The following is a 72089-nucleotide window of genomic DNA, read 5'->3' on the forward strand; positions in this document are numbered from 1 at the left end:
TTCCTCTCTCTTCTTGCTGCCAGGGAGGCCTTTACAGCCCTACCACCACCCTCCCCACCGCCAGGAGTGAGGCCCTTTAGCAGCTTGGCAAGCATTGCGGAAGAGCCCGTGTTCTGCTTCTGAAAGCCAGGGCATAGCGGGTCCTCAAAACTGTCTTTCTGGGAGTCCCCTCGTGGTCCAGTGGTTAGGACTCTGCGCTTTCATTGCAGGGGGCACGGGTTCCATCCCTAGTTGGAGAACTAAGATCCCACAAGCAGCACGCAGCCCAAAACGAAAAAATAAAACACACACAAAACTGCCTTTCCCTGCTCGTGGCTAGGTGGGAGGAGGTGCACTGTACAGGAACGTCGGAAAGTGGGACTGCCAGGACAGTAGCTCTGGGCCACCAGGAAGTGGAGCTGGAGGGAGGCTGGCCACAGTGTGACCTCATGCACTGTTAGAACCATCCCAGCCCACTGGGCTGTTTCTCAGAGCAAACTGAGTGTTCCCAGTGTGATTGGACTCTGTGCTGGATGAGCAAAGGGAGTGGGGAAACCAGGAATCTACGCCAGGGGCTGGAGACTTCAGAGGACATGGCATTGGATTGGGCTCAAAACTTTCTGGGGCAGTGAGGATTGGAGCTGGCCCTTGCAAAATGTCCGGGCCTTCCACAGAGAGCAAAAGGGCTGTGTAAGTAAAGGTCTCTGGGGACAAGAGCTTCAGTGTACCTGGCATGCCAGGTGTGGTGTAGGAGGAGCACCCAAAGGGCCCGGGATAGCTCAGGTCCCATTGGGTTGAGATTTGCAGCTTCCACGATATGCTTGTGGGCAAGGCTGGGCTGTTCCACATGCCACTACCCCTCAAGTCACTGTGGCCCAAGGACGCAGGGTGTGGCAGAAGAGGGGCCACCGTTATGCATCCCTCCTGGACATCATCTTCATTTTCTGCTATCTTTGGCTGGCATGCTGGAGTTTGTGAGTGATGATGAGCCCTGATGGCTTCATTTGAGTTACATGAGCTTATCAGTTGCAGGGCATGAAAGACAATATTTACTGTGTTGGCGCTGAGCCAGAGTGGTGGGTGTGTGTTTCCTGCCACTGGAAGTATGTCTTCCATTTGGTTCTGGGTTAATTGTGGCCCCTGGAGACATGCAGACAGAGCCAACCTGCACACCTGACGGTCGGAGCCTTTCTTCAGCAGCCACATGCCACACGTCACCCATGCACACACCCACCATCCTCAGCTTCCTGAGGGTCCTCAGAGGCCTCAGGTGGGCTGGGAGATATGGAAACAGGAAGCAGGGCTTCCTGCAGTCAGTGCTCTAAAACAACATGCTACTGTTTTTAGAGGGATAGAAGGTGGGAGGAAGAGGGAGAGAAAGAGAAATTACTTGTTTTTCACTAAGAAACGGGCTTAGGAATCATATTTTCAGTCAGTGCTTCTGTTATGGGCTGAATTGTGTATCCCTAAGATTCATATGTCAAAGTCTTTATCCCCAGTGTCTCAGAATGTGACTATATTTGAAGATAGAGTCTTAAAAGAGGTGATAAAATTAAAATGGGTTCATTAAGGTAAGCCTTAATCCAATAGGACTTGTATCTTTATGAGAAGAGGACATTAATACAGACATATACAGAGGGAAGACCATGAGAGGACACGGGGCCATCTACAAGCCCAAGGAGAGAGGCCTGGAACAGAACCTGCCCTCTCAACCCTCAGAAGCAACCAAGTGCCCACACCTTGATCTTGGACTTTTCCAGACTCCAGAACTAGGAGACAATGCATTTCTGTTGTTTAAGCCCCCCGTCTGTGGGATTCTGTTTCAGCAGCCTGAGTAAACTGATACAGTCTTCTCTAATGCTAGGAAGTCTAAACATCACAGGGCAGCTGGTTAAACTGTAGATTCATGGGCTTATGCTCAGATACTGTGACTTAGTAAGCCTGGGATTGGGGCCCCCTGGTTATGCTTGCTCAAGAAGCTCAGCGGGGCAGTCTGAAACATATTGTCCTTGGACCACACTTTGAGAAATTGGGACTAAGATACTGGACTTGGACTCAAAAGTACTCAGTTTGAATCTCAGCCCCCAAACTTAGTCATCTTGTGACCTTGGCCAAGTGAGGTTGCTTTCTGGGCCTCAGTTTCCTGCCCTGTAGAATGGGGTTAACACTTCCTTTCATACCTAGCCCATAGGATGCTGATGAACATGTATGTGAAGAGAAAAGCTCTGGTTTTCTGTCAGGAATGGTGTCTTAGTTGGGACCGCCATAACAAAATCCCATAGACTGGGTGACTTAAACAACAGATATTTATTTCTCACAGTTCTGGAAGGTAGAAGTCTGATATTAAGGTGCCAGTATGGTCGCCTTCTGGTGAAGACTCTCTTCCTGGCTTGTAGATGACCAACTGACCAGCTTTTCACTATGTCCTCACATGGGGGAGAGAGAGAGAGAGAGAGAGAGAGAGAAGGAGAGAGGAAGAAGAATGAGAGGAGGAGGAGGAGGAGGAGGGAAGGGCATGAGCACTCTCTGGTGTGTCTCCTTGCAAGGGCACTAATGCCATCATGAGGGCCCCACCCTCAGGACCTCATCTAAACCTAATTTTTTTCCAAAGACCTCATCTACAAATACCATCACATTGTGGGGTTATGGATTCAACATATGACTTTTGGGGGAGACACGTTTCTGTCCATTTCAATGGTACCAATGAGCTTGCAAGTCCAACTTAGACCCTATATGTGATTCCCCAGATCTCTGAGACTCAGGGTGTGCCTTTCAAGTGACTGCACCACGAAATCAGCCTTGAGGCCTTGCTCCTTCTTTGATTCTTCCTTGAGGTTACTCACCCTTCCTGAGCAGAGGGGCTTCTGTGGCTTGGTGGCCCCAGGATGGAGGATATGGAGATAGGGGTGGGTGAGTAGCTGGTGGGCCATCAGACAGGCCATACTAGTAAAACTTTTCTATATGCAACTCAAAGGTGCTGGGGCTTCCTTAGGTGACACCTGATCTGGCACCAGGCCTTTCTGGAGGGCTGTCTCAGCATATTGCTCAGACATCAAAAGGGATAAATCCAAAAGCAAAAATACATTGACAGTTAATATGGCATTTCACTGAAGACTTCAAGGAGAGGCCAGGGAGCTATTATATATCATAAAGGAACATTTATTAAATACCCTCTTTAAACATGTTGGCTCTTTTCTGAAAATTCATCTTTTATGGTGGCTGCCTCATTCCTCTTTTCTCTCCCCCAACCCTGTGCTCCTCAGCCTTTCTAGCCTCTCAATCCAGGTTCCAGCTCAAGCCTTGGCAGAGCATTTTCTCTGTCAGAGACTATTGCACGTCTGGGAAAATCTAATGTCCCTGTCTGCCAGCCTTGCTTCGTGGGCTATACTCCCCACCTCCTAATCATAGGCCCACTTGGCTCTGGGTCTGCTGTGTGAGTACAGAGCCCTTCACCATGGTCTTTTTCATAGTGGAGGCTGTTTCCATGCCTTATTTCCTGCAGGCCAGGTCCCTGTCTCAAGCCCACTCCTTCCCAGCTTCTGCTTTCGCTACACATCAACCATGTATCCAGTCCAGCACCCTCCCATCTCAAAGTTCATGGGGCAACATTGTTGGAAGGTTCTCAGTCAGGAGTAATTTAGGTCAGCTTTTCATTTGACAGATGGGAGGATTTGGGCCCAGGAATAGGAAGGATCTTACCCAAGGCCCCACAACAAGGTAAGCAGAAGATCACTACAAAGGTGGTGACCAATACCAGTTGGGCTTTCACAGTCAGTTCAGAGGCCTGAAGGTGCTGGGCAGGAGCACCCTGGGTCTGCAGGGGGCTGGAAGCTGATAGATCTGAAGCATCCGCTGAAAGCAGAGCTATATCTTCCAATGTTTAATCAGGTCTGGCCCCTCCTGATCCACCAGGTTGCCAATGGTCCTGGATAATCGGCATTCATTCTGGCCTCCCTCGTAAATCTCACCTCCCCTCACCATCCTTGCATCCCGTGTTCCCCCTCACACCATCTCTGGTGTTCACCTAATTCTGTCTAATTCCTTTCCTCTGCCTAACTCTGGCTGTCTTTCTGTCCTATGCTGTGAGGTGAAGTGAAATCTGAGCCTGAAGGCAGGAAGAGAAGGACATGGCGGGGAGGTTTCTATTGCTGAGGTGGCAGGAGAATGAAAGGGGTTTGTTCTGCTGGGAATGTGGGCTTGGCAAGGGAATTGTGGTTTCCTGCTTCAAAGCCATTCTCTGACTCTTGGTTTCTCTCTTGGAAAGGCCTGGCAGCACTGTGGGGTGGAAAAAAGCATGGGGTTAGGAGTCTGGAAAGCTGGATTCAGATCCTGGCTTGGCTTCCTCCTCTGAATGTGGCCTTGGGCATGGCCCAGACTCTCCCTGGGCCTCTTTCCTGTCTTCCTGGTGGGGCAAGTCAGAGCCCCTGCACAGACTGGAGGTGGCAAGCAATAAGAGGTGGGAGGTGCAGCATTCAGCCCTGTGCTTTGCACACAAAGGTCCTGCCTGTGTGGGCACTGGCTGCCAATCTCCCAGGCTAGGCTCTTCCAGACTGTAGTCAGAAAACATGATAAGGGGGGCCTCAGGCCTTTCTGCCTGGAAGAGATCGTGGGAAGAAGTTGCCCAGTTGGTGCATTTCTAGCACCATGACATTGAAATGGCATTGGTAAGGCAGAAATAGGCAGACATCCTGGGGATCTTCAGGGGAATCAGGAACCAAGGCTAGTGTGCCTGTGGGTGGAGGTATCTCTGTCTCTTGACTCCCCATTCCACTTATCTTCTTGCTTTCAGGTGGACTTCTTTAACACTTGGGGAAGGAGAGGGACTGTCACAGCAGGTATCTCACTCTCTACATGCACAGACGTGTAGCAGCAGGCCTGGCAGAAGACTTCTGAGTGTTCCCAGCCTATCACAGAGCATCCTTGTTAAAGCCACTGTCACCTCCCCCTCTGTAACTGGTCTGCCTGTGTTATGAACTGCATGTTTGTATCCTCCCAAAATTCTTTTGTTGAAGCCTTTATCCCAAATGTGATGGCATTAGGAGGTGGGGCCTTTGGGAGGTGATTAGGTCATGAGGATGGAGCCTCATGATGGGATTAGTGCTTTTATAAGAAGAGACATGACAGAGCTTGCTTCCTCTCTCTCTGGTCTCCACCATATGTGGGCACAGAAAGAAGATTGCCATATGCAAAACCAGGAAGAGGGCCTTCACCAATAACCCAGCCATGCTGGCACCCTGATATCAGACTTTCAATCTCCAGAACTGTGAGGAATAAATCTTCTGTTTAAGCCACTCAGTCTATTGTATGTTGTTACAGCAGCCTGAGCAGACTAATACACTCTTGGCTTGCCTCCCAATCTGTTCTTTGCTCAGCAGCTAGAGTGATTTTTTAACCACTTTATTGAAGTATAATTGACGTACAGAAAACTGTACATATTCAATGTATACAATTTAATGATTTTGGAGTTAAGTATACAGTGTGAAACCACCACCACAATCTATACCATAAACACATCCGTCACCTCCAAAAGTTTCCCCTTGCCCTATCTATCATCTATCTATCTATCTATCTATCTATCTATCTATCTACCACCTACCTACTTACCTATTTTGATAAGAACACTTAAAATAAGATCTACTTTCTTAGCAAATTATTAGGTATACAGTACAGTATTATAAGCTACAGGCACCATGCTGTACAGTAGGCCTCTAGGGCTTATTCGTCCTGTTTAACTGAAACTTAGTATCTTTTGACTAATAACTCCCTGTTTTCCACTTCCCTGAGCCCCTGGAAACCATCATTCTACTCTCTGCTTCTATGAGTTTGACTATTTTATTCCTCATATAAGTCATATCACGTAGTATTTGTCCTTCTGTGTCTGGCTCATTTCACTTAGTGTAATGTCCTCCAGGTTCATCCATGTTGTTGCAGAAGACAAGATTTCTTTCTTTTTTGGGGGACTGAATAATATCCCATTGTGTATATATTTATATACACCACATTTTCTTTATCCATTCATCTGTCAGTGGACATTGAGGTTGCTGCACGTCTTGGCTATTGTGAACAATGCTGCAATCTATGTGGGAGTGCAGGTATCTCTTCAAGACCCTGATTTAATTCCTTTGGATATATACCCAGAAGTGAGATTTCTGGATCACATGGCAGTTCTAGTTTTAGTTTTGTGAGTGATCTCCATGCTGTTTTCTACAGTGGCTGCACCAACTCGTATTCTCACTAACAGTGCACATCTTCATCAATACTTGTTTCTCTACATCCCATCCCTACCAGCACTTATTTAACTTTTGTTTTTTTGATAATGGACATTTTAGTAAGTGTGAGGTGATATCTCATTGTGGTTTTGATTTCCCTGATGATTAGTGATGCTGAGCACCTTTTCATGTACCCGTTGGGCATTTTAATGTTTTCTTTGGAGAATAAATGAATTCAGGAAAGCTGCATGATACAAAGTCAAAGTACAAAAATCAGTTTTGTTTCTATACACTGGCAATGATCTATCAAAAGAGGAAATCAACAAAGCAATCCCATTTACATTAACATCAAAAAGAATAAAATACTTAGGAATAAGCTTAAACAAAGAGGTGAAAGACTTGTACACCCCATACTACAAAACATTGATGGAAGAATTTTAAAAGACACAAATAAATGGAAAGATGTCCCATATTTATTCATTGGAAGAATTAATATTGTTAAAATATCCATACTACACACAGTGATTTACAGATTCAATGCAGTCTTTACCAAAACCTCAATGGCATTTTGTATAGAAATAGAAAAAAATTCATAAAATTCATATACAGCCACAAAAGACCCCGAATAGCCAAAGGAATTCTGAGCAAGAAGAACAAAGCTGGAGGCATCACGCTTCCTGATTTCAAAATATATTACAAACCTACTGTAATCAAAACAGTGTGGTACTGGCACAAAAACAGGTATATAGATCAATGGAATAGAACAGAGAGCCCAGAAATAAAACCTCACATATACGGTCAAGTGGTTTTTGACAAGCATGCCAAAAATACACAGTGGGGAAATGCTACTGGGACAGATGGATTTCCACACACAAATAATGAAATTGGACCCTAATCTTACACCATACACAAAAATCATCTCACCATGGATTAAAGACTTGAAAGTGTAAAACTCTTAGAAGAAAACATAGGGAAAAACCTTCTTGATATTGGCCTTGGGAATGATTTCTTGGATATGACATCAAAAACAAGGCAGCAAAAGCAAAAATAGACAAGTGGGACTACATCAAACTAAAAAGCTGCTGCACCACAAGGGAAACAATCAACAAAATGAAAAGGCAACTACAGATGGGAGAAAACATTTGCACACTACATATCTGATATTGAGTGATTTTAAAATGCAAATTAGCTCTCTATCCTGCTAGAATCTCCCATGGCTACCTATTGCAGAGAATAAAACTCACCCTTCTTATCAACCTCCAAGGCTCCAAGTTACCTGGCTCTACCTACTACTCCAACCTCATCTGGTACTACTCTTGCCTCATTCCCCATATGCCAACCCCATGGGATTTCTTTCCTCCTCTTCCTTAAATAGACCAAGCTCAGTCTCTCTTTAGAGCTTTAGTATTTACTCTTTCATTTTCTTAAAAAGCTCTACCTCTCAGATCATTATGTGACTGACTCCTAGTTAATCGCTTTCAACTCAAATGTTATTTCCTCGTAGAGGCCTTCTCTGAACCGGCCAACCTAATGCAGCTACAGGGCTATAAACACGTTGCCCCGAGTTTTCTTCCTTAGGGCACTTATCACTCTCTGAATTCTCTCTGTATGTGTGTTTGTTTACTTGCTTTTTGTGCATCTCTTCCACTTGAGTGTAAGCTCCACAGGGCCAAGACATTGTCTCCCTTGACCTTCACTGTATGTCCAGTGTCTGATACTCAGCAGGCACTAGGAAATGTTTGGGGAGTGAATGAATGAATGAATGAGTGAGTGATGTGTAGAAGTTATTCAAGGAAAGGGAAAGGTGAGGAAGGCAACCTTATATAATCCCCTAGGTAGAGTTAGACACCATGGTCTTTTAGCCCTCATGCTTTGATCACAATGTGTGATAATGCACTTGCTACATGGCCACCTCCCCACCAAAGATGTTAAACCCCATGAGGGCCAAGATCATTTCCGTCTTATTCACCACTGTATGATTTGTGTCTCAGTATACCTGGTACAAAAGGAGGTCCTCAATAATTTTTTGTTCATTGGTTGAATCTATCCTCCTCAATTGATGGAGCATAGATGGAATGAAACCCAACAGAACTATCTTTTACAAATGAGAAAAATGAGGCCCAGAGAGACTTGTCCACTGTCATACCCAAGTCAGTCCAGAATGTAGGTGTTAGCAGCAGGACTATTTTCCTGTAAGTGATTTAAAAGTTAGCTCAAGTGAGATGGCTTTTCAGAGCTGAGTAACTAAGCAAACAGAAGGCCCACCTATTATTTTTGCTTGGAGATGAAGGGAATCTAATTACAGAGGCAAAGGGCATACTCGATGAAATACCACATCATCCAGGGCAGGACTAACCTGGCAAGATACAGGAATAGAGCAGCTATGTTGAGCCCTGGAGTGCACCTGCCCACACTAATAAGATCCAGACTATCTTTCCACTCTTCCAGTGCCTCCTCTTCCCAGAAACACCAGCCAGATGCCCTCATCCTATAGAAGGTACTGCCCCAAGCATTTGATGTGGCGGTCACTGGCAAGGTCAATGTTTGCTTAGGCCAGTCTTGCAGAGGTCTTAAGATCTTAAGAAGACAGGCTTTAGAGTCAAACAGATTTAGATTTGAATCCTGTATTTTCTACTTACAAAAATTGACCATGGTCAAGTGATTCACCTCTCTGAACCTCAGTTTCCTCCTCTCTGATTTGGGTATAGTAAGAATAAGATCTATTATGCAGGGCTTTGTGAGAATTAGATGAGATAATGTGAGTACTTATGCTGCTCTGGGTTCATGTTCTTGGATCTTTAGATGTCTGCCCACTTTGTATTCAAGTGACTTCTTACGATCTTTAAAGATAGAACTGTTGTGTTTAAATCTCTGGGTGTCTCATTTGCTCCCAGTACAAAGCTGAGCATAGAGTGGGTACCAGTGCAGGCTGCCACTTATCTGGGATCTAAGACTCAATGAGGATAGGAAGAGCTGTTGCCAACAAGCTGGCACATTTTGTTTTTTACATGTGTGCAGTTGAAGTAGGGGATACCATGCCTAACTCTAAGGAAACAGGCAGACCAAACTTCTAAGGGGACAGGCAAGCAGGATGGCTTGTTTTCAGGTTACCCCATGGCAGTTACAGTACATGAAGGCAACTCCAATACAGCAGAGCTGTATTCTGGGACCAACAGTGCTTTCCAGAATAGATTCACAGGTAGGTACATGCAGTTACTAAGAACTACCTCTGCCCCAGCCTAAGTCACTTCTTGAGGACCTAGGCTACTAGATACCAAACTAATGGGAATGGAGATGGGCCAGGAAGCCATGGCTCCTGTGTTCTTAGCTACAGGAAGGAAGTCCTTGGCTTGGAGATCTGAAACACAGGCAAGGGAAGAGACAAGATTGAGGTTGTGGAGAAAGGATTGGTCTAGAGCACTGTTGGATTAAAGATCTTGCCTAGAAAGGAGCCAGAAGCAAAGCCTGCTCCTTGGCTGCAGCCTGAGCTACAAACTACCACCCAACCAACTCAGAATCACTCAAAAAGCAAGACCGCAATAGATTCAAAAGCTGCTTTTTTATTGCCTGAAATGGAGGCAAGGCTGACTTTGGAGAAGATGTTTATTTAGTTGGAAGTATCACTGTGAGCAGCTGTACTGATTATGTCCATAGTAAATATTGATATATGGTAAATCCCAAACCAGCACCTATATTTGTACAGCCTCCCCATCTATCACAAGCCCCAGCCATGCTTGTGATGAAATGTGGAGTAAGTCATTCATTGGCACCCATTAAGTTGGAGAGAAGATAGTCATCAAATATGGTGATGTCTAATAAATGAATTTAAATTTGGTGTCCAGCAATACTTTATTCCATTGCTTATCATTTCTCTCTTGTGTCTTCAATCTCTCTCTTTTTTTTTTTTAAATGTTTACTTACTTACTTATTTATTTATTTATTTATTTATTTATTTATTTATTTATTTATTTATGGCTGTGTTGGGTCTTCGTTTCTGTGCGAGGGCTTTCTCTAGTTGCAGCAAGTGGGGGCCACTCTTCATCGCGGTGCGCGGGCCTCTCACCATCGCGGCCTCTCTTGTTGCGGAGCACAGGCTCCAGACGCGCAGGCTCAGTAGTTGTGGCTCACGGGCTTAGTCGCTCCGCGGCATGTGGGATCTTCCCAGACCAGGGCTCGAACCCGTGCCCCCTGCATTGGCAGGCAGATTCTCAACCACTGCGCCACCAGGGAAGCCCTTCAATCTCTCTTGAATTTTTATTCCTGCCCAATGACTGTCCCAATCTTTTCCTTCCCTTCATCACCAAACTTTTTTTTAAAAGTAATCTGTTCTCACTCCTTCTTGAAGCCACAGCAATAAAGTTACCACCATCAACACCACTCTACATAATAGCTCTTTCACAAACATTGAAGTGACCAAATCCAGAAGTCTCTTCAGTCTTTATTGATCTTGAATTCTTGGTCACCAGGTCACTTTCTCAGGTTTTCTCTTCTGGTGTCAATGGCATCACACTATTCATCTAGGTTGTCTTTGCTCTCTTCTTCATTTATTCTTCCTCCTCTTAGGTGTTGGTGTTCCCCAGAGGTCTTCCATAGGTCCTCTTCTCATTCTACAGTCTCTCTAGGAAAGAACATGCTTATCTACATATTGATGACTTCCCACCTTTATATTTAGGCTCTTGAATGTGAGACCCTAGGTGGTCTCATTCATGTCCATGGCTTCATTTATCATCTATATGCAGAAGACTCACAAGCTTATCTTTAACTCACAACTTTCTTCTGAACTCAGACCTATATGTCTGGACTGTCTACTCTGCACATTAACTTGGATATCCAGCAGGCACCTTAAATCACACTTGTCCAAAACTGATCTCCTGCCCTCTTTCAGTGTCCCAATCTCAGTGAATCCTGTATCAGCCACTCACTTGGCCAAACTAAAATGTGGGTGTCATCCTTTACCTCTCCCTTTGCTTCATGCCTCCTCCCATACTCTGCTACTTAACATCATTGCTCTTAAGATAAAGACAAAAATATTTAGTATGGCCTACAAAGCCTTATACATCCTGGCTCCTAGCTATTTTTTCCACCATATTTGGCACCATATTCACCCATGATCATGCTGCTTAAAATGCAATGAGCTTATTTCTGTTCCTTGAACACACCATGCTTCCTTCTACCTAAGGGCTTTTACACTGACTGATGCTTAGATCTTCAACTACTTAATCCCTCCTCATTCTTTAGATCGCAGATAAAGGGTAACTTCCTCAGGGAGCCCTTCTTGGACCTTAGTCACCCTTAGACCATGCCCTTCTCCTTTAGAGAACTTTAAAAAAATTAATAGACTTTATTTTTTAGAAAGGTTTTTGATTCACTGAAATATTGAACAGATAGTACAGAGAGTTCCCATATACCCCTCCACCCTTCACAGTTTCCTCTATTATTAACATACTACATTAGTGTGGAAATTTGTTATAATAGTGAGAGTTATAATATTGACACGTTATTAACTAAAGTCTGTAGTTTATTCAGATTTCCTTAGTTGTTACTTATTGCCTTTTTTGTATTCCAGGATACTACATTATATTTAGTTGTCTAAATATATGTCTCCGTAGGCTTCTCCTGACTGTGACAGTTTCTCAGATTGTCCTTGTTTTTGATGACTTTGAAAGTTTTGAGGAGAACTGTTCAGGTATTTTGTACAATACCCCTCTATTGGGATTTGTCTGATGTTTTTCTCATGATTAGCCTGGGGTTATGTTTTCTGGGGGGAGCAAAATCACAGAAGTAAAGTGAATTTTTCGTCACACCATATCAAAGCAACATACTATCTACATCATTTATGATGGTTGATGTTGACCTTGATCACCTGGCTGAAGTAGTTTGTCAGGTTTCCCCACTGTGAAATTACTCTTTTCCCCCCTTTCCACACTGTACTCTTTATAAAGAAGTTACTATGTGCAGTGCACACTTAAAGAGTAGGTGTTTAGCTTCCCTTCCTTTAGGGTAGAGTATCTATATAATTTATTAGGAATTATTCTGTGTGAGAGGCTGTCTCTTGTCCCCCATTTACTAACTTATTCAATCATTTATTTATATCACTATATGAATATTTACTTTACACTTTGGGTTATATTCCAATGCCACTATAATTATTTTGTCTTTCAGTTGGCTCCTTTGTGTCACTTTGACATACTCCCATCATAGAGAGATTTTGTTTTGTTTTGTTTTTAGCACTTCTTTACTTTCTAGTGCTACAAGATTCTTGGCTTATCTTGTATATTTTCTGCCCCTGCCCTAGAACCAGCCATTTCTCCAAGGAGACCTAGTTCCTTTTATTGGAGAAAGAAATTAGAAACCAAGATTTAGGTGCTAGGTGTGCTTTCTGTAGAGCACTTTTATTAGTTGCAAGTTTACATCTACTTGTGTGATTATCTAATAAATGTCTTTCTCATCCACAAGGTGTTCCTGTAAGGTGGGGACCATGTAGGCTTTTGTTCTTATTGTGTCCCTAGTGCCAAGCACAGGCTCTGCTACATAATAAGCATTTAATTGTTTCTAGATTAAAAGCAGTGTATGTTTCATGGAAATGTCATCCTCTTGATCATCCAGGACAGAAATATCTGAGTAATGTGAGTCTTAATCATCTTTCTCACTCTTCACTTTTAGTCATCAAATCCTGACAATTTCTAGAATGCATTTTCTAATTTCCACTCTACTGTGGCATCAATTCTAGCACATACTTTCTATCTATGGACAACCACAGTAGCATGTGGTAGCCATGCTGCTAGTTCAATCTATACTTCATATTGCTACAAAATTAATCTCTCTAAAGCACAGCTCTGACAAAGATACTTCTCTAATTAAAAACCCATTATAGGAATGGAAATATATACCATGACATTATTTGTGAGATGTCAATTCTCACAAATTGACTTATATACTCATAGATTTTATTTATAGATTTACTGATTTAACACAATTACATCTTAACCATGACAGATTTTTTAGTAGAAATTGACAAACTGTTTCTAAGTGGAAATGCAAAAGACCTAGTAAACCTGAAGCAATATTGAAAAATATGAGCAAAGTTGGAGGACTAACCTTACCTGACTTCAAGAATTTCTCTAAAGCTTTATTAATCAAGATAGTGTGCTACTGGCATAAGTATTGACCAATATATCAATGTGACAAAATAAATATCCCAGAAATAGATGCACATTTATACAGTAATCTTATTTTTGACAAAGATGCCAAAGCAATATAATAAAAAAGAAAAAAATCTTTCCAACAAATGGCACTGGAATAACTATCCATCGATATGGATAAGGGAACCTTGAACCTAGCCTCACACCATACACAAAAATTAATTTGGCATGGTTCAGGGACCTAAATATAAAGTAAAATACCATAAACATTTTAAAGGAAATTATGGAAGAATATCTTTGTCACTTGGAGGTAGGCAAATGGTTCTTAGCCAGGACACAGAAAATACAACCAGTGAGAAAAATTGATAAATTAGACTTCATAAAACTTTAAAACACTGCTCATCAAATGATACTGCTAACAAAGTGAATAGGTAAGCTATGCAAACTATGTAAGGTAAGCTACTGGGGGAAATTATTTTTTTAAAAAACTTATATTTGACCAGGATATGTAAAGAACTTCTACAGCTGAATGATAAAAAGACAAACAGCCAATTAAAAATGGTCAAAAAAATTGAAGAACGCTTCACAAAAGAAGATATACAAATAGCCAATAAGCACATGAAAATTTTCTTATGTCATTAGTCATCTTGGAAATGAAAATTAAAATCACAATGAGATACCACTACACACTCACCAGAATAGTTAAAGATAAAAAGACTGACAACACCAGATATTGACGAGAATGTGGAGAAAGAGAACTGTCACACATTGTTGGTAAGAATGTCAAATGATATGATCACTTTGGGAAAAAGTCAAAAGTCTGGTTTCTTATAAAACTTAAAATTCCACTCACCTTATGATGCAACCATTCAACTCCTAGGTATTTACCCAAGAGCCATGAAAATACATGTCTATAAAAAAAATCATACAACAAAGTTCATAGCAGTTTTATTAGTAATAGTCTAAAATTGGAAACAACTCAGGTGTCCATCAACAGGACTGGATAGACTTGTATATACAAACAGGATACACAAACTGGATAAACAAACTGTGGTATATTCATCCAGTAAAGCACTGCTCAGCAATAAAAGAGAATTACTGATGCACGCAGCAGCACGGATGAATCCCAAAAGCATCATGCTGAGTGAAATAATCTAGACACAAAAGAGTACATTGTTGTTCAGATTCAGATGTCTGCTTCCTGCAGACAACACTGTAAAAGAGGCTAGTATTAGATTGTGGCTTCCCTTTGCTTTTCTCTATTTGGCAAATCTAAGTTAATTTTTCCCCGAAATACTTATCCATTTATCTCAACATATTTACATACTGATTTGAAATACCTCCTTTATCATATACTAAATATTCATATATTTGAGTACGCTTCTAGATCTGTTCTGTACACTAATCGGTCTCTTCTGTCACATCTCATTGTGATTTTAGAATACATTTTAATATTAGAGCGTGTCCCTTATTTGTTTTTTAAAAACATTTCTAGCTATTACCAATTGTTTATATTTCAGATAAGCTTTAGAATCATCCTGTCTAGGCCCCCTAATATCTATTTGGGATTATGTTAAATCTGTAGATTAATTTGGGGAGAGTTGACCTTTCTTTGATAATGAGGTTTCTTACATAGGAATAAGCTCTCTTTCTTCATTTATTTAAATCTTTTTAGATGACAATGGAAGTTTACAGTTTTTTTCATATAGGTGAAACTTGAAATGGCCAGTGAGGCTGGGATATAGCAAGGCAAGGTAGGACCACCAGTTCAAAGCTCCTCACTGAGGAGAGAGCTAGCCTAGGAAAGACAAAACCTGAGGATCCCTATCTCTCTCCCCATATGGCATCAACCCCCTCTTCTGGTCTGGCCCCATTGGCAGTTTAGCTGTTCACTAGTCATTTGTATATTCTTTCTTCATCTTTACTCCAGAAATTCCATTTGGGGAAAAGCATAATGTTCAGTATCTGCACTGTCCAATATGGTAGCCACTATTGGACAGTGCCAACCTGGGATACCGGTTTCTAGGTAAGCCTGGGGTTTGAGGGGTGGTATGGTGATTCTGATTATTCATATGAGCACTTGGGCCACCAAAACTACACCACCAGGAGGTTTTTAGTTGTCTTTAGCCCCAATGTCCATATGCACTAATTCCATTTATGGACAGGCTCCTCTTGACTTCCCTTGCTGGCTATAACCTCTGGCTATATGAGTGCTCCTGGGGCAATCCTGCCTCAGCCAGGGAACTCTCTGATGACTCTTTAGACAGACAGAGTTCTCCAGTCTCCTTAGTTTCACTCATTATCTCTCATCAGACTTTGGTGCTATGAGCCAGGGACTTGGATAATTTGCTTTGCTATAACCCCCACCTGGAGGCAAGAGCACAAGCCTCTCTAGGCCTCTCGACTGTCACTGCCACATAGGCTGACTGGAAAATGGGAAGAATATCCAAAGCTGAGGTAGAGCTGTACACCAACATCTGGGCTGAGGCCTGGATTGGGGAAGGTATCCAGGAACTTGAGGCCCAGTCCAAGTGCTGCAAGTAATCAGTGAAGGGGTCCAGCCAGCGGTCAGTGCCATGAGTCACAGAGCAAACAGAGCCAGGGCCAAGCCACAGGTCAGGAATGAGACACTGAGGTTCTGGGATCAGGCAGCCCCTTCATAGACTTGGCCAGGAGGGGTAGCTGGGGAGGCTAGAAACACAAAGCAATAAGGGAAAGAAGGGATGCTGGCAGATACCAATCTTCTGGCATCCAGAGTCACTCTAAAGAGGGTTGGTCATTTGTTCTAGAGAAGAGCTCACTTGCAAGTCTCCTCAGAGCAGATCAGCTGAGGCCAGAAGCCAGATGAGTGGCTGGGCCAGGAGGGGAATCATAAACAGCAAAGTTAGGAGGAGACAGACCACTGATGTGGGAGAGAGGCTTGTCTGGGTCTGGGCTGGAGATCTAGGTTTCTTGGTATGGACCTCTGGCCAGACAGAGGCTGATTAGGGAGAAGAGTAATGAAGAGATCAGCCTTGTGGGAGAATCCATGCCAATCCAAAGTGGGCAGAGGCCCTAGCTGAAGCCACGAGTTCTACACTGGTTAGTGTAGAAATGCTGGGTGAGACTGCAAGGACTTGTGGTGTCTCAGATCTTTCTATTGACAGTTAGGGACTGACAAAGGGCTAATAGGAATCTCTGGGTTCTGTGAAACCCTCAAGGTGTGTCCTAGAATCTGGGATCATTCCTAGAACTCCTCTCCCTTCCTGCCACTCTAAGGCCACTGTTTGCTTCCACTCCCCTCCCCTTGCTCCTTTGGGCTCCTCTCCTTCATTTGGGCAATGACTTGAGAGAGTCTTCCTGGTCCCCACTTTCATTTCTCCTGTCCTAAAAGAAGTCACCAGCCTTTTGTATTAGGGACTTCTGGGGAATGTTTTGGAATCTTCTAAACGTCTCCTGTACCACCCTTTGTCTCTGGTCCTCTTCATCTACTCCCTCTTCCCCAACGTCTCCGTTATAGTGCCCAGAACCCATGCCTTACGGTTCCTCTATTATCCTGGAGGGGTAAGCTCATCACATTTCCCCCATTTCTCAGCACTTTTCCATTCTCTAGATCTACAGGTTTTTGCTTCCAAAACTTCTTTCTAACTTTTGATCTAAACAAACAAACAAACAAACAACAACAACAACAACAAAACGGATGCCTATCTCCCAATCAGACTCAAGTGAGTCATTCCCACCTCAGGATCCACAGGTCAAGCAACCCCAAAGTCCCTGGGTCCCTATCCTCACCCTACAGAACAAAATCGTAATTGGTCATTTCCTACAAGGAGCCTAGACCAGAGCTACAGTGGAGGACTCTGATGTTGGGTCTGATTTCACAGCACATGTGGAAAAAACATTTACATATGGCTGTTTAGAAATCTGCTTATGCTCTTGGAATATTCTCTTAAACATTCCATTCTGGCATAATTCAGTTTCCCAAGTCCAAATCCTAACAGAAAACATTTTGAAGAGTGGTGATTGCTAAGGAACCATCCAACATACATTATGAATACCATACGTTTTGGCTTTAGAAGGCAAAGAACTTAGGTTTGGAGAAGGAACATTTAATCCCTCTTGATTGGGGAAAAGACAATCACAGGGTTTCATGCTGGGAAGCAGCCCATACCTGGCCATCTTTATTTCCCTTTTGGATTCTCTCAGATTCCTTAGAAACAAAGGCAGAAGCACTATGATGGGAAGAAAATGACATCTTAGATTAATAACTTGAGTAGAGAGGGCTGTTAGGAAACAGCCACAAGAATGATTCCTTCAACATCACAGTTCATGATTGGGGAGGATGGTGTCAAAGGAGAGATGCCCAAGTTGTTCTTCCTTTCTTTCTTTGCTTGAGACAGCCGTTAAAACTTTGAAGGAAGGTCAGTACCTGACATAGAAACCAGCAGATTAAAGAAAGGGAAAGGGTAGACAAGTACTAAGTTGATCAGTTTAGGCTTAGCAAGGACATTTCATTAAAGTTCCTAGGGAGTTGTGTTTCTCTAAACCTTGTTCTAATTGTGTATCCCATTTAGTCATTCTAGTTTATCTTGATGGCCAGCTGTATTAATTAGGTTAAAATTGAGTAGTAAAGTTTATTAATTTTATTCACTTAGCCATTCTTCAAAAGAATTTAACTATTTTTACCAGAGGACATAACCAAGACTCTGATACCTGCTACTTGGTGACTGTTTGTCCTAATTGCAGGATAATTCTAGAGAGGGAACAGCCATCTTTTGAAAAGTCTGCCTACACAATCTCACATTTGTAAAATACTGGTGATTCCCAGTGTGTTTGATGGACCTGGAGCCCACTTTAACTTCCTTGTGATGGGGGGGGGGGGTCTGTGGGGAAAAAGGTCCAGCTGAGACTTCTAACCTAGAGAAACTTGGATACTTCATTTGTGCCATTTCTGACTTTTGAGGGATTATTGGTGTGCCTGGCTTTGCCTTAGAGATTGGCCCTCTGTTGATAAACCACATATGGTCTTGGAAGTCACAGAAAGAAGAGGGACAATAAATTATTCTCTAATTGACTAGAACCAATTAACCTGACCTTTCCTGAGCGAAGCTATGAATCTTTTGACAATGAACCAGCCACTTGGCAGATTAGTCATTGTCAGGTTTGTAAAGGGCTGACCTACCCAGACACAGCAGCTTCCTAATACTAACAAGATGGAGGAATCCGTGCTCAAAGACACTGCTAAACCTACCTCTGCATATTGGCAGGGATTTTCCTGCTTATGTGTGCTTGGGGGGAAGGGGAAGACTAGCTGACAGGGCAGCAATGATTGGTAAGTTGGTGAAGATCAAGGGCTAGCTAGGTCATATAGGCATCAACATTAACATAGAGTACCAGAGTCCAGAAACAACCAGGAAACAGGCTGGGTCAGGCAATGGGAGGAGAAGTCATAAGTGTCTCCTGAAAAACATTTAAGGGAAGGTGAGGAGCATAAGAATTCCGGAGTGCTCATGGCCTTCACTCTCTAGTAGAGAGCTGTGTGGCTGAGGCAGAGCTTGGTCATCCTGGGGCCCTGGAGACTCCTGCACAGAGACCTGCTTTCCTGAGCTGCAGAGGACATGGCCAACCACTCCTTTAGGCTGCAGTCAATTCTGCTTTGGTGGGAACAACCCAGACTAAAGGTTCAACCATGGAGTATGTCTCATCAAGCAAAGACACTTTTTTCTAACACCTACATTGCTCAGAACCCTGTGCGAGGCAAGATCAGGCCAGGGCAGTTGGAAGGCACTGGTCACCAGTGCCTCCCCATTGCCTACAGGACAGAGACCAAGCTCCTCAGCCACCTTGGGAACATCCATGAGCTGAACCCAATCCACCTCTCCAGGTTCATCTGTCACCTTTGCCCCTCACTTACAAAGCTTTATCTTCAGTCAAATGGATTGATTTGCTGTTCCCCAAACTCATGCCCCGCCCTGCTACTGTGATTTTGCTCAGGCTTTTCCTCTCATCCATCTGACAACTACTCCTACGCCTCACACCTCCCTTACCTACTCATCCTTCAAAGCCCAGTCCAAATGCCGCTTCTTCCAAGAAACCCATCCTGATACATACACCCTCTGCTTCACTTTTCGTCTGTTTAGTGGCAGAGTTAGGTCTGTGCAAGTGACCTGAGGGAGCTGTTGGCAAACAGAGACCAAAGCTGACCCAAACCCTGTCACTGTAACAAGTCTTGTCCAAATCCTGGTCTGGATCAGGTTCCAAATACACTCTAGCTAGAATGAAATACATTCCTTCCACCTCAGACAAGTAGAAAGTCTTTTCTTTCTTCTTCCAAACGTTCTCAGTTTTGATTTATGGAGTTCATTAACTTAGTTATTTTCCTCTCTTCTCATCCTTTGTGCCTGTTTCTCTAGAAAGCTGATCTTTTAGTTCCAAGGTAGAATTAAATAACTAACCTTTATGGGGACACTTTGTTTTCAACGTTTTCAAAGCACTTTCCCATCTACTACCTAATTGATCCCCACATTCACTTGTGAATTATCCCCACTTTAGAGCTGAGGAAACTGGCTCCTGTGTGAAGCAACTTATCCAGGTCAGAGAAATTAAGTGGTCAGCCAGAGACTAGAGCCCAGACTGTCTGTCTCTAAATCATGTTCTCCCCACTAACGGCAACCACAACAACGGAAACAACCACCAAGGAGCACTTATTGACCACTCAGTGCTATGCACCTCCTATGGATTATCATGTTTTATCCTGACGACAGTCTTGTGAGGCAGGTGGTATTATTATTTCCAGTTTGCAGAGGTCTGGAGGTTTAGAAAGCTTGGGCAACTGACTGGAGGGCACATGGCCGATAAGTGGAATTGGCACTTAAATCCGGATCTGGCGGACTCCATTGAGCCTAGTTGCTTGGAACAGCAGTTTCCAAGCCATGCTGTCCTTGTGTGCTGGGAAAGTCTGTACCACGACATTCCCAGCCACCTGTGTGCATCCAGCCACTAGACTAGAAGAACCAGCCATTCCCTTGGAGTCAGAAGATCTGTGCACCAGTCCTGGCCCAGCCATCTATGCTGGGGAAATCACTGACTGTCCCTAGACATCAGGTTTTCATTTGTAAAAGGACTTGGACTTTGTTGTGTCACAAACCTAGGTTGGAGTCCTGTCTGTCTCACTAGCCAGTAGTGGGATATTGGATCTGTATGAGCTTTATTTCTTTCCTCTGCAAAATATGGGTCATAATCATACCTGTCTCATGCGTTATTGTGAGAATGACAGCACACAATGCCTGAGGAGCACTCAGACTTATGCCTGGTGCCGTGTATACGCTTAAGAAGTGGCAGTTGCTGATGGCATCATTTCTTCTCTCAAGCCTAAAATGTTCGCATTTTGTCCACCTCAATATTTCTCCTCTCCTCGAGTCCTGAGGCCCAACCCTTTCTACTGGCACTATTAATCCCTTCCCCATCCAGCTTCCTGAGATCCCAGCCTTGCAAACATTACCATCCATGCTTACTTCCCAGCCTCTTTTGCTGTACTGACTCTCTGCAGCCTAGAAGATGCTTAGGCATGTCTTAGTTTCCTGGAGCTAATTTGATTTTTCCTCTCCCTTCACCCCAAGCATCTGGAGAGTGGAGATTGCCTTCAAGGCCACCCCATCCTTACCCTGGCTCCCTCCTTGGCTCCCAGCCATCTGTCTCTGTCTCCCAGTACTCCCCAGAACCTGATCCCACAGCAGACATCAATACTCCTGACTGCCAAATCCAATGGCCTCTTCTTGCCTAAGGCTCTTCCTCAGGCTCTCTGTACAGAGCCGCTCTCCTGAGATGAAGCTCTTTGCTTCTCAGCTCCCATCTCTCACGTTGCAGGTTTGGTTTTCTTTTCTTTCAGCAAACATACCTTACATTTGAGTCTCCCAGAAAGTTTCTGAAAACTATCATGAACGAAGCACCGAGACAGGAATGTTGGTCTCTTCCCAAACTTGTTGACTCCCCTTGGCTCCTGTCCATCCTCCCATCTCCCAACACAGATACTCCCAAGCTTCTGTCCTTGGCCCAGTTCTCTATCTCAACACTTTCTCCCCTGGAGATCTCTCATGCTCCCACGATTTCTGTGCTCGCTTCTGTGTGGATGGTTCCCAGGTCCCTATCTTCAGTCCTGTTCCCATCTGAGCCAACTGCTTGTTGGAAGCCCAGCTGAAGAATCTTCACACATCTGAAGCAAAACTAATTGTCTCCCCCATCAAACCTGCTATGTCTGCTTAACCTATTTCTGATCACAGTACCAACACCTCCTAATCATCAAGGTTTGAGCCCTATGAGTCATCTAGGAGAACCTCCTTTGTGTTTTCCCCCACCAGAAACCAAGTCCTAGGAAACCTGCTCCTGTTCTGGAACTTCTCCCCACCCCTCCTTTCCAATCCCACCAACTTTGCCTCATTCAAGCTCTCACTATTCTCACCTGGATGACTATGGTGTCTCCTACCTGGTGTCCTGACGTCCAACTTTCCTTCTTCCCAATCTTTCTCCCCATCACAGCAGCCAGAGAGATCTGTTTGCAACCTAGACCTTATTACCTCTTTCCCTTGAGGTGTCACCTCTTCTTTAAGAGAAGACACCTTTTATTAAATTGAAAGGAAATAAAATTTTTATTTTTTTGTTTAAGATAACATTTATACATGGATACCACTGAAACTTATTCACAACCCTTCTCTCTCTCCCCACCCCCCTGCTCGCTCTCTTTCTCTCCCTCTCTCTCTCTCTCTCTCGATCTATCTCTGTCTGTATACCCATCCTCATCTCTAACCATGAACATAAAGGCAAGGGTTAGAATGAGGCTTGCTCTAACAATGATTATTGTGTGGGAGTTGAAGTTATTTTTAATTTCCTTCTTTGACCTTTTCTGTATCAAGTTAATTTCCAATTAGGAGAACACATAAATTTTATAAAAACAGTAAAATCATTATTCAGGGAAAAGAAAAAAAGAAACCTCCAGTGGCTCCTCACTGTCACTAGGACAAAGTCCAAACTCCTTAACCTAGCTTAAGAGGCCCTCTGTGATTGACCTCTGCCCATCTCTCTCTCCTCATTGAAGACCACCTCCTTCCCTCTGTTCTCCTGAAATCCAGCCCCTGGCACTCTTAAAGACTCACCATTCCTAGTACATACATTGTCCTTCCTCTTCTCCCTTCTTTACCGCCTGAAAGCATTTCTATCCTGCTGGGTGAAGCAGACAATGGGAAAAATGAGATATCTCTGTGGACAGGTAGGTCTCTTTGCTCCTCAAACACAGCTCTGGCTTCAGAGTCAAGTCATTGGTAGCCAGAAAGGCAACCCTCCCCTCTGGTACAGCCAGCCTTTTGAAGGAGGGCAGGTCTGGGGACAGGAACTGGCACAGGTGGATTGAGCCCAGACTGTGGATGGGGAACAGAAAGAGTGGCTAAGGAAAGGAGTTGGTAGACCAGGTGGCCAAGCTGAGCTTTGCCACTCCTTGCTCCTCTGCTATGTACATGAGCTTGGTGAGCAACTTTCTTCCCCAAACAAACCAGAGGAGGCAGAAGGAGAATATGCTTTTAGGCACCAAAGGGGCCTCAACTGTTCGGATTCCAGGTAGCCCAACAGTCCCCACCCCAAACATGGCTCTGCTGTGGGACCACAGAACCTGCAAACAAATGGCACTGCTTTGGATGGTCCCTATCCCCCTTTTCTCAGTCCTGTTAACCCCCACTGAGAAGGTGGAGGGCAAGGTGTCCCACGCAGGTCACCATCACCATCCCTCCTAAGCCCAGCTCTGTCTTCACAGGGAGCTCTTTGCAGAGATTGCTTAACGACTCCTTGGGCACCTCAAACACAATATGTCCAAGACAGAACCTAACCTTGCTTCCCCACCTCCGCCACCACCACCACAAGCTGTTCTGCCTTCTGTGTCCCAGATCACAATTAATGGTGCTACCATCGCCTTGTCCCTGGCTCCGCACATGCATCATGCTGTTTCACACCTCACTGCCTTCACATATGCTGTGTGCTTGCTCGCAGTACCTGTAACCTCTTCTCTTCAACTGGTCCCCATCAAGACTCAGCTTAGCTGTTGACTGTTTTGAAAATTTTCCTTTTAGCCTTCTTATCTTCTTGAGACTAGATTTGGAGCCCCTCTTTTGTGCTCCTCAGCAACTAGGGATGCCCCATTATTACTGTCACTTTCCTGAATGGTTTTTCCATCAGACCTGGAGCTACTTGAGTGCAGACACCATGTATTATGTGCCTATGAGGCCCTATTGCCAAGCACAGAGCTCTGTATATATTTGATGCTTAGTAACAGCTAGTTAATATATTTATGGATTCATAGATCCTTAACTTTTTCCTGGCTCTTATGTCCTGAAATCAGTCAGTCACTATGTCCTGTTCCTTTATCTTCTTAATAATGTCTTGGTCCAGTCTACTCTTCTTCAAACCTAGGACTTTATTACTTGTTCAGGCCACCACCATCTCAATGTCCAAACACCTCAGCCTCTTGAGTGGTCTTCCAAACACCACCCAACAGCCAGACAGAGCCTTTCAAAGCACATATTTGCTTGTGTCACCCTTCTGTTCAAGCCTCATTTCAGAGACTTGGCACCACACACAGCACAAAGTCCAAGCCCTGAAGACAGCTCATGTCAGAGATCCTGGGGAATTCAGCTCTTGCAACCCTCTTCAGTCTTGTTCCCCGGACTCCTTTTCCAGAATCCAGGAGTCCAAGCAAACAAAGGAACTTGCCGTTACTTTCAACCACTGATTTTCCACCTCCATTCCTTTGCTAATGCTCTTAGCTCAACCTGTAATCCCATCCTCAACATGGAATCTCCTCCCTTGTGTGCTTTCTGTCCAAATCTGTCCCCTGTTTCAAGGCTCTGCTTCCTTGCCCTCATTTAGGAGGCTCTGGGGAGCCTGGCCACCACCAGGTCAATGGCTCATACCAGGGATGCAAATCCCTTGGGCTACCTGAAAAAGGACAGGCACCATCTGGGTCAGCCCTTGGCTGGGACATGGGACTTCTGAGCCTCCCTGTCTCAGCAGAGACCTCTTTGTCCCAAAGAAGTTACTTCTCAGTTTAGGGGTTAGATGGTGGCCCTCGACCCCTCTGGATGCCTCAAGGATACCACTTTGCCCTTCAGCTGAGCCTTTGCTATAGCTGCTGGCAGTGCTGTAGGTTGCTGTCTACACATGTAGGAAGCCTTGGGGACACTTATATGGGTGACTAACACTGAGACCTAGGACTCTTCCCCAAAACACAGCCTTCCCATCAGCCAAGCCAAACTCGGGACCTGACTTAGGAGGTGAGGCTGAGGAAGCCAAATGGAAATCAACTTGATCTTGTGATGTACTTGTGTGGAAGCTATGGTTTTTCCTGAGATCAGGAGAAACTTGAGCCCAGAGTTCTCCTTGTAGGCAGATGGATGACTTGGCTGAAGTGGCAGGGGACTTTTAACAAAACAACTCTGTGCTAAGTTAGAAAGGATGATAAGACAGAATATAAGACTGAATAATGTGAGGGTAGGGTAGAAGGGGCTCCTTTGCCCAAAACTATGCCAGAAAAGGTAGACTTTAGTCCAGGGTATACCTGTGGGCAGAATTCAGGGACTGCTAAGTCAGGGCTGGGGGATTCCTAGGAAAGCATCTTTTTTTTTTTTTTTTTTTTTTGAGGTCAGGGAGGGAGGCAACAAAAGCAATATTGACAGAGTGCCCACTTGGTGTCAGGCACTGGGTAGGCAGTGGGGACACAGAAATGACACAGGTGACTCTCATTCTATCCCTCCTTCAAGGATCTTCTGGTGTGGACTGGAAGTTTGTTACAGCCTCAGTAAACCTGTGAGCTGAAAAGCTCCTGTGTACCTGGAGCTGGGAGGGAGGGAGGAATAGATGTTGGGAAGAGTCAGCGAGGTTCCCAAGCCTACTCCATGGGGACATGGAGACCCCACCCCCACTCTCAACATGTAGTGGTCCTTTGAATCTGTCCAGCTTCCAGCTTCCAGCTTCGTATGAGTTAGTGTCCAGTAATGCTTTGCACTGTGGAGGGGAAGTAGAGGTCAGGGGCTCTCTGTTGGGTTGCTTCCAATTTCCTTATACTTCCAAGATCTGGGAATTTTGAAAAATAGCTCATGTGGAATTTGTTGGCCTATTCTCTCTTTTTTCTTTTCCTCTCCTCTGGAATGACTTAAACTTCAACCCTCAGCCCTGCCTTCTTGCATTGATAGATGTGTCTAGAGTGCCATCGTGGCTTAGGAGGTGAAAAATGAAACACAGCTGGTCCTAATTGCTTGCTTTGTCAGGACCAAGAGTGCTTTATTGACCAGTATAGCTACGGCCTTACTCCTCAACTTGTCTCTGAGTCACTGTGGCTGTGTCAATAACAATGCCACTGACGTGTTCCCTTAGTGGCTGAGACTGATTGACCATTTGCTGACCTGATTGATTAATTGACTTCCAACTTGTATCTGCCCCAAAATAGCACCTTCAGTAGAGCACATGGCCTCACTCTATGTGGTTTTAGTGTAATCACTTCAACCTTCTGTGCTTTGGCTTCCCTGTCGAGTCAAGAGATTTGTCGTGAGTGGGTGTGCTGATTTGCTGAGAACACCCAAGTGTTTAGTGGAGGCTGAGGACAAATGTGCCAGAGTGAGTAAGCCTTGCTGGCCCCAAGATGTTCCTGGAGGCATGCTTTTTGTCTTAGACAGTTACCTTAGGACCTCCAAATGTAGGAAGAGCGGGTGCAAGCCATGTGCGCATGTGTGTACCCATGTGTGAACCCATGTGTGAACATGAGGATCTCTCCTCATCAAGTGCCCTCCCAACCACTCCTGAGACCTAGTTACCTCAGATCTCAGATTCCCCATCAGTTCCTTGGGGAAGCCTCCCCTGATACCCTGGGCTATATCAGGTCATCTTGGTCTTCATTCTCAGAGCAGCTTGCAATTTTTCTTCTTAGCACTTACCTCAGTTGGCAATGATATTTATTTCTGACTATCTGAGTAATGTCTGTCTCTCCCACTAACACGTTACACAAAGAGGGGGCCACAACTCTTTTACCCCTTGAGCCCAGCACATATTCCAGCATATAGCATGATCCCCCTCTTTTTCCACCTCTGTAGGCACCACTGTAGTCTATACACCCCTTTCCTCCTTCCTCCCCCTTACTTTTCTACCTCCACTGGCCAATTGTTTAAATTTAGCCACCAGTCACCAGACTTCCCTCTTGTCCACTCTGCTCTGTCTCTACTCCTTGCAGCCCATTCAGATGCACAGAGGCCAGATTCATCTTCCAAAAGTATGCGGCTTTAATAATCTGAAGGGGCTCCTGGATCAACTGGATCGGTATGTCCTTTCTGTTGTTGCTTCCACCTCCACCTGTCTAGCTTCATCTTCTTATTCTCCACTTCAGTTTTTCTGTTTTAGTCAAGCCAGTCTTCTTAGGTATTGTATTCCTTCCGTTGATTCTACCTTTTTATGGCATCTAGGTCCACCACTCCTTTGTTATCTGGTATAAAATGTAATTCCCTTCCAGGAATTTTCACTGATTAAACCAACTCACCTCCGACGTCTCCTTGCTTAGTCCATCAAACACAGTGCTCCATAACAGATCCAATGCTCTTACAATGAGGGGTATATATATATATATATATATATATATATATATATATATATATGAATTGGCTCATGTAATTGCAAAGACTGGCAAGTCCACATTCCTCAGGGCAGGACAGGCAGGCTGGAAACTCAGGTAGGGTTTCTGTATTACAGTTGTGAAAACAGAATTCCTTCTTCTTTGGTAAATCTCGATGTTTGCTCTTAAGGCTTTCAACTGATTGGATAAGCCCCATCTGCATAACAGAGGGTCCTCTGCTTTCTTCAAAGTCTACTGATTATAAATATTTATTACATCTAAAAAAATACCCCCTCAGCAACATCTTGACTCATGTTTGACCAAAGAGTTGGGCACCATAGGCTAGCGAAGTTGACACATAAAATTAACCATCACATGTACTTTAATTTTTACTACTCTGTGCTTACAGTGCAGATGAGAAAACTGAGACTCAGCAAAGCTAATTCATTTACCCCAATCCACCTGACTAGTGGATCACTGTGCAAGGATTAAAATTCAGGCCTTCAGGACTCTACAGCTTCTCTTGAAACCAGAGAGACCAAAAGTCTATTTCTCTGGTGGTCCTTGAGACTTAGGCTCTGTTGCCTGAGGAATGGAGACCTTGGCAGTATTCCTCTTCCTTCAGTCAGAGGGACAAGAGGCTCTCTTTTCTCTCTTCTTTTCATATCTGCTCCTCCCCATGGTTCTCTGCAGCCAGCCACCCTTTGCTCTTTGTGAGGGTACAGGGTCTTTCCATGAACCTGCTGAGGACATGACCTTCCTTTCTGACCCAGGGACTAACCCACCTCCCTTTCCCACTTTCCTTCCCAGTTAGAAATCAAGCCTCAGTCAAGGTGCCAACACCTTGAGGAAATAACTTCTGTTTGTAGCTCTGGGTTTTGCTCTGAAGAGCAAAGGATCGGGCATCATCCCGTGGCTCATCTTTCGTCTCTGCTATACTGGCATCTGTTTGCTGGGATTTGATGTTTCTGCTCTCATTTCAGAAGGGTTTTTAGTCCTCTTCCTTCAGGGAAGCCTGGGATCTAAAGTTCTGTCTTTCGAATGATTCTAGATTGGTGTTCCAAGCACCAACCTGTTAGTGCAAATGATAGGTGTTCTAAGGGATTTTGCAAAAAGAAAACAAATCTCCATTTGCAATCCAGTGGGACACGATTCTATAACTCTTGCCTCTGGCATCATGGTTTTCTCAACAGCTGTTTGCTCAAGTATGTGGTGTGAATGATCATTGCTCCAGCAGGAGAGCTGATTTCCCTATAGCAGCCTCTAGGCCATTCAGGGTGTCTGAGAGAAGCTGGGGAGAGGTTGAGGAAGCTGTTAGCCTGATACCCAGAACAAGGAAGAAGATGATGAAACCTGCTGTTAGAGCCAAGTTGTTAATCTGGTGAATTCTCAGAGAGACTGGGGACTTTCCAATTCTTGCTCTCGTTGTCCCCAGGTTTTAGCTCTACCAAGCAGGCTCACTAGGACCCACATGGGCTGTACGTCCCAAGGTGTCCCAGCTCAATCAGAAATTTCATTCGGTTTAGCAAACATTCCCTGAGTACCCATGCAGCACCTGGCCTAGGGTGATTAAGAAAAGAGCTCTGCCCCTGAGTACTTCATAGGAAATGACAGTTGTATGCACAGGAGCACAGAGGAGAGGTACAGATGCTGAAAGGAAAGGGGTGAGGGAAATTTTCTTGGATGGTATGTTGCTTGAACTAAATCTTGAAGCAGGGCCCATTGAAGACCTCAGGAAAGGATATTCCAAGAAGAGGGATAAGGTCAGTGGTGTGCTGGTAAATGCTCAAAAATCAGTTTCCTGGAGAAAGAAATCTCTGATTTATAGTGTTTCCCCAGTTTCCATGGTGTAAGTAATCCCACCATGGCCCATTTCAAGCAACCAGCTTGACATCACTGAACGTGCAGCTGGGAAGAGATGCACACAACGAGCTGTCAGGACCAGTGAACTGGGCTGCTTCATGGTCCTAGAGGCTAAAGAAGTGGCTCTTGTGCTGATGGCAGATAATGTTGGAACAGTCAGCAGGACTAGGTCATGAGGGGCTTGGGTTATGCTGTGGACAGCGGAAAACCATTGAATGGCTTTAAGCAGAAGAGTGATACAATGCAAATAATATTTTAGAAGAAACTAGATGATGATGGACTGGTGTTCATAATCAATATTTGATTACCTGCCTTGCCAATAAAATGTTTCGAAAAGATCTACTGAAAAATATACAAACATGTACAATTGAACAGAATACAGAGTGTACATAAATAGACCTAAATAAAAACAAAATGATGAGATGACAGCTAAACAAAGCTGGATAAAAGTTCAAATCTTTTCATCCTACATCCTAGTGGGTCATCCTGCATGGGCTCCTGGAGTCCCTGACAGGCTAAGGTCCCGCAGGAACCGCCAGAGACATGGGTACCATTTTAATGGAACCCGCAGAAACCGTGGGCCATACCCATGATACGCTGCTTCTTTAGGCACTTGGGCCTGTGGGTGCGCAGGCCTAATGTTTCCCTGCTCCCTCGCTATGTTTTTTCCCTGACCACCAGGGCAGGCCACAAAATTCCGGCACCACTTGTGTAGAGCATGATCTTGAGATTGGAGGCTGGGCACAGGGTTAGTTTGTAGTCCAGGTGTGAGTGACAGATCCCTGGATGGGGGGAGCCAAGGGAATGGAGAGAAGTAAGAGAGATTTGTGAAATCTTACTGAGGCAGGATCCACAGGACTCAGTAATGGATTGAACTTGGGGGTATGGAAGAGGGAGGAAACAAGAGTGATTGCCTTTGGCCAGCCCCGTGGGTGAGGCATCACTTACTGAGATGGGGAATAATAAAGGGCAACCAGAATCTTTTTTTGGTGGGGGAAGAGAGGTGAATCCTGATTATCATAAATTTGATGTTTAGTGAGTAACTACTGTGTATACAGCCCTGAACAAGGCACTGCGAAGGATGTAGAGAGCCACTGGACACTTGCCCTGTGCAGGAGTAATAGCAGTGTTTGAAATTGGTTCACTTGCCCCCCCTGGCCCAGAGGCCTGGCCTGCTCTGTCCTTCACGTGCAGCCTACAGAGCACAGAGTCTGCGGCTGGATGGGGAAGTGAGGGGAGAGAGCTTGCAAAGACTGAGTTCCACAGTGTCTGTCCTCATAATTGTCTTTAAATACAGTGAGGATGGCTTCTCTTTCTATGACAGTTGTGGTCCAGACAGCTGCAGCTCACTGAAGGCTTCAGGCTGGCCTTTGTTCTCCTTGACTGTTACTTACTATAACAACAATATTATAACACCATTAAACAACATTATGGGAAATTTACAAAGAAAACAATAGCTCATAATTCCAACATCCTAGTTCATAAGAGATTATTTTCTATCCCACATTGCTTCCCAGGCCTTAGCCTCATGCGTGTATTATTTTTTACATTGCTGTAATTACAGTGTATTTGCAGTCTTACATTCAGCTTTTGCCACTTACCATGAACTTGTAAGCATTTTCCATGTTGCAACATTGGCTTCATAATGATCATTTTTAATAGCTGCATAATATTCCTTGAAGATGATGTACAAAAATTTTCTTAACCATGTCCATATTGTCTAACATCTAGATTGTGTCTAATCCCTTGCTATTATGGATAATGAGGCATGAATTACTTGTGTCTGGGTTCTAATTTTCGCTAACCCTGACTTGCTTGAAGTAAAGGGTTGCCCTAATTCTCTCCTCTTGAAGGGAAAGATTATGCAACATAGTTTCCAGCTGAGGGGGGCCAGAATACTCTACTAGATCCAAATGCAGCTCGGATTTCCATTTCCTGGTGGTGGAAAATAACTTGTCTCTTTACATTCAGTGGTAAATCGAAAGATACTCAAGGCAGGAGTTGGAATCATGTGAGGTAAGGCAAGGACTGAGACCAAGGATGGAAGGTGAAACAGCAGTGTGTGCACGCACGTGTGTGTGTGAGTATTTATTTGTATGTGTGTTTGTGTGCATGCACGTGTGTGTATGTTATGAGGTTAAGGATCAGGATGGCGGCCAGAATGAGGTTGCATCCATGCAGGGCACATGAGAGTAGGCAAGACTCTGGGTTGGGGGGTGGTATTTGTTATTTGGACCTTGTGACATTCTTAAATTAAAAAACACCCTTAACATGTCAGCTGTTTTAATACTATGAAAATATGCACAGCAACCTCAAGACTTCCCAGAAGCACCTCCATCCCACTCCCACGTAATCCCGCACCTCTCCTAGGTCTGAGCCTTCTGTGAACCTCTCTCATTGTGGACTTGGCCTCAGAAGCTGCAGAGCTATGCTAATCAAAGGCTTTGTATGTTGTAGATAGGTTCCCCAGCTCTATTTCCTGTGCACAGTCTGGAGTGGGCCACGACTCCCAAAGTGACAGGCCCAGGGCACTGGGCAGCCCCTGCTGGGAAGATCTGAGCTGCCCTGATTGGCCTGGCCTCTTGCTCTTAAAGGCTCTGCCACCGGGGAGGGATATTACAGTTAGTAAGTGAGGGACTGCTTTGGACACAGGGACATCGCCCAGACTTGATATGTCTCAGCCACTTCAGGCAGCACAATTTCATCTTTCACATTAGGAACAGTTGAAGTTTTTAAATAAATTCCAAGCAACAGGATTAATCTCTTGCTTCTGCTCCCTTTGGTATGAATGAATCCCAGCTTATTAGGCAGATAAGATCTTTTCTCTTGGGGCCTGAGACATCACTTTGAGAAATTACCTCCCATAAACAAAAGAGAGCAGGTGACATTGCAGTCAGTCTTGGTTCAGAGAACGGAGAGTCTGGGACAGGAGCAGCCTCCCTCTACATTTTAGGGGCCACTGTATCCCCAAAGAATGGGAAATCTGATGGCTGATCCTTGACAGAGCATCTGTTCCTACAGAGAGTGAGAGTGGCCATGGTGACCACAGAAGAAGACTAGGTTAGACTTTATATACAACTGGATTCCATCCCAGCTCTGTAATAATAATAATAATAAAATTTATTGAGCACCTACTATATGTCAGGCAATGTGCTGAGTGCTGGTGATACAACAGTCAACAAAACAAACAAAAATCCCTGTTCTCATGGAAACAGACAATAAAGAATCAAATAAAATGTATAGACTATCAAATGGTGATAGTTGCAATAAGGAAAAAGATAAAACCGGAGGTAGAGTTGAGGGTGCAATGTGATTTTAGATACAGTGGTTAGAGAAGGCCCCCACTGAGCCAAGACCTGAAGGAAGTGAAGGAGAGAACTGTGTTAGCCAGGGTTCTCCAGAAAAGCAGAACCAATAAGAAATATTTGTTTATTAATTTTTGAGGAATCAGCTCAAACACTTTTGGAGGTTGAGGAATCCCGCGATCTGCCATCTGCAAGCTGGAGCCCCAGGAAAGCCAGGGGTGTCTTTCCTAAGGCTGGAGAACCACAGAGCCAAAGAGGAGGAGAAGATCCAGCTCAGGAGTCAGGCAGAGGGAGCCAATTCGCCCTTCCTCCACCTTTTTGTTCTATTCAGACCCTCAGCGAATTGGATGAGGCTCACCCATGTTGAGGAGTGTGATCTCCTTTAGTCAGTTCTCCCATTTAAATGCTCTTTTCTTCTGGAAACACCCTCACAGACACACCAAGAAATCCTGTTTAAGCAGATCTCTGGGCACCCTGTGGCCTGGTCAAGTTGACGTGTAAAATTAACACAAGACCCATGTAGCTATCTGGACAAAGAGGCTTGCAGGCCAAGGGAATAAATTGGGGCAGATTATAACTGTAAATGATTAACAAAGGCATCCCTAGTCATTAGGTTCCCTAGTGTCTCTACTCAACTAGTTCAGATGCACATGAGGAGAAGCAGCCTTGGTGGTCAAGTCTCACCATTGCCCTGCTTATAGTTTCAAAGGTCCAAGCCCTCCCCTGTTATGCAGCAGGGATTTTCCCATGCTAGGTCTGTGACCTTGAGCCAGCCATTTTCTCTCTTTGGGCCTCATTCTTTCATGTGGGACATGGGGACATGATGGTTTCTACCATTGGGGGTTGCTGTGAGGCTCCTGTGATTCAATGACTATGGAAGTGCTTTGTACCCAGCTCTGAAAATAGCAGGGATTGTTCCTACTGACGTGAAAAACATCCTGCCTGCCCATGGATCGAGTCAGTCATTAAGCTCATCCTCAGCAACTCAGTAACCAGCAGGCCCTTAGTGAGAGAAGTTCTGTGACAGGATTTCAGCTCAGGACTGGAAAGAGGAACAGGGGCCTTGTATACAGTGTACACATCTTGATCTCACACATGCAGATGGCTGAGATGTAGGCTTAACACTCTTGGGGACTGGTTAGATGTCCTGTATTAGTTTTTTATGGCTGTGTTACAAATTACCAGTTGTAAATAGCACCCATTTATTCTCTTATTGTTCCCATGTCAGGAGTCCAGCCACAGCTTAGCTGGGTCCTCTGCTTGTGGAGGGGGGGGGAGTCTCACAAATCAAGATGTGGGCTGAACTTGGCTCTTCTCTGAGATTCTGGGGAAGAATCTGCAAACTCTGCTTTCAAAAGGCTCCTATGATTAGACCGGACCAGCCTGGATAATGTCCATATCTTAAAGTCAACTGATTCGAAACTTTAACTACATCTGCAAAATCCCTTTACAGCACTATCTAGATTAGTGTTTAATTTAATAACCTGGGAACAGATGTCTTGGAGAACCATCCTTAGAATTCTGCCTACCACATGTCCCCACTGAGTTATTAAAATCATGTCAACAATTTCTCTCTGGAGGCTACTTCAAACCCCACAAAATGAAAGAAAGATTGTGTCTCATGATCCTCAGTGCAGAAAGGAAACAAGACCTCCTCCTCCTAGTGTTTGTGTGCCTTTTTCTCTAGTGGTCTGGCTAAGACTATACCCTGAGCACAGGGGTCATGTATGTCCAGAAGGAGTTGCAGTTCCAACTGTCAATCATCATCAATAGGGAAGAGTCTATTTCTTAGGCAGGAAACTGAAAGTCCAAGGCAGCCCCTAGGCAGGTAGTGAGAGACATGTCTCTCAGGACAGTTGGAAAGGACCAAGGGCCAATTGGGTCACAGTCCTTCTGGCAAAATGACATTGAGACTCCTAAGGGGGAAGAGACTTTTCAAGGCTCAAGAGGTGGGGCTATGTCAGTCTATCTGCTATTCCCCACATAGATAATCTCCCCTCATGTCCCTCTGGAAGGTGATGTTTAGTCCTAATTAAGCTGAATTATTTCTAAATAATGACACAGCCCACAGGCAATCAACCTAATGTAGACAGGGCTTGGTGTTGGAGGAAACGATAATGCCCGCCTAGAGTGATGCTTAGTAGGCTATCTATCTGGGTATCTATGGGCACTTGGGTCAGTTGGGGATGGAACATTATCTTTTGCAGACTTTCCACTGGAGTTCAGATCAGTGAGTGACTCAGTCTACTATTTCTTCTGATGAGAAGACTGCATTCCCATCCAGATAGTAAATAGTGTAAGAAACTTCGATCCCAAACACTAAGGCCAAGCAAGGAGAGATATGGTTGAGCCAGGAATTGGGGGCAACGTGGAGGGCAGGGTGGGACCTATCTGACAGTGCTGCTGGAGAGCCTCTGCCATTAACAATCCCCAAACGATCAGAGAAAGGCGGGAGAGAAGGAGCTCTGGGATTGTACAAAATGACTTTTCCTAAATGCAATTAAAACAGCACTCTGTGTAATTCAGAGAGAAGGATCCTGAAACTTTCATCTCAGGTCTAGGGTGGGAGGGTAGGAGAGCTGGCTCTGTCCTCATTAAACAAACAAACCTGGCTTGGTTCTCACTGCAGCTCTCTTTTCACAGTGTGATTACGCCAAGAGACAAATCACATACTTCTTCCTCAAACATCAAACCAGCAAAACCCAGTGAAGCCTGCACACAAGGTGGTGCTGAGTTAATGTGAGTGAATGAGTGAAAAAAAAACAGAAGACAGTTAAGTAAGAAAGACAGTCTTGAGAGAGAGTGTGATCCTGGTACTGCCTTATCACATGATGAGGTGACATTTTGCCTCAGGAAAGTAGGGGTTCTAAAGCTTTTCTGCTTAAATGTGGTGGAGGGGTCAGGAAGAGTTCTTTCAAAAGGCTTCTTACCAGGTTTGATCACCCAGGGTATAAAAATCCTGAAGCTTGGCAGACAGGAATCACCTGACAGCTGCTATTCTTTTCCTTCCTCTTCTTTATCCCTTTTTCATTTGTATCTGAGCTGAGTTAACTGCAGCTCTTAAGAGACAGGAGTTGACTATTTACCTTAGTGTCAAAAGTACCATTAGGGATCCAACTCAGCCTAGGTCTTGGATTTTCAGGGGTGGTGTTATGAGAAAGCTGGTGATGAAACAAAAGACTGAAAGCCAGAGAAAAGAGATAAATATCTTGATTTTTATAAAATGAAAAAATTGAGCTCAGGAAAACTGAATGGATCAGTGACCATATAAAGTTGCAGTGGTGATTAAAAGCTCAAACCACACCCCCGCACCGAAAGGACCAGCTCCAGACAATTTTATGGGTTGATTGTTTTATCAAACTTCACAAGAAAAGATAGTCTCTCTCCTCTACATGTTGTTTCAGAGATGAGAAAAAGTGGGAAAGGTGCCCACTTGAGTTAGGTGGCTACTATAATCTTGATGCCACATCTGCATAGGGACAACAAAAGAAAAGACCATTGACAGGAAATGTCATGTGAGAATATAGATAGCTACTGGTAAACGGAATATTAACTAAATCTGATAGTGTGTTAAAAACAAAACCAAACACAGCAAGCAAACAAACAAACAAAAGATTACACCATGGCAAAGTAGAGTGTATTCCCAGTATGCAAGAATGGTTCAGTATCAGGAAATCTGTCAATGACGTTTATCACATTAATACACTTGGAGAAAACAATGAAAAAAATATTTATAGATGCATAAAAACATTTTATAAAGGTAAACATTTATTTGCACTAAAAGACATCAAAATTATTAATAAAGGGATCCCCCTCACTTCTATTAAGACTACCTATTAAAAACCCACAGCAAGTATTATACTTAATAGAGGAGAAACTTTAGAAGCATTCCCTTTAAGGCAGGAAGCAAGATGAAGATGCTGCTATCACATCTGGGAAGTCCTAGAAAGAAATAAGAAATCTAAGGATTGTTAAGGAAGAAACAAAATGAGTGTATTTAAAAATGGTGTGATCATTTACATAGAAAGACCAAGAGAATTAGACAAACTGTTAGAACTAATGAGAAAGTTCTGCATGTTTACAAGATGGAATATCAATACTCTAACATCAATAGTATCTTCTGCACTGGCAGTAACCAACTAGAAAATATAAAGGCACCAATATGGGTCTGGATATAGGAAGTAGAGAAGATGCAAATGATGGAGAAATACATCAGTTAAAAGGGAAGAACTATGAACATGGGTAAATCTCAAAATAGTAATGTAGAGTGACAAGAATAAGAGGTGTAATCAGACCACACTACTAGCTACCACTTCTTTGTGCTAAGTGCTTCCCAGTTAATCCTCACCACAACATATCAGGTTGATATTTTAAAAATCCCTTCTTTATTGGTAAGAGAATAGAGAAGAAATGGAGTACCGAGACTTTAGTAAGTCATGAAGGTAGGGTCCAAATACAGCCTGACTTCTGACTTCAGAGTCTGTGCTCTTACCACTGTGCTAGTACCCAGGGTCACTTGTGAGGCAGGGATGTGGAGTGGCCACAGAATGGTAGTATCTTCACGATTTAGCCCTCATTTAACACTGCACCTTACAGTTTGTAAAGCACCTTCTCACCCAAGATTTCATGTGGTCCTCATGAGACATTTACAGATGTGAAAAGTGAAGCTCAGACATTAAATGACTTCTCCAAGGAGATGAAGGAATGGGATGAGAAGTCTTATTGTTTTATTTTTTATTTTTGCAGTCTACAAGATACTCATTTTATTTTTTAAATTAAAGTCTAGTTAATTTACAATGTTGTGTTAGTTTCAAGTGTACAGCAAAGCGATTCAGTTACACACACACACACACACGTTCTTTTTCATATTCTTTTCCATTATAGGTTATTACAAGATCCTGAGTATAGTTCCCTACTATATATAAAATAGATAAACGAGAAGTCTGGTCTTTTGACTCCCACCTCAGTGCCTTTCCCGTTATACTATAGCCAGGGGTGTCATGGCAAAGCTGGCAACCATCTGCTGTGAAGCACCTATTTTTTGTTTTGCTTTAGTTTGTTTTGTTTTGTTAAATTATGTTTTTAGATTTCCAAACTGCATGGACCAATACTTTGTTAAAATGCAATAAAACTGAATTACTAGAAGGGTGAAAATTAAGACAAATTATTTTTTTATTATTTTATTCGGAAATTTAATAGGCTTTATCAAATTGCTCTAAAAGTTTTCAAACACTTACTCTCCATTTGTCTACTTACCTCATTGCAGTCTGGCACCGATCCATGGACCACCTTTTCAGTCATGCTGTTCTAGGGTTGTACATCCGTTCAGCCTTCCATCCCTGTCATTCTCCTCACCTTTTCCCAGAGACCTATGAAGGAAGCATCCTTCTTTCTAGTATTACCTGAGAGATTACCAGAGAGCCACCCACTAAGGCTCAAGGTCACTGTCAGGATGAAGAGTGGGGCCACTTGGCCCCTCCCCTAGAGTATGCCTGTGCTGGGGGCAGGAGTGTGTAGTGGAGGGGTTGGGAGAGTGGAAATCGCCTGGAGTGATTAGAAAAAGTAACAGCAGGAAGAAAGGCAGTTGCTGGTTGATTACAATTAGAGGAGACATAGTTATCTCCCAGGGCTGCAGTGCCAGAACTCTGACTCCAAGGGCTTTAGCCATCCATAACCACCCAGCAGCTGCCCAGCCAGCTTTTTGGGGAAACAACCTGGAGGGAGCTCTTTGCCCAGAAGTGAGTCTTCCAGTGCAAACTTCTGTCAGATGAGTATATGACTTCGTTCTGGATTCTCTTTCAACAGGATCACAGCACTGGGGATCAATTTGGGGTAGGGACCATTTCATGAGTGCACAATCAGTGTCATCACACGGGGCCCCAGGCTGGGTTTAATGCTCTACTGTTGTTATCTTGAAATCCTTAATAATTCTGAAGAAGGGGCCCCACGTTTTTATTTTGCATTGGACCCCACAAATTATGTAGCCAGTCCTGATATGGGGTTTGTGTTCAACAGGGTAACCCACAGTGTGCCTCACTGGGTGAGGGATAATCAGGCTGGATTTCCTCCTACACGACAGAAGAAAAATGCTGAATCCCCTATGGAGCAGTAGAGAAATTGGTAGTCACTGCGAGTCGCATATTTCTCCTTGTAAGTCAGAGAGCATCCATCGTGTGTGTGCGGGGGATAAAACCATACTGAGAATACCTAATGAGATGTTAAGATCTGCTGTGTTTCCAAGCTGAAGGGAATCAAACGCTATGGTCTTATTTCCTTCTCATGAGATTCCAGTGGCCTCAGGAGAAGGATTAACACAAATACCATATGATATTGCTTATATGTGGAACCTAAAAAAAGATACAAATGAACTTATATACAAAACAGAAACAGACTCACAGACATAGAAAACAAACTGATGGTTACCAGAAGACTTGGGCGGGGTGAGATAAATTAGGAGTTTGGGATTAACACATACACACTACTGTATATAAAATAGATAACCAACAAGGACCTATTGTATAGCACAGGGAACTACACTCAATATTCTGTAATAACCTATAAGGGAAAAGAACCTGAAAAAGAATAGATATATGTATATATACATATATATATATATATATATTCACTTTGCTGTATACCTGAAACTAAGACAACATTGTAAATCAACTATACTTCAATTAAAAAATTTTAAAAAATACACAGATAGTTGCTTTGCATGCATCTCTGTTAATCCTCATGCCTTTTCAAGGTAAATGTCATTAGCCCCATTTTGCAGACAAAGAAACTGAGGCACAGAACAGTTAAGTAGTTTGCTTCAAAGCCTATTCTCTCACACACAATAACACTCAATCTCTCTGATCCTCTGGGCTCTGTGTCAAGTAGTGCCTCCACCTACTGGCACGAGCCTCTAAGCAGTGACCATGTGAGAGAGCCACCAAGGGGGCTATAGTCTGTGAGGAATCCATGCCCCTGGGACTGAGAAAATTTGTGGATTGCAGTGGACCTGGGAGTACGGGGTGACTTCCATTGGTCTCACACATACACATAGTATCTCAGCACGGCCACCTGCCTCCTACTGAGTTCCCTCTCCTCTGTCCCTACCTCTCTCAATCTACCCTGCCTGTCACCCACTCTCTCCTCCTTGCCTTCTGGAGCCAAGAGCTATGCATTTGATCTTCTCTCCTCAACAAGAGCTATGCATTTGATCTTCTCTCCTCAACAAGAGCTATGCATTTGATCTTCTCTCCTCAACAAGAGCTATGCATTTGATCTTCTCTCCTCAACAAGAGCTATGCATTTGATCTTCTCTCCTCAACAAGAGCTATGCATTTGATCTTCTCTCCTCAACAAGAGCTATGCATTTGATCTTCTCTCCTCAACAAGAGCTATGCATTTGATCTTCTCTCCTCAACAAGAGCTATGCATTTGATCTTCTCTCCTCAACAAGAGCTATGCATTTGATCTTCTCTCCTCAACAAGAGCTATGCATTTGATCTTCTCTCCTCAACAAGAGCTATGCATTTGATCTTCTCTCCTCAACAAGAGCTATGCATTTGATCCTGTGCTTCTGCGTCCTCCTGAGTCCCTCTGCATGAGTGGCTACCAGGCAGCTCTAGGGCAAAGGTGATCGGAGAATGGGTGGAAGACAGCACAGGAGGGACCACAGGGCAAGAAGGAGGCAAAAATGGTCCAAAGATGTACCCTGCTCTCCTGCACAAGTGTGCTGCTTCCATTTTGCCTGGGAATTTGTCACCTCCTCTCTTAACCACGTAGAGAAAACTTTGAACTGAAGATATCAACTAAGCTTAAGGTCTAAGAATGAGTATGGTCAAGTATTAGTGAGTGTGGAGTCAATCAAGTCAATCCTTAAACCATTTAATATGCCTCTTGGTACTGTGTCCAAGATTCTCTTCCCTGCAGTTGTATTGATATTTTGATTGGCCTCTGAAGCATGTCTGACTGCCTCACCCTCATCCTTCACATTCAGTTTTTTTTATTCCGCCTCCTGTACAATACTCACATTTACTTTTGCCTCTGCATTTCTGTCCCTACTGCTCTACTTTACTCTGTCGGGAGTCTCTGGCTCCTTCAAGGATCTGTTTGCGTAGTCTCTGTGCTCTTTCTGATCTCACTTCCAAATTCATCTCTTGAGCCCAGCTCTCATGATGACACAGCTCTCCTCAAAATCCACCCATGGCTCCTCCTCTTATTCTATAATCAGACCCTTATTCTATAATCAGTCATTCAAACCCTTGCTTGAGGGCTAAGCCTTATTTCCACCAACTCCCTATGACATATTCTTTGCTCTAGAAAAATAGGACTATTTACCATTCTCCAAACACACCTTAAGTTTTCTACCCATGGATCATGCGTGTGCATCAAGCACTTTCCTTTCATCTACCTTTGTCCAACAAAATCCTACCCTTTCTTTAAAGCCTAGAGCTAATGTTGACTCATTCTTAAGCTTTCCATGAACAGAGTTCATTACCTGATTTTTGTATCATTGTGTCTTCCAGCAACTCAGCTTACTCATATTTAATGCCAATTGTCTAGTCTTGTGTCTTTCTCCACCATTGGATATTGAACTCCGTGAAGGTAGGCCCAGGTCTTAGTCCTCTCTGTATTCCCAGGGTCTGGTTTATAGTAGATGCTCAGGCAAGTTCATGAGTGGAAGCCTGCCTTCAGTCTTTCTGTCAGAATCAAGTGATTCCTGTTTGGATTCCTGTATCAAATATAGGGATTTCTGAAAATAGTTATCTCCCTGAGTGAACTGCAAGTCAGGGGATGGCATGGTCAATGTCATTTGTATCTCTCTGCTCCCTGCACAGAATAAACTCACACAGCATAATTGAATGAAAGGAGTACAGGACGAGCCAGCTAATATTATGGAAAATCATAATTTTCTTTGTACATTAAGGTGTGTTTGTAGACAATCTATAGTCAGCTAAACCCTAAGTCACCATGGAGTTGTGGGTGGTACAGTGCAGGGGCAATGTGTGAGAGTGTGTGAGGGAGGAGGTGAGCAAAGAAGAGAAAGAAGGAATGATCTCGTTTGCTTGCGAACTAGTGAGTGAGCAGATGAGGAAGAAGGGAAATAACTGGGCCACTGAATGAATGAATTAATGAATGAGTGAGTGAGTGAGTGACTAAGTTAACTAATTTGATGAACAAGCGAGTGCGTGATTGATCAAATGAGCAAATGAATACATTCTTTCTCCTCTGTGGGAAACTTGTTTAGCTTTCTGGGCTTCCTGATCTCTTGACAGGGGTCTCAGGAGCAGTTTGGAACGGTCTTTGCTTCCTCAGGTTTTAAATTGCATCGGGCACTTTCCTTTCATCTCATTTCCTTTCCTTTTACCCGTAGGCTGTCTCCAAGGATAATGTACTCTCAAACTTTATATATATATATATAATATTAGAAAAATATATATGTCTTATATGTCTTATCATGAAAGCAACGCCACTTGAAAACTCGATTAATTGCTAATGTTCTTCATCTTTTATCAAGTGCCAGTTGTGGCGTGTAATCTTTAAAGGGAATGAAATTAAAAGAATTAAGAAACGATTACGTCTGGAAAAAGAAATAACTCTCCCCAAACCTAATCACCTTCTGATGGAGAGCTTCATGCCGAAGTGGCTGCGGGGGAGAGGGAGGAGGAGCACCCACGTGCTGCTGAGGTTCCTGCGGCTGGTCGGGGGGAAAAGGAGTCGTGACCTGCCAGCATTATGTGGGAGAGAGAAGCTCCTGACATGGGCTCAGGAAGTGGGGCTGTGTCGTGCTTGCCTGTCTGGTGAAGCAGAGCTAGTGCCTGTGGGGCTGTGTCTATTGCTATTGCTATTGCTGTACATCCCCACACCGGGGGACCAGGACTGCCAAGGGCGCCCTGGGCTTCTGAGGCTGTTGCCCCCTCCCATGCTTTCTTGCCCTTTATCACTGGGGACAGGAAGAGATTTGGCTTGGGGCAATTGGGGAAGGGCAGAAGTTCTAGGGCAAGAGCCCACCAGGCGGACAGCCAGTTGCAAGAGTGACGGGGTCAATGTGGGGCTCCCCACTTGAGCCATTTCTCAGCCCTTCAGCTCACTGCAGGCATCAGCTAACTCCCACGCACACTGGCTGCCACTGCCCACCTGTACTGTCTCTTGCTCCAGGGCCTGGAAGAGAGGCTGAGGCTTCACTGTGGCTGGCCTCCACCCTCGGACTACTGCGAGGGCCTGAGACCCTTTCTCCTGGGCAAATACTCCAAACAGTTCAGGCCGACAAGGAGTCCTGACTCTTACTCCTTAAAAATCTGGAAACAGATTATTTCTGGGTGATAGACCCACGGCTGAAAGAGAGGCTATTCTGTAGAGAAGTGTCCAGGAAGGTCCATGTGAGAAGATGGTCTCTTGCCTCCCAGGATGTGATCTGGCTAGGTTACCACCTGTGCAGTGACCACAGGCACTTCTCTGAGGACTAGCCTCTCTTTCAGCCATGTGACTAGCAGCTAAAAATGTCCCATTTGCAAATTTGTAAGGAGTGAGCATCAGGGGCCCATGTTCAACCTGAACTTTTTGAGGTGTCTGCCTAGGAGAAGGGGTCTTCGGTACTGCTCAGACTGGTGTCCCAGCAAGAGTAACACCTGGGAGGCAAGAGACTTTGATCCCATGGGTACCCTACTGGACTACCTTGGGGCCATCACTTCCCCTAACCAGCACCTTGCTCCCTGTGAGTGTGCAATCCTTAGGCTTTCTCTGGTCCTCCATTTCCTTGTCTTTGTGAGTTTGGATTAGAAGAGTGGTTCTCAAGCCCTTTCATATATTGAATTCCCCTGAAGGGTTTGGTAAAACATGGATTACTGGACCCACCACCTGGAGTTTCTGAGTGCAAAGCAGTGTCCTATCTGTTTCCTTATCAGCTTCTGAAACAACCCGATAATCTGAGGAGTCTCTACCCCTTTTAGAGTCGGGAAGTAGGCTCATGATGGTACCCAGACTTGCCTAAAGTCTCACTGCCAGTGAATAGCGAAGCCAGGATATAAAGCCAGGTTTTTAACTCCCAGACCTTGCCCTGCTTCTCCCATACTCCATGGCCTAGGGGAAGCCCAACTTATTTTCTAGCTTCCACATTTGCCACTCCTATTTGTAGTTCCATGAAGATGGCAAGAATCATAATACTTGCATATAGCTTAGTACATGCCAGGCACTGTTCTCAGAGATTTAAAGGCATTACAGCATTTAATTTTCACCCTAACTCTAGGAAGTTGATGTGCTATTATTACTTTCATTTTTTTAAACATCTTAATTGGAGTATAATTGCTTTACACCAGTGTGTTAGTTTCTGCTTTATAGCAAAGTGAATCAGCTATACAGGTACATATATCCCCATATCCCCTCCCTCTTGCGTCTCCCTTCCACCTCCCTATCCCACCCCTCTAGGTGGTCACAAAGCACCGAGCTGATCTCCCTGTGCTATGAGGCTGCTTCCCACTAGCTAGCTATTTTACATTTCGTAGTGTATATATGTCCATGCCACTCTCTCACTTCGTCCCAGCTTACCCTTCGCCCTCCCTGTGTCCTCAAGTCCATTCTCTACGTCTGCGTCTTTATTCCTTTATTCCTGTCCTGCCCCTAGGTTCTTTAGAACCACTTTTTTTTTTTTTAGATTCCATATATATGTATTAGCATACAGTATTTGTTTTTCTCTTTCTGACTCACTTCACTCTGTATGACAGACTCTAGGTCCATCCACCTCACTACAAATAACTCAATTTCGTTTCTTTTTATGGCTGAGTAATATTCCATTGTACATATGTGCCACATCTTCTTTATCCATTCCTCTGTTGATGGACACTTAGGTTGCTTCCATGTACCGGCTATTGTAAATAGAGCTGCAATGAACATTGTGGTACATGACTCTTTTTGAATTATGCTTTTCTCAGGGTATATGCCCAGTAGTGGGATTGCTGGGTCGTATGGTAGTTCTAATTTTAGGTTTTTAAGGAACCTCCATACTATTCTCCATAGTGGCTGTATCAATTTACATTCCCACCAACAGTGCAAGAGGGTCCCCTTCTCTCCACACCCTCTCCAGCATTTATTGATTGTAGATTTTTTGATGAAGGCCATTCTGACTGGTGTGAGGTGATACCTCATTGTAGTTTTGATTTGCATTTCTCTATTGATTAGTGATGTGGAGCATCCTTTCATGTGTTTGTTGGCTATCTGTATGTCTTCTTTGGAGAAATGTCTATTTAGGTCTTCTGCCCATTTTTGGATTGGGTTGTATGTTTTTTGTTATTGAGCTGAGTGAGCTGCTTGTAAATTTTGGAGATTAATCCTTTGTCAGTTGCTTCATTTGCAAATAATTTCTCCCATTCTGAGGGTTGTCTTTTGGTCTTATTTATGTTTTCATTGCTGTGCAAAAGCTTTTAAGTTCTGAGCTTCTTTGGTGGTGCAGTGGTTGAGAATCTGCCTGCTAATGCAGGGGACACAGGTTCGAGCCCTGGTCTGGGAAGATCCCACATGCCGCGGCACGACTAGGCCTGTGAGCCACAATTGTTGAGCCTGCACGTCTGGAGCCTGTGCTCCGCAACAAGAGAGGCCGCGATAGTGAGAGGCCCGTGCACCACGATGAAGAGTGGCCTCCACTTGCCGCAACTAGAGAAAGCCCTCGCACAGAAACTAAGACCCAACATAGCCATAAATAAATAAATATATAAATTTTTTAAAAATTAGCAAAAAAAGAAAAGAAAAAAAAAGCTTTTCAGTTTCATTAGGTCCCATTTGTTTATTTTTGTTTTTATTTCCATTTCTCTAGGAGGTGGGTCAAAAAGGATCTTGCTGTGAGTTATGTCATAGAGTTTTCTGCCTATGTTTTCCTCTAAAAGTTTTACAGTGTCTGGCCTTACCTTTAGGTCTTTAATCCATTTTGAGTCTATTTTTGTGTATGGTGTTAGGGAGTGTTCTAATTTCATTCTTTTACATGTAGCTGTCCAGTTTTCCCAACACCTCTTATGGAGGAGGCTGTCTTTTCTCCATTGTATATTTTTGCCTCCTTTACCAAAGATAAGGTGACCATATGTGCATGCGTTTATCTCTGGGCTTTCTACCCTGTTCCATTGATCTATATTTCTGTTTTAGTGCCAGTACCATACTGTCTTGATTACTGTAGCTTTGTAGGATAGTCTGAAGTCAGGGAGCCTGATTCCTCCAGCTCCGTTTTTCTTTCTCAAGACTGCTTTGGCTATTCGGGGTCTTATGTGATTCCATACAAATTGTGAATTTTTTTGTTCTAGTTCTGTGAAAAATGCCATTGGTAGTTCGATAGGGATTGCATTGAATCTGTAGATTGCTTTGGGTAGTATAGTCATTTTCACAATGTTGATTCTTCCAATCCAAGAACATGGTTTATCTCTCCATCTGTTGGTATCATCTTTAATTTTGATTTCCTCTTTGATTTCTTCAGTGATCTCTTGGTTATTAAGTAGTATATTGTTTAGTCTCCATGTGTTTCTAATTTTTACAGATTTTTTTCCTGCAGTTGAAATCTAATCTCATTGCATTGTGGTCGGGAAAGGTACTTGATACAATTTCAATTTTCTTAAATTTACCAAGGCTTGATTTGTGACCCAAGATATGATCTACCCTGGAGAATGTTCCATGAGCCCTTGAGAAGATAGTGTATTCTGTTGTTTGTGGATGGAATGTTCTATAAATATCAATTAAGTCCATCTGGTGTAATGTGTCATATAAAGCTTGTGTTTCCTTATTCGTTTTCATTTTGGATGATCTGTTCATTGGTGAAAGTGGGGTGTTAAAGTCCCCTACTATGATTGTGTTACTGTCGATTTCGCCTTTTATGGCTGTTAGCATTTGCCTTATGTATTGAGGTGCTCCTATGTTGGGTGCATAAATATTTACAGTTGTTATATCTTCTTCTTAGATTGATCCCTTGATCATTATGTAGTGCCCTTCTTTGTCTCTTGTAATAGTCTTTATTTTAAAGTCTATTTTTTCTGATATGAGAGTTGCTACTCCAGCTTTCTTTTGATTTCCATTTGCATGGAATATCTTTTTTCCATCCCCTCACTTTCAGTCTGTATGTGTCCCTAGGTCTGAAGTGGGTCTCTCGTAGACAGCATATATACAGGTCTTGTTTTTGTATCCATTCAGCCAGTCTATGTCTTTTGGTTGGAGCATTTAATCCATTCACATTTAAGGTAATTATCGATGTGTATGTTCCTATTACCATTTTCTTAACTGTTTTGGGTGTGTTATTACAGGTCTTTTCCTTCTCTTGTGTTTCTTGCCTAGAGAAGTTCCTTTAGCGTTTGTTGTAAAGCTGGTTTGGTGGTGCTGAATTCTCTTAGCTTTTGCTTGTCTGTAAAGGTTTTAATTTCTCCATCAAATCTGAATGAGATCCTTGCTGGGTAGAGTAACCTTGGTTGTAGGTTTTTCCCTTTCATCCCTTTAAATATGTCCTGCCCCTCCCTTCTGGCTTGCAGAGTTTCTGCTGAAAGATCAGCTGTTAACTTTATGGGGATTCCCTTGTATGTTATTTGTTGTTTTTCCCTTGCTGCCTTTAATATTTTTTCTTTGTAGTTAATTTTTGACAGTTTGATTAATTTGTGTCTTGGTGTGTTTCTTCTTGGATTTGTCCTGTATGGGACTCTCTGTGCTTCCTGGACTTGGTTGACTATTTCCTTTCCCATTTTAGGGGAGTTTTCAACTCTAGTCTCTTCAAATATGTCTCAGTCCCTTTCTATTTTTCTTCTTCTTCTGAGACCCCTGTAATTCGAATGTTGGTGCATTTAATGTTGTCCCAGAAGTCTCTGAGACAGTCCTCAATTCTTTTCATTCTTTTTTCTTTATTCTGCTCTGCAGTAGTTATTGCCACTATTTTATCTTCCAGGTCACTTATCCGTTCTTCTGCCTCAGTTATTCTGCTATTGATTCCTTCTAGAGAATTTTTGATTTCATTTATTGTGCTGTTCATCATTGTTTCTTTGCTCTTTAGTTCTTCTAGGTCCTTGTTAAACGTTTCTTGTATTTTCTCCATTCTATTTCCAAGATATTGGATCATCTTTACTATCATTATTCTGAATTCTTTTCCAGGTAGACTGCCTACTTCCTGTTCATTTGTTCGGTCTGGTGGGTTTTTGCCTTGCTCCTTCATCTGCTGTGTGTTTCTCTGTCTTCTCATTTTGTTTAACTTACTGTGTTTGGAGTCTCCTTTCTGCAGGCTGCAGGTTCGTATTTCCCGTTCTTTTTTGGTGTCTGTCCCCAGTGGCTAAAGTAGGTTCAGTGGGTTGTGTAGGCTTCCTAGTGGAGGGGACTGGTGCCTGTGTTCTGGTGGATGAGGCTGCATCCTGTCTTTCTGGTGGGCAGGACCACGTCTGATGGTGTGTTTTGGAGTGTCTGTGACCTTATTATGATTTTAGACAGCTTCTCTGCTTATGGGTGGGGTTGCTTTCCTGTCTTGGTAGTTGTTTACCAGGGGAGCAGAAGGCGCCAGCAGGTAGTGCTTTCATGGGAGTGGTGCTTCGGCGGGAAACTTCCTCGAGCTCTGGGGCAAACTCTTGCAGACTCTGCCCACCGCAGGCCACGGGGTGGGCAGGAGCACGGTGCGGGAGCTGAGGCACGCTGAGCCTGGCACTTGCCCTCGCCCGTCCACCCGACTGTACTTTCATTTTAAAGATGAGGAAACTGAGGCACAGTGTGGTCAGCTCACTTTCCCAGGGTCAGAGAGCTAAGCAGTACCACAGCCAGGACTCTACCCTGGGCAGTCTGACAGCTAGGTCTCTGATTTGAGCACTGTACCCCAGAGACAATGGTACACTTAGAAGGCTGCCTTGGGTTCCTGCCCTGCATGGCAAGGGAGCTCAGGAAAAAGGCTCAGGCTTTGAGAGACAAGAGTGACCCTGGGCCAGGTAGGGTCTACCTCCTGTGAAATTTTCCATGGCTTTTCAGATTGCGTTATGTGCTGTCTTATGCCTGGGGTCCCAGTCTCTTCCCTGCCTCATCACCCCTGGCCCATTCATAACCAGGACTGTCTGTCAAAAGGAGCCCAGGCACACTCAGTGAGACGTGAGATGTAGTAGTCAAAGCACGCCTGTAGGCATGTGAGCCTGGCGGACCAGCTGCAAAAGGCTTGATTGTATAATGGCATTTAGGAAATGGCACTTGTCTTTTCTTCAAAGACCTTCAAGATGATGAATTGGGGCTTACTGAAACGGCCTTAAATCAAGGCTTCTGCGCACAACAGTTTGCTCAGACTCATGCAAAGTGTATTTCTCTTTGGAGTGGGTGATACCAGAAGCTCCCTACCACTGGCCACCTTCTGGGCTCAGGGTCTGGGCCAGGGACCAGAGTCATGGAAGAGGAGAGCCTGGAGCCAAAACGACCCGACAACACAGAAAGTGTGAGGTCCCTATATACCTATGGGGACTCTGAGGCCCCAAGAGAAAGGACTGACCCAAAGGCACCTAGTAAGCCAATGAGGCAACTGCCTTCTGGAACATTCTAATGGCCATTTCCCCATGGGGCTACTCTGGGGTCTGCCTGTGTGGGCAGCATACTACCTGGGGGTTGCCATTTGACCTGATGGGCCACCTCCTTTCTGTGCTCCTCTGTTCCTTCTCTTCCAGGATGAGTCAGGGTTATCTGCAGGCTGTTACATCCACTCCCAAGCCTTGTGGACTCTGGGGATACTGGTGTTTGTTACTTCAACGTATGCGCTCCCCTCCACTCATCACCCATGACCCATCTCCACCACCATCCTAAGAGTTTGGAGGACACTTGCTTGAAAATGGCCCATCTCATCTCCTACATGATCTCCCAGCATCTACAGCCTCAGCTTCCTTGTCCACCCACAGGCTCTCACTCTCAGGTGCCAACCTTGAACTTGAATGAACCAAAAATAAGTGTCTCCTTAAATTTTGTGCTCTAGTCTGGGCTGTCCTGGCAGTCATACCTGGCCTCCTGTCCAGGAAGCAACATTCTTCTGAGAGACATTAGTGACCCTTCCACCTTTTTAGTGCCTTAGTTTCCCCATCTGCTAAATTAGAATACTGGGAATCCCTGGCTTCTATACATCCTTGAGTGTTGAGAGGACCCTGTGGCAGGGAGATGGGGGAAGGTTCTTGTACACTGTAAAGTGCGATGCAGGTACAGTGAGTGTGGCTGTGGCTCTGCTGTTGGGCCTATCTCCTATCTGGCTTCCTCCTTGGGTCATCTTCCTGGACCTCCACAGGTAGAGGCTGCTGTGTTGCTGAGTGGTGACAGACCCCTATGGGATTTGGATTAAGCCTGCAGGGGCTGGCAGCCATGGCACTAGAGATATAAAAGTAAAACAAAACACAGCACAACACAACAAAGCACTACCACCAACCAAAAAACAAACAAAAAAAAAGTCAGGAAGAAATAATATCACGAATATGGAATTGAGTGATGAGCTTTGACAACAAAATTCTAAAATTTTTAAGAGGAGGAAAAGTGCAAGCAGGGCAGAGCTGTACATAGACTGGGACTGTGGGGACAGATGGGAAGAAACAGGAAACTGACCTTGTGTGCCTCCTGGAGGCAGAGATGATAGAGCCACTCAGACAAGGTGCCTGCTTTCGAGGATCCTCCCCACCCCCAAGTCCTGGGAACAGGTGGATCTGGGTATGATTGCATACTCTGTAATAAGGATGAATGATAAGGAAACACAAGAGGCCGTGGGAATCCAGAGGAAAAGTTCATAACCCAGACCCAGCAGCAACATGGGGAGGGGAGCGTGGAGACAGAAAAATGTTACAGCAGCTAATGCTTGAACTGGGAATAAGAAAATGAGTATGAGTTTGCCATATGGAGGGAAGGGGAAGGCCATCCCAAGCACAGGGGACAGTGTGAGCAGAGGCACAGGGGTGGGAAGAAGGAGCACACAAGTGCTCTAGTGAGGTTAAAACCTCAGGCACAAGGAGTGGTGGGAGGGAAACAGGCTGAGGTTTTCTGGGGCCAGGTCCAGCAGAACCTTGAATGCCAAGCTCAGGAGCTTGACTTTGATTCCAGAAACAATGGAGAAGAAGCCACTGAGCGAGGAGAGGTCTTGAGCAGGGGAGGGTAATAATCTGACTTACAGCTTTCAGAAGATCCTTCTTCCTGCAGTGTGGTTAGAGGACAGGAGACTGGTGAAATTAGATGTAAGAGCACCAGAGGGGACGCAGTTGCAGAAGTCCAGGTGAGTTAATGGTGATCCGAACTTAAATTTCCACCAGGGGAGATGGAGAGAAAGGGGCAAAGGCAAGAGATAGTTGAGACATAGAATGTACTAGACTTGGGAACTGATTGGATGGATGTGGTGAAGGAGAGGGAGCTGTCAAAGGGGATATTCAGGCTTGTTGCTTTGTGCAGTGGAGAGGGTGGTGCTACTATTCCTGAGAAGCGGGTTGCTGCATGCGGAAAAGCCTTGGGAAGAAGATCAAGGGTTCCCTTTTGGTCAGTGACATATTTGAATTGCTGCTGGTACTTCTACGTGGAAATGGGTAGTGGACAGTTCGATATACAGGTCTGAAGTGTGAACTAGAGACAGAGCTTTAAGTAGAGAAGGAAGGGCCAGCAAAGAAGACTGACAATGAATATCCAAAGAGATAGGAGGGAAAACAGACAGGCTGCTGTTTTCCTCTTCCCAATGATCCTGAAAGGTCAGACAAGATGAATATACATCAGCGTCCAGTGGATTTAGTAATGTGGAGGTTATTGGTAAAGCTCAAGATCAGGGGAGTGAGCAGTGGGGGTCCTGTGGCCAGATGAGACTGGAGGAAGTGTTGAGTGGGTGTGGGAGAGAGAGGGAATGATCAAAGCCAAGTAGATAGTTTATTTTAAAACTCTGTGCTGGGAAGAGGGTAGAGACCTGAGCTTCTTTTGTCTTTATTTGTGTGACTTTGGAGTATGGTGGTAGCCTGTGTGTAAGTAAAGCCTGAAAATGTCAATTTGTGGATGAGCAGAGCTTCCTAGCTCCTCCAGCCAACCCAGTGGGAAATGATCCTTCTCATCTTGGTGTTCCTAGAGCAGTGACTGTCTGTACTATTGCCTTGGGTGGGTAGTGGCATGAAGTGGGGAGGAAGAACACTGAATACAGACATACCAGCAAAGCAAAGGCCCAGAAGTAGGGAAGATCACAATGAATTTCAGGAATTGATAGAAAGTTTACATGACTGACACACAGTGGGCTATAGGTAGAGTGGAAGGAGTTGTGGTTTGAGATGTGAACAGGGGTCAGGTCATGGCAAGTCTTGTAGGCCACTGTAAGGGCTTGCAGTTTTATTTGTTTATCTGAAGTGCAATGGCAAGCCATTAAAGTATTTTAAGTGTCATGATCTAATTTACATTCTTAAAAGATCACTCTGTTGTTCAGTGTAGAGAAAGGATTATTGGAGGCAAGCTAGAAGCAGGGAAATCATTTATTCATTTAATAAATATTTATTGAGTGATCACTCTATGACAGAGTTGATCTGGTGCTTGGGATAAAGTCACGAACAGTAAAGACCAGGCCCCTCCTCCCATGGAGGCATTATTTTACCGGGACAGACAGACAATGGCAGCTAAATAACTGAGTGACATCATTTTAGGTTCTGATAAGTATTACAGAGAAATTAAAATAGAGTAATGAGGTAAAGAGTGACAGGGACTGAACAGCTATATCAAGGTGACCAGAGATGGCCTTGATGAACAGTTAATATCTGAACTGAGACCTGAATAAAAAGAATCCAGCCATTCAAATATTTTTAATAAGAGCATTCCAGATCTCTCAGAAGGGTAACAGCAAATGCAAAGGCCCTATGGTAGGCACAATCTTGGTGCATTTGAGGAGCAACAAGTAGAGAAGAGTGCTTGACAGGTATGAAGCAGGAGGGGGAGAGTGTTAAGAGATTGATGTCAGAGAGTGAGGTAGGCAGAAACCAAATCAACAGAGCCCTCGGAGCCATGTTTAGAGTTTGAATTTTATTCTTGGAACTATGAAAGCACTGGAGAGTCTTGCATAGAATGACATGATCTGATTTTTGTTTTAAGAGGATCTCTCTGGCTGCTGTGTTGAGGGCAGATTAGAGGGAGAGCAGAGTAGGAGCAAGGAGATCGCAAAGAAGCTATCCTGCAATAATCCGGGGGAAGATGATAGTGGTTTGAGCCACAGTGATGGCAGTAGAGGTGGTGGAGAGTAGTTGAATGCTACATGTCGAAGATAAGGCTGATAGCACTTGTCAAAGAATAGGATGGAAAGAAAGGAGTCAAGTTTGACTCATAAGTTTGAGTGTAGCCTGAACAAATAAGTAGATGGTGGTGCCCTTTATTGTTATGGGAAGAAATGTGGGGAGGAGCAGACTTGGTAATGGCAGGAACCGGCTAATCAAGAATTGTGTTTTGTATGTGTCGAATCTAAGATGGCTATTATACATTTGCGTGGAGATGACAAATAGGTAGTTTGATATGTGAGTCCAATACTCAAGGAAGAGGCCACGGATAAATTTGGGAGTTGTCATTACCCAAATGGTATTGCAAACCAAGTGATCACTTAGAGAGGGAATGTAAATGAAATAGAGAAGGTCAAGGATGGAGCCCGGGGGCACTTCAACATTCAGAGGTCTAGAAGAGGAAGCAGCTCCAGGAAAGGAGATTTGGAGGGAACAGCTACAAATGGAGTAAAAACTAGCTGAGTGTAATTCTAGTTCTAGTCCAGAAGACAGTGTTTTAAGAATAAAGGTGTAATTAACAAGTCAAAGGCTGTTGAAAGGTCTAGAACAATGAGAACAGAAGTGATCATGAACTTCGGCAAGATGGAGGTCTTTGGTGATTTGTTAAGAACCATATCAGTGAAATGGATCAGAAACTGATGTGACTGAGGAGAGAATGTGAAACAAAGAAGAGGAGCCAGAAGATGAGACAACTCTTTGCAGGTGTTTGACTCTGTGTGGGTTAAGAGAAAGGTGGTAGCTGGAGGAGAATGGGGCTCAAGGTTTGGGTATTTTAGAGGTGGGAGATATATGGAATGTTTGCATGGTGATGGAGACAAGAAAGGAAAAATTTGATGATACAGATAGAGGAAATTACCGGAGTGATGTCCTTGAGTAGTTACAGGGCATAGGATCAAGGAAACAATTAGCTATGGACATGCATGTAAGAAGGTTGATGGGTGTGTGTGCAAAGGAGGGGAAGCAGGGCTTTGTTTTGAAAAAGATTCAGATTTGGGAGGTCCACTTAGCAGTCTGTAGTAAGTATCTGGAGGACAGGAAATAGGATAGAGGTCAAGGCTATAGGTGGACTTGAAGGTCACTGGAGAAACCTCTACTCAGAAAAGGGAAGGAACTTACAGAAAGTTCCACAGATTTAAGTGGCAGGGTTGGCACGGGAACTCAGGCTTGTCTGATTCCAGAGCCTGTGCTCTTTCTCTGCAATGTTCCATCTCTGGGTGGAGGTTGGTTTGTGGATTCCAGCACCCAGCAAACATTCTTCCTATCCCAGTGTTTATAGTTGCTGGACATTTGGCCTTGGCATAGAGCTGAAATATGGATGATCAAAGGTAAGAGGCTGGCTAGGTGATCTCTGGCCTTTCCCTGGTCTCAGATCCCTGGCCCAAAAGGTCGGAGCTTGAAGCATGTTTTGGCCTCATAAATTGTTCATATGCTCTGACGGTGAGCTCCAGATTTGTCACTCCCTAATCTGGCTGTGGCTATAGCTAGCTGACATCAAGCTCTGGGGAGCAATGCGGTAAATCATTTTCCCTTTTGTGCAAGAAGAAAAAATAGAAAATTGCATTCTTCTCAGATTTCACTTTTGAATGTGCTGGTGCCTCTGTCAAGCAAAAAAACAGCGTGGGCCCCAGGAAGACTGTTTTCTTACAGGCACTAGCCTGGTAATCCCCACACAGAGGGAGAGCGCTGTACACTGATCAGAGCACTTTGTCACATCAGTTCATGATGTGTACCTCTTAACAGCAACCTGAGGTAGAGGTCAGATTCTCCCTTTTGCATATTGGCGACCTAGACTCAGGAGGGTTGAGAATTCACTCAAGTCATCTAATCAAGCTAGTAGGAGGCAGAGCTGCACCTCAAATCTGAGCTGAAGTTCAGAGTCCTATACTTTCTCCAGTGCCCCATTTGGCCCTGGGTGTGACTTGGGACTGGGGACCTGCCAACCAAAGTGAGGATAAAATCTGCCTAAGTAATGAAAGAGCAAAATAATAATAGTGACACTGATAAAATGATGATGATGATGATGATGATGATGATGATAAACAACTCTTCACTGACTTCTCTGGAAATCAGAGAAGGAAATTACACATGTAGGGATGCCCCAGCTGCACTCACACTTCATGCCCTGCGGCGAAGAGCAGATTGAGCAGACTGGACTCCACTGAGGGCCACATCCTCCAGGCCAGCCTCCCTCCTCCTCACCTCCTCCTGACCCTTAAGCAGCAGCAGAAAACCCATCTTCCTCCTTTCTTCCCACTTTCCTTCCTGCCCTCAAGTCCCTGCACAATCCACTTTATGGCTGGCCACACCCTGCCTGCAGAATCACACTGGGCCCCTGATCAGTGTGACTGGCCATGAATTTGAACACCGCGTGTCCAAAGTATGATCATAGCATTTGGTTCCCTTCCTCAAGATGGTGATATTTATCCTTGTGCTTGACACCAGAGATATAGCATCACGGAAGCATGGGGAGCTGTTAGCCATTTTGAACACTGCTTCCGGAAGCATAGTCCAAGCCAGTTGGCTCATGCTCACCTCTGGTCAAACAGGCAAGAGTTGCAGAGGGAAAAGAGCAGGCGACTAGCCAGTGGCTCAGCTCTGAACTGCTCTGTGCCCCTCTAGGGCACATCCCTCCTCTGGGCCTTGGTGTCTCCAACTGACTCAAAGGAGTTAGACTGGAGGGCCTCTGAGGCCTCTTCCAATTTTTATTCTCATTCACTCCCTCTCTCTCTTTCCCTCTCACTTCCCTTCTTACTCCCACTCTCCTTCTTACTCTCTGTCATTTACTTTGTCTGCCAAACTCCCTGGGGCTTACTGTAAACATGTAACTGGTTTTGTAATAAACACTCCACACTCTGTCCAGCCAGATGTGTGTGCCTGTTTCACAGGACTCCCCTGGGGTGGCACTGGCTTATTCCAAGAAGGCAGAATCATGACCTCTGTCTGGATTCCTTTTCGGTCATGGCTTGAAACCACTTGATGGGAGGAATCTAATTTCATATCCAACAAGAATGGGTCTGTGAACATGAGGATCTGTGTTGGTGGGTTGATAGACTTGGATTTGGACTTGCTTGTGCCTGCTCTCCAGAATCAGGGCATAGAATTCAGTAGCTCCAATTTCTCATAAACATTTGTGAGAGGAAAGAATGGAATTATCTTGTGAGCTGGCCGTCAAGAGTCAGAGCCCACTTTCAAGGACACATGATCAGTAGGAAACCTGGGACTAGGTCTGCAGTCATCTGCGAATTCCCATTGCCATATGCATATTTCTCAGTGAGGACCCCTGTGATGCCAGGAGGGAAAAAATTGACTTTCTATTTTTGTTAACCTGTAATTGAAATTTCTCATTTCATTTCATTTTGTAGACAATGAACCACAACAGCATTTGTAATATGTGAGACTTTGCCTCTAAGAGAAATCACAGATTATTTTCATATCACATTATTATCATTGTAGCTACCTCTAGATAGCCTTTACAGTTGATATTATTTTGAAATTACAGTAGTAGTTAGAATCACCAGTAAATTTTTAAATTTCATGCATTAATAGAGAAGCATTTATATTAGTATTTCATACAAGTTTTGTTTAATATTTTGATATAATTTGCTTCCTTTATAATCTTATGCATTTTAATGTATTTAAAGTATTATTCTGAGACGGGGTTTATGGGTTTCCGCAGTCAGCCAAGGATCCACAGAACAACAAAAGGTTAACACAGCAGTCTAGGGCACACCCAAGTCTTGGAAAGCATGAAGATTTGAGCCTGGTGAAGCAGGCTTTCACTCTCACTAGACCCTACTCCTGGCACCTACTCACTCCCCACATGGGACACCTGCCTACAAGTTACTCATTCATTGTCCAACATCAAGACAGCTTGCTATTCTCACAAGGACTGCTTTGAGGTTTTATTTTGATCTCACTGTGCTTTGTTTGCCCCCAACATCTGCTCTTCAGTCTATGCTCTGCTGAAATGCAGGCATCTCATGACCTTTCCCCTCCCCTGCCTGTGGAACCTCATTTTCCTTTGCCCTTGGTCATGCTCCCTGGGTTCATTATTACCCTCCTTCCCCGCCTCCTTCCCCTGGCTGCTGCCAGCACTACTGTGTCTCCTCCTTCCTCCTCCCAGGCCCACAGCACAACACAAGAGGGGCTGTGGTACCACACATGCCCTGCCTCTTCCAGTAGGACTCCTGCAACAATTTGGCTTGAGGCTCCAAAAGGTGCTGAGGTTGTTGTTTCTACTGCTGCTGATACGGGTGGGGCAGCAGTGATGATGACAGGTGGGGAAATAAACACAGACTAGCTCTGAGCCAGATCTTTTGACTTCATGACCTTCCTACCCACTCTAATCTCTCTGGTCACACCACATCTGCTTGGAATTTCAGGTCGCTGGATGGTCTCTCCCATCCAGGGTTGTCGTGGGGATTGAATGAACCATTTCCTATTAGAGGTCCATGATGGATGGGCCCAGAGGGTACCTCTGGAGCGAGGCAGGTGAGAGAGTGGGCTGTGGTGGCAAACTACCTGGTTTGGAATCACTTGCCAGACATATGACCTTGGACAGGTCCCTAACCTCTCTGTGCCTCAGTTTCCTTATCTGTAAAATAGAGATAATAACATCTCTCACCTCACAAGATTGCTGTGAGGATGAAATGAATTCATCCCCTTAAAGTACTTAGCACAGTGTACACACAATCAATGATAGTATTGTCTTTGTTAAGCAAGTACATATTTGCAGGGAGGGAGCAAAAGGGGAATTCAGGGTGCAAGATGCTTCTAGATTCCAGGAAGCCCAGTTTGACATCTGCTACCACTGCCCCTTCCCAGAGTGCTTGCATTGGAATCTAGAAAGGAGGTGACCTTCCAACTTACTCTACTGTTCCCACTCAACCCATGTCTGTTTGAAGTATATGGTTGCTTAACAATCCCTCCCTCCCAGGATTGTCATGGGCATTCAATGAGACGTTGCCTATACAGAGGTGGGAGCTCCTTTGAAATAGCTGTGTGGTAGATTCCCCAGGAGATTATTTGTTTTGGAGTCTAGATTCACCTGCCCACAGCTGCTGGATAGTTTTCCAAAAGCCCAGTAGCCCAGAGTCGTTGAGCCTGGATTCCACAGCTCCCCTCCCCCAATAGCCAGACATAACAACCATCCAGATTCCATGCACACAGCGTCTCACTCCTGTTGGAGCCAGACTCCTGCCCTTGCGCCTAACCTCCATCTGCCTCTTTGCCTTTGTTCCGCCATCCCCCGTGCCTCGATCCAGAGACCCCTCCCCTCCCCTCCCCCAAGCCCACTACTCCCCATGCTTTAAGGTCAAGGGCCAGTCCCACCTCATCCAGGAAATATGTGCTGACCAGAGTTATACATTCTCAAATGTCAGAGCTCCAGCTGCCCACGCATTGCTCAGCCTTCATTGACTGCCCTTCCTTTGGATTCCTGCAGCACTTAAGACCCGTGCCAGACAATTTAGCACTTAATTACAGACTGTCGTCAATTGTGCCTTAATTTTTCCTTCTGAATTAGAGTGTTATCCCCCAACTCTATCAAAAGCTTTTAGAAAACAGAGAGAAGTAAAGACACCAACATTATTCCTGACAGTGCTGTAGAAATATGACTTGTGTATGTGTAGAGTTGAAAATGAAACTTTTTATTGTGCTGTCATTCAGCCACCCCACATCCACACCTAAGTCTTCTCCTACAGATTCTTTTCTTTTCTTTTATTTTTTTAAACATCTTTATTGTAGTATAAGTGCTTTACAATGTTGTGTTAGTTTCTGCTTTATAACAAAGAGAATCAGCTATACGTACACACATATCCCCATATCCCCTCCCTCTTGCATCTCCCTGCACCCTCCCTATCCCACCCTTCTAGGTGGTCACAAAGCACCGAGCTGCTCTCCCTGTGCTATGCGGCTGCTTCCCACTAGCTATCTATTTTACATTTGGTAGTGTATATATGTCCATGCCACTCTCTCACTTCATCCCAGCTTACCCTTCCACCTCCCTGTGTCCTCAAGTCCATTATATACAGCTGCTTCTTTATTCCTGCTCTGCCCCTAGGTTCTTCAGAACCATTTTTTTATATTCCATATATATGTGTTAGCATACGGTATTTGTTTTTCTCTTTCTGACTTACTTCACTCTGTATGACAGACTCTATGTCCATCCACCTCACTACAAATAACTCAGTTTCGTTTCTTCTTATGGCTGAGTAATATTCCATTGTATATATGTGCCACATCTTCTTTATCCATTCATCTGTCGATGGACACTTAGGTTGCTTCCATGTCCTGGCTATTGTAAATAGAGCTGCAATGAACATTGTGGTACATGACTCTTTTTGAATTATGGTTTTCCCAGGGTATATGCCCAGTAGTGGGATTGCTGGGTCATATGGTAGTTCTATTTTTAGTTTTTTAAGGAACCTCCATACTGTTCTCCACAGTGGCTGTATCAATTTACATTCCCACCAACAGTGCAAGAGGCTTCCCTTTTCTCCACACCCTCTCCAACATTTATTGTTTGTAGATTTTTTAATGATGGTCATTCTGAGGTGATACCTCATTGTGGTTTTGATTTGCATTTCTCTAATGATTAATGATGTTGGACAGCCTTTCATGTATTTGTTGGCAATCTGTATATCTTCTTTGGAGAAATGTCTGTTTAGGTCTTCTGCCCATTTTTGAATTGGGTTGTTTGTTTTTTTTTGTTATTGAGCTGCATGAGCTGCTTGTATATTTTGGAGATTAATCCTTTGTCAATTGCTTCATTTGCAAAAATTTTCTCCTATTCTGAGGGTTGTCTTTTCACCTTCTTTTTGGTTTCCTTTGCTGTGCAAAAGGCTTTAAGTTGCATTAGGTACCATTTGTTTAGATTTGTTTTCATTTCCATTTCTCTAGGAGATGTGTCAAAAAGGATCTTGCTGTGATTTACGTCATAGAGTGTTCTGCCTATGTTTTCCTCTAAGAGTTTTATAGTGTCTGGCCTCACATTTAGGTCTTTAATCCATTTTGAGTTTATTTTTGTGTATGGTGTTAGGGAGTGTTCTAATTTCATTCTTTTACATGTAGCTGTCTAGTTTTCCCAGCACCACTTATGGAAGAGGCTGTCTTTTCTCCATTGTATATTCTTGACTCCCTTATCAAAGATAAGGTGACCCTATGTGCGTGGGTTTATCTCTGGGCTTTCTATCCTGTTCCATTGATCTATATTTCTGTGTTTGTGCCAGTACCATACTGTCTTGATTACTGTAAGTTTGCATTATGGTCTGGAGTCAGGGATCCTGATACCTCCAGCTCCGTTTTTCTTTCTCAAGATTGCTTTGGCTCTTTGGGGTCTTTTGTGTTTCCATACAAATTGTGAATTTTTTAGTTCTAGTTCTCTGAAAAATGCCATTGGTAGTTTGATAGGGATTACATTAAATCTGTAGATTGCTTTGGGGAGTATAATCATTTTCACAATATTGATTCTTCCAATCTAAGAACATGGTATATCTCTCCATCTGTTTGTATCATCTTTAATTACTTTCATCCATATCTTACAGTTTTCTGCATACAGGTCTTTTGTCTCCTTAGGTAGGTTTATTCCTAGGTATTTTATTCTTTTTGTTGCAATGGTAAATGGGAGTGTTTCTTTAATTTCTCTTTCAGATACTTCATCATTAGTGTATAGGAATGCAAGAGATTTCTGTGCATTAATTTTGTATCCTGCTACCTTACCAAATTCATTGATTAGTCCTAGTAGTTTTCTGGTAGCATCTTTAGGATTCTCAATGTATAGTATCATGTCATCTGCAAACAGTGACAGTTTTACTTTTCTTTTCTGATTTTGGATTCCATTTATTTCTTTTCTTCTCTGACTGCCATGGCTAAAACTTCCAAAACCATGTTGAATAATAGTGATGAGAGTGGACAACCTTGTCTTGTTCCTGATCTTAGAAGAAATGGTTTCAATTTTTCACCATTGAGAACGATGTTGGCTGTGGGTTTGTCATATACGGCCTTTATTATGTTGAGGTAAGTTCCCTCTATGCCTACTTTCTGGAGAGTTTTTATCATAAATGGGTGTTGAATTTTGTCTAAAACTTTCTCTGCGTCTATTGAGATGATCATATGGTTTTTCTCCTTCAATTTGTTAATATGGTGTATCACATTGATTGATTTGCGTATATTGAAGAATCCTTGCATTCCTGGGATAAACCCACTTGATCATGGTGTATGATCCTTTTAATATGCTGTTGGATTCTATTTGCTAGTATTTTGTTGAGGATTTTTACATCTATGTTCATCAGTGATATTGGCCTGTAGTTTTCTTTCTTTGTGACATCTTTGTCCTGTTTTGGTATCAGGGTGATGGTGGCCTCGTAGAATGAGTTTGGGAGTGTTCCTCCGTCTGCTATATTTTGGAAGAGTTTGAGAAGGATAGGTGTTAGCTCTTCTCTAAATGTTTGATAGAATTCACCTGTGAAGCCATCTGGTCCTGGGCTTTTGTTTGTTGGAAGATTTTTAATCACAGTCTCAATTTCAGTGCTTGTGATTGGTCTGTTTATATTTTCTATTTCTTCCTGGTTCACTCTTGGATGGTTGTGCTTTTCTAGGATTTTGTCCATTTCTTCCAGGTTGTCCATTTTATTGGCCTATAGTTGCTTGTAGTAATCTCTCATGATCCTTTGTATTTCTGCAGTGTCAGTTGTTACTTCTCCGATTTCATTTCTAATTCTATTGATTTGAGTCTTCTCCCTTTATTTCTTGATGAGTCTGGCTAATGGTTTATCAATTTTGTTTATCTTCTCAAAGAACCAGCTTTTCATTTATTGATCTTTGCTCTTGTTTCCTTCATTTCTTTTTCATTTATTTCTGATCTGATCTTTATGATTTCTTTCCTTCTGCTAACTTTGGGTTTTTATTTTTGTTCTGCTTTCTCTAATTGCTTTAGGTGTAAAGTTAGGTTGTTTATTTGAGATGTTTCCTGTTTCTTGAGGTAGGATTGTATGCTATAAACTTCCCTGTTAGAACTGCTTTTGCTGCATCCCTAGGTTTTGGGTCTTCGTGTATTTATTGCCATTTGTTTCTAGGTATTTTTTGATTTCCTCTGATTTCTTTGGTGATCTCTTGGGTATTTAGTAGCGTATTGTTTAGCCTCCATGTGTTTGTGTTTTTTACAGTTTTTTTCCTGTAATTTATATGTAGTCTCATAGCACTGTGGTCAGAAAAGATACTTGGTACGATTTCAATTTTCTTAAATTTACTGAGGCTTGATTTGTGACGCAAGATATGATCTATCCTGGAGAATGTTCCATGAGCCCTTGAGAAGAAAGTGTATTCTGTTGTTTGTGGATGGAATGTCCTATAAATATCAATTAAGTCCATCTTGTTTAATGTATCATTTAAAGCTTGTGTTTCCTTATTTATTTTCATTTTGGATGATCTGTTCATTGGTGAAAGTGGGGTGTTAAAGTCCCCTACTATTTTTGTGTTACTGTCGATTTCCCCTTTTATGGCTGTTAGTATTTGCCTTGTGTATTGAGGTGCTCCTATGTTGGGTGCATAAATATTTACCATTGTTATATCTTCTTCTTGGATTGACCCCTTGATCATTATGTAGTGTCCTTCTTTGTCTCTTGTAATAGTCTTTATTTTAAAGTCTATTTTTTCTGATATGAGGGTTGCTACTCCAGCTTTCTTTTGATTTCCATTTGCATGGAATATCTTTTTCCATCCCCTCACTTTCAGTCTGTATGTGTCCCTAGGTCTGAAGTGGGTCTCTCATAGACAGCATATATACGGGTCTTGTTTTTGTATCCATTCAGCCAGTCTATGTCTTTTGGTTGGATGGAGCATTTAATCCATTCACATTTAAGGTAATTATCGATATGTATGTTCCTATTACCATTTTCTTAACTGTTTTGGGTGTGTTATTACAGGTCTTTTCCTTCTCTTGTGTTTCTTGCCTAGAGAAGTTCCTTTAGCATTTGTTGTAAAGCTGGTTTGGTGGTGCTGAATTCTCTTAACTTTTGCTTGTCTTTAAAGGTTTTAATTTCTCAGTTGAATCTGAATTTCATCCTTGCTGGGTAGAGTAATTTTGGTTGTAGGTTTTTCCCTTTCATCGCTTTAAATATGTCCTGCCACTCCCTTCTGGTTTGCAGTTTTTGCTGAAAGTTCAGCTGTTAACCTTATGGGGATTCCCTTGTGTGTTATTTGTTGCCTTTCCTTTGCTGCTTTTAATTTTTTTTCTTTGTATTTAACTTTTGATAGTTTGCATAATATGTGTCTTGGCATGTTCCTCCTTGGATTTATCCTGTATGGGATTCTCTCCGCTTCCTGGACTTGATTGACTCTTTCCTTTCCCACGTTAGGGAAGTTTTGAATTATAATCTCTTCAAATATTTTCTCAGTCCCTTTCTTTTTCTCTTCTTCTTCTGGACCCCTATAATTCGAATGTTGGTGCCTTTAATATTGTCCCAGAAGTCTCTGAAACAGTCCTCAATTCTTTTCATTCTTTTTTCTTTATTCTGCTCTGTGGCAGTTATTTCCACTATTTTATCTTCCAGATCTCTTATCCAATCTTCTGCCTCAGTTATTCTGCTATTGATTCCTTCTAGAGAATTTTAAATTTCATTTATTGTTTCGCTCATCATTGTTTGTTTGCTCTTTAGTTCTTTAGGTCCTTGTTAAATGTTTATTTCATTTTCTCCATTCTATTTCCAAGTTTTTGCATCATCTTTACTATCATTATTCTGAACTCTTTTTCAGGTAGACTATCTATTTCCTGTTCATTTTTTTCTTCTTGTGGGTTTTTACCTTGCTCCTTCATCTGCTATGTATTTCTCTGTCTTCTCAGTTTTTTTAACTTACTGTGTTTGTGGTCTCCTTTTCGCAGGCTGCATGTTCATAGTTCCCATTGTCTTTGGTGTCTACCCCCAGTGGGTTCGGGTGGTTCAGTGGCTTGTGTAGGCTTCCTGGTGGAGGGGACTGGTTCCTGTTTTCTGGTCGGTGGGACTGTATCTTTTCTTTCTGGTGGGCAGGGCCACATCCGGTGATGTGTTTTGGGGTGTCTGTGAACTTAGTATGATTTTAGGCAGCCTCTCTGCTAATGGGTGCAGTTGTGTTCCTGTCTTGGTAGTTGTTTGGCATGGGATGTCTAGCACTGGAACTTGCTGGCCGTTGGGTGGAGCTGGGTCTTAGTGTTGAGACAGAGATCTCTGGGAGAGCTCTCGCTGATTGATATTACGTGGGGCCAGGAGGTTTCTGGTGGTCCAATGTCCTGGACTCTGCTCTCCCATCTCAGAGGCTCAGGCCTGACACCAGGCCAGAGTACCAAAAGCCTCTCAGCCACACGGCTCTTCCCACGCCTGGGTCTTCTCAGTCTTCTTTCCACCTCTCTCTTCAGTCTCCCCCCTACAGATTCTTTAAAAATATATTTTTATTGAAGTATAGTTTATGTACAATATTGTGTTAGTTCCAGGTGTATAGCACTGTGATTCAGTTATACATATATATGTATATATATATATGTATATTCTTCAGATTCTCTTCCCTTATAGTTTATTAAAAAATACTGAGTATAGTTCCCTGTGCTGTACAGTAGGTCCTTGATCTTACAGATTCTTTTTGTCCCCAAGATACTCAGCAAATCAACCTCCAGAACTTCGCCCATCCCATCTGACCCTGGACCCTGTAGCTGTGGACATAGTATTCCAACATCCACAGTCCCCTCTGAAGGGCCTGCCCACTCAAGCTAGGGCTTCTTAATACTAGGGCCAGTGGTGGAACCAACTGTCCTTGGTGAAAATCTGCCATACATATGAACATGGCTCTTCAGGCTGCCTGCAGAAGGGATTGCTTTAATAGGGTAGCGTTTGTTCCAGTCTGCCTGGGGCTGGCTATTGTAATCTGATGGGAAGTCTACCCAGTAGGCTCCTTTCACATACAAGTTCAGGCACAGACTGTCTCCGTGTCACCTGTCCATGATGCTTATTCTGCAGTGAAACCTCTGCTTTCCCAAACTGCCTCTGCTGAGCCAGTGATCCTAGGCAACAAAGAAAGGCAGTGTCAGCAGCAATATGCTTGCCCAATGACATTTATTGAACATTTATTGTGTGTCCTGTCTGTGATGCTTGCTGGGGTGACAAAGAAAGACTCCTTGTATTCCAGAAGTTCATAGTCTGCTGGGAAAGGCAATTCTGTACAAGCCAACTAACTTCCATGATAGGGAAGCTACAGGGGCTGAGAGGCCTTGGACAAACAGCCTAACTTCCCAAATCGAAGGAAAAATCTTTCAACCTTCCCAAGTTCCATAATGACAGTGTTCTTTCCCCACTACCCATCCCCTGCCCCAGCTCCACTGCACTCCTTTCTCCACTGCAGCTGTTGACAGAGGTCTAGAGAGAGAAAGAAATTAATTTGATAGACAAGCAGAGAGGCAGTTTCTAGTAAGAGGATGGAGGCTGGTGGTGTTGGGTGTCATGATGTCACTAAGAAAGTAGCCATCCCTGTGACAGTACCACTTAGGCTCCAAAGCAAGAGCTGAGGGAGGCCCCTGAGACCATGGTTATGAATGGCCTTATCTCTGGGAGGCACTTACACAATGGGAGCTATAATTATTGTCCTAGTGTGTTGCATGACTTTAAATAGTCCCCACAGACACTACATAGGATGAATATTGATAGCTGTGGTCCAGTGGAAAGAGGCATGAACTTGGGGTCAGGGATTTGCATTCTAATTCTGGCCGAGCCACTTACTAGCTATGTGACCTTGGGTAATTTATTTACTTTCCTTGCCTCTGTTTCCTCATCTGTCAAATGAGGTTAATAATAGTATTTTGGTTAGGATCAAATGAGATCATATATTTTAAAATTCCTCCATAGAGCCTGACATACTATGTGTAATCCACACATGGTTACTCGCTGTTGTTATTAAAACACATCTTCCTTCTCCTCATTGGCAGTAATAGAAGCAACAGCAACATCTTTGTACCAACTCCTCTTTCTCCCTGTGTCTGGCCTCTCTCCCTCTCAGATAGCTGAGTCTCTAAGCAAGTGGGCAGCAAAGAACCTGACAATATGGACAGAGATGTCGTCAGGTAGGTCTAGGCAGCTTCCTAGCAAAGAATTGAGAGTTGCTGCCAGAGAGAGGGCTTCCGGAGTGGGGGCAGGGGAGAGGACTGAGCCCATGTGCTCAGGTTACTGCATCCCTCTGAGGAGGTTAACTTGTACATTTCATCTGATGAGTGTGTTAAAGCAGTAATGAGTTCAGTGCAGTCCTTTTTCTGGGAATTAATGACTGGGGAGACAGTATGGTCCTTTTTGTAGCCATTAGTGCTAGGCTATTACTGATTCCAGGAAGGACTACATTAGTGCTATGGTGAGGGTATGAGTCCAATGTTTTCCTAGATTGGCTGATTGCCTGTGGGGACGCACTTGGTGCTTTGAGCTTCAATGTCCTCCCCATTAGCCATTCAGCTGCCTATAACATTTTTATCTGTTCCATGCTTGCACTAATAATGTTTGTATGGTTGGGCAGATTTTAAGCAATGTGATGGCCAATGTCATTGTCAGCCCCCAAATTAGAGTGTACCTTTTAAGTGGAAGGCACTTAGCTTGGACATAAAATGTCATTTGGGAGAGAATGGATGGTGGCTTTGGTTGCCATTGGTTACCTCTCTCCAACCTGAGAGCTTCAGGTCTGGGTTTTGATATTCAAGAAATTAGCATCAAGACTTCTCTCTCTCTCTTTCTATTTCCCTCCCTCCTTCCCTCCCTTCTTTCCTCGTTCCTTCTTCCTTCCTTCCTTCCTTTGTTTCAAGAACATTGAATAGGAAATCTATGCTCTTAACAAATTTTACGCGCACAACACCATATCGTTAACAATAGGTGCTTTGTTGTACAGCAGATCTCGAGAGCTTATTCATATTGTATAATTGTAACCTTATATTCATTGACCAACATTTCTCCATTTCCCCCTACCATCAGTTCTGGCAGCCATCATTCTATTCTTTGCATGTGTGAGTTTGACTATTTTAGATTCCTCATAGAAGTGAAAGCCTTCCATGTCCTTTTGTGATTGGCTTATTTCACTTAGCGTAATGTCCTTCAGGTTCATCCATCTTGTCGCAAGTGGCAGAATTTCCTTATGTTTTAAGGCTTTTTTCCTTATTTTTTCCATTATATGTATAAACCATATTTTCTTTATTCATTTATTTATCAGTGGACTTTTGGGTTGTTTCCATATCTTGGCTCCTGTGACTAGTGCTACTCTGAACATGGAAGTATCTCTTCGAGATACTGATTTCAATTGTTTGGGAAAATACCCAGGGGTGGGATCACTGGATCATATGGTAGTACTATCACAGATGTGTGCGTATGTCCAAATTCATCAAAGTATGGACATGCAATTTTTTTAATGTTTATTTTTTATTTTTTTATTTTTTCTTCTTAGTCATCCATTTTATACACATCAGTGTATACATGTCAATCCCAATCTCCCAATCCATCACACCACCACCCCCACTCCCCGCCGCTTTCCCCCCTTGGTGTTCATACGTTTTTCTCTACTTCTGTGTCTCAATTTCTGCTCTGCAAACTGGTTCATCTGTACCATTTTCTAGGTTCCACATATATGCCTTAATTCACGATATTTGTTTTTCTCTTTCTGACTTACTTCACTCTGTATGACAGTCTGTAGATGCATCCACGTCTCTACAAATGACCCAGTTTCGTTCCTTTTTATGGCTGAGTAATATTCCAGTGTATATATGTACCACATCTTCTTTATCCATTCATCTGTTGATGGGCATTTAGGTGGCTTCCATGACCTGGCTATTGTAAAGAGTGTGGCAATAAACATCGGGGTGCATGTGTCTTTTTGAATTATGGTTTTCTCTGGGTATATGCCCAGTAGTGGGATTCCTGGATCATATGGTAATTCAATTTTTAGTTTTTTAAGGAACCTCTATACTGTTCCCCATAGTGGCTGTTTCAATTTACATTCCCACCAACAGTGCAAGAGGGTTCCCTTTTCTCCACACCCTCTCCAGCATTTGTTGCTTGTAGATTTTCTGATGATACCCATTCTAACTGGTGTGAGGTGATACTTCATTGTAGTTTTGATTTGCATTTCTCTAATAATTAGTGATGTTGAGCAGCTTTTCATGTGCTTCTTGGTCATCTGTATGTCTTCTTTGGAGAAATGCCTATTTAGGTCTTCTGCCCATTTTTGGATTGGGTTGTTTGTTTCTTTAATATTGAGCTGCATGAGCTGTTTATATATTTTGGAGATTAATCCTTTGTCCGTTGATTCATTTGCAAATATTTTCTCCCATTCTGAGGGTTGTCTTTTCATCTTGTTTATGGTTTCCTTTGCTGTGCAAAAGCTTTGAAGTTTCATTAGGTCCCATTTGTTTATTTTTGTTTTTATTTCCATTACTCTAGGAGGTGGATCAAAAAAGATCTTGCTGTGATTTATGTCAAAGAGTGTTCTTCCTATGTTTTCCTCTAAGACTTTTATAGTGCCCGGTCTTACATTTAGGTCTCGAATCCATTTTGAGTTTATTTTTGCGTATGGTGTTAGGGAGTGTTCTAATTTCATTCTTTTACATGTAGCTGTCCAGTTTTCCCAGCAAAACGTATTGAAGAGACTGTCTTTTCTCCATTGTATACCCTTGCCTCTTTTGTCATAGATTAGTTGACCATAGGAGCGTGGGTTTATCTCTGAGCTTTCTATCCTGTTCCATTGATCTATATTTCTGTTTTTGTGTCAGTACCATATTGTCTTGATTACTGTAGTTTTGTAGTATAGTCTGAAGTCAGGGAGACTGATTCCTCCAGCTCCGTTTTTTCCCTCACGACTGCTTTGGCTATTCGGGGTCTTTTGTGTCACCATACAAATTTTAAGATTTTTTTGTTCTAGTTCTGTAAAAAATGCCATTGGAAATTTGATAGGGATCGCATTGAATCTGTAGATTGCTTTGGGTAGTATAGTCATTTTCACAATATTGATTCTTCCAATTCAAGAACATGGTATATCTCTCCATCTGTTGGTATCATCTTTAATTTCTTTCATCAGTGTCTTATAGTTTTCTGCATACAGGTCTTTTTTCTCCCTAGGTAGGTTTATTCCTAGGTATTTTATTCTTTTTGTTGCAGTGGTAAATGGGAGTGTTTCCTTAATTTCTCTTTCAGATTTTTCATCATTAGTGTATAGGAATGCAAGAGATTTCTGTGCATTAATTTTGTATCCTGCTCCTTTACCAAATTCATTGATAAGCTCTAGTAGTTTTGGTGGCATCTTTACGATTCTCTATGTTTAGTATCATGTCGTCTGCAAACAGTGACAGCTTTACTTCTTCTTTTCCGATTTGTATTCCTTTTATTTCTTTTTCTTCTCTGATTGCCGTGGCTAGGACTTCCAAAACTATGTTGAATAATCGTGGTGAGAGTGGACATCCTTGTCTTGTTCCTGATCTTAGAGGAAATGCTTTCAGTTTTTCACCATTGATAATGATGTTTGCTGTGGGTTTGTTGTATATGGCCTTTATTATGTTGAGGTAGGTTCCCTCTATGCCCACTTTCTGGAGAGTTTTTATCATAAATGGGTGTGGAATTTTGCCAAAAGCTTTTTCTGCATCTATTGAGATGATCATATGGTTTTCATTCTTCAGTTTGTTAATATGGTGTATCACATTGATTGATTTGCCTATATTGAAGAATCCTTGCATCTCTGGAATAAATCCCACTTGATCATGGTGTATGATCCTTTTAATGTGTTGTTGGATTCTGTCTGATAGTATTTTGTTGAGGATTTTTGCATCTATATTCATCAGTGATATTGGTCTGTAATTTTCTTTTTTTGTAGTATCTTTGTCTGGTTTTGGTATCAGGGTGATGGTGACCTCATAGAATGAGTTTGGGAGGTTTCCTTCCTCTGTAATTTTTTGGATGAGTTTGAGAGGATGGGTGTTAGCTCTTCTCTAAATGTTTGATAGAATTCACCTGTGAAGCCATCCGGTTCTGGACTTTTGTTTGTTGGAAGAGTTTTAATTTCATTACTTGTGATTTGTCTGTTCATATTTTCTATTTCTTCCTGGTTCAGTCTTGGAAGGTTATACCTTTCCACAAATTTGTCCATTTCTTCCAGGTTGTCAATTTTATTGGCATAGAGTTGCTTGTAGTAGTCCCTTAGGATGCTTTGTATTTCTGCAGTGTCTGTTGTAACTTCTCCTTTTTCATTTCTAATTTTATTGATTTGAGTCCTCTCCCTCTTTTTCTTGATGAGTCTGGCTAATGGTTTATCAATGTTGTTTATCTTCTCAAAGAATCAGCTTTTAGTTTTATTGATCTTTGCTATTATTTTCTTTGTTTCTAATTCATTAATTTCTGCTCTGATCTTTATGATTTCTTTCCTTCTGCTAACTTTGGGTTTTGTTTGTTCTTCTTTCTCTAGTTCCTTTAGGTGTAAGGTTAGATTGTTTATTTGAGATTTTTCTTGTTTCTTGAGGTAGGATTTTATTGCTATATACTTCCCTCTTAGAACTTCTTTTGCTGCATCCCATAGGTTTTGGATCGTCGTGTTTTCATTGTCATTTGTCTCGAGGTATTTTTTGACTTTCTCCTTGATTTCTTTAGTGATCTCTTGGTTATTTAGTAACGTATTGTTTAGACTCCATGTGTTTGTGTTTTTTACGTTTTTTTCCCTGTAACTGATTTCTAATCTCATAGCGTTGTGGTCAGAAAAGATGCTTGATATGATTTCAATTTTCTTAAATTTACTGAGGCTTATTTGTGACCCAAGATGTGATCTATCCTGGAGAATGTTCCATGCACACTTGAGAAGAACGTGTAATCTGCTGTTTTTGGATGGAATGTCCTATAAATATCAATTAAATCTATCTGGTCTATTGTGTCATTTAAAACTTCTGTTTCCTTATTTAATTTCATTTTGGATGATCTGTCCATTGGTGTAAGTGAGGTGTTAAAGTCCCCCACTATGATTGTGTTACTCTCGATTTCCTCGTTTAGAGCTGTTAGCAGTTGCCTTATGTATTGAGATGGTCCTATGTTGGGTGCATATATATTTATAATTGTTATATATTTTTCTTGGATTGATCCCTTGATCATTATGTAGTGTCTTCCTTGTCTCTTGTAACATTCTCTATTTTATCTGATATGAGTATTGCTACTCCAGCTTTCTTTTGATTTCCATTTGCATGGAATATCTTTTTCCATCCCCTCACTTTCAGTCTGTATGTGTCCCTAGGTCTGAAGTGGCTCTCTTGTAGACAGCATATATATGGGTCTTGTTTTTGTATCCATTCAGCAAGCCTGTGTCTTTTGGTTGGAGCATTTAATCCATTCACGTTTAAGGTAATTATCAATATGTATGTTCCTATTACCATTTTCTTAATTGTTTTGGGTTTGTTTTTGTAGGTCCTTTTCTTCTCTTGTGTTTCCCACTTAGAGAAGTTCCTTTAGCATTTGTTGTAGAGCTGCTTTGGTGGTGCTGAATTCTCTTAGCTTTTGCTTGTCTGTAAAGCTTTTGATTCCTCCATTGAATCTGAATGAGATCCTTGCTGGGTAGAGTAATCTTGGTTGTAGGTTCTTCCCTTTCATCACTTTAAGTATATCATGCCACTCCCTTCTGGCTTGTAGAGTTTCTGCTGAGAAATCAGCTGTTAACCTTATGGGAGTTCCCTTGTATGTTATTTGTCATTTTTCCCTTGCTGCTTTCAATAATTTTTCTTTCCCTTTAATTTTTGCCAATTTGATTACTATGTGTCTCAGCGTGTTTCTCCTTGGGTTTATCCTGTATGGGACTCTCTGTGCTTCCTGGACTTTGGTGGCTATTTCCTTTCCCATGTTAGGGAATTTTTCAACTATAATCTCTTCAAATATTTTCTTGGGTTCTTTCTCTCTCTCTTCTCCTTCTGGGACCCCTATAATGCGAGTGTTGTTGCATTTAATGTTCTCCCAGCGGTCTCTTAGGCTGTCGTCATTTCTTTTTCTTTATTCTGTTCTGCAGCAGTGAATTCCACCATTCTGTCTTCCAGGTCACTTATCCGTTCTTCTGCCTCAGTTATTCTGCTATTGATTCCTTCTAGTGTAGTTTTCATTTCAGTTATTGTATTGTTCATCTCTGTTTGTTTGTTCTTTAATTCTTCTAGATCTTTGTTAAAACATTTCTTGCATCTTCTCGATCTTTGTCTCCATTCTTTTTCCGAGGTCCTGGATCATCTTCACTATCATTTTTCTGAATTCTTTTTCTGGAAGATTGCCTATCTCCATTTCAATTAGTTGTTTGTCTGGGGTTTTATCTTGTTCCTTCATCTGGTACATAGCCGTCTGCCTTTTCATGTTGTCTATCTTTCTGTGAATGTGGTTTTTGTTCCATGGGCTGCAGGACTGTAGTTCTTCTTGCTTCTGCTGTCTGCCCTCTGGTGGATGAGGCTATCTAAGAGGCTTGTGGAAGTTTCTTGATGGGAGGGAATGGTGGTGGGTAGAGCTGGCTGTTGCTCTTGTGGGCAGAGCTCAGTAAAACTTTAATCTGCCTGTCTGATGATGGGTGGCGTGGGTCCCCTCCTTGCTGGTTGTTTGGCCTGAGGTGACCCAACACTGGAGCCTACCCGGGCTCTTTGGTGGGGCTAATGGCAGACTCTGGGAGGGCTCACGCCAAGGAGTACTTCCCAGAACTTCTGCTGCCAGTGTCCTTGTCCCTTTGTGAGCCACAGCTGGCCCCCGCCTCTGCAGGAGACCCTCCAACACTAGCAGGTAGGT

The sequence above is a fragment of the Balaenoptera ricei genome, chromosome X (assembly GCF_028023285.1).
Source record: "Balaenoptera ricei isolate mBalRic1 chromosome X, mBalRic1.hap2, whole genome shotgun sequence".
Taxonomy (NCBI): Eukaryota; Metazoa; Chordata; class Mammalia; order Artiodactyla; family Balaenopteridae; genus Balaenoptera; species Balaenoptera ricei.